Source organism: Oncorhynchus masou, chromosome 9 (genome assembly GCF_036934945.1).
Source record: "Oncorhynchus masou masou isolate Uvic2021 chromosome 9, UVic_Omas_1.1, whole genome shotgun sequence".
Taxonomy (NCBI): domain Eukaryota; kingdom Metazoa; phylum Chordata; class Actinopteri; order Salmoniformes; family Salmonidae; genus Oncorhynchus; species Oncorhynchus masou.
The window spans coordinates 614068-677752 of NC_088220.1; the positions used below are offsets into that span (position 1 = coordinate 614068).

At 44.4% G+C, this 63685-nt stretch overlaps 5 protein-coding genes across 7 annotated transcripts; 3 read left to right on the top strand and 2 right to left on the bottom strand.

Annotated features, from left to right (window-relative positions):
* Positions 1-1548: 1548 nt before the first annotated feature.
* On the top strand, positions 1549-4195 carry LOC135545417 (gap junction beta-1 protein-like). 2 transcript variants are annotated; one of them, XM_064973024.1, is made up of 2 exons: positions 1549-1622; positions 3157-4195. In XM_064973024.1, exon 2 carries the CDS (start codon positions 3171-3173, stop codon positions 3996-3998), a length of 828 nt encoding a protein of 275 aa, XP_064829096.1. In that variant the 5' UTR covers positions 1549-1622; positions 3157-3170; the 3' UTR covers positions 3999-4195. The 2 variants fall into 2 exon arrangements, with proteins under 2 accessions (XP_064829096.1, XP_064829097.1); XM_064973025.1 differs by lacking the exon at positions 1549-1622 and adding an exon at positions 2227-2305.
* A 13945-nt stretch (positions 4196-18140) lies between these two features.
* LOC135545137 (tumor necrosis factor ligand superfamily member 13B-like) lies at positions 18141-20265 on the top strand. The gene is made up of 2 exons (XM_064972771.1): positions 18141-18796; positions 19847-20265. The coding sequence occupies exons 1-2, from the start codon at positions 18583-18585 to the stop codon at positions 19960-19962; spliced, it is 330 nt and encodes a 109-aa protein (XP_064828843.1). The 5' UTR covers positions 18141-18582; the 3' UTR covers positions 19963-20265.
* Positions 20266-20927: 662 nt separating this feature from the next.
* LOC135545419 (transforming growth factor beta activator LRRC32-like) lies at positions 20928-27083 on the top strand. The gene is made up of 2 exons (XM_064973026.1): positions 20928-21095; positions 21605-27083. Exons 1-2 carry the CDS (start codon positions 20982-20984, stop codon positions 23516-23518), a joined length of 2028 nt encoding a protein of 675 aa, XP_064829098.1. The 5' UTR covers positions 20928-20981; the 3' UTR covers positions 23519-27083.
* A 5882-nt stretch (positions 27084-32965) lies between these two features.
* LOC135545138 (transforming growth factor beta activator LRRC32-like) lies at positions 32966-35693 on the bottom strand. Its single transcript, XM_064972772.1, has 2 exons — positions 35544-35693; positions 32966-34993 (listed from the first exon to the last, which is right to left on the bottom strand). Exons 1-2 carry the CDS (start codon positions 35655-35657, stop codon positions 33080-33082), a joined length of 2028 nt encoding a protein of 675 aa, XP_064828844.1. The 5' UTR covers positions 35658-35693; the 3' UTR covers positions 32966-33079.
* A 690-nt stretch (positions 35694-36383) lies between these two features.
* LOC135545139 (tumor necrosis factor ligand superfamily member 13B-like) lies at positions 36384-44311 on the bottom strand. Of its 2 annotated transcripts, none has more exons than XM_064972774.1 (6): positions 44055-44311; positions 43717-43843; positions 43555-43611; positions 43233-43345; positions 38421-38556; positions 36384-36815 (listed from the first exon to the last, which is right to left on the bottom strand). In XM_064972774.1, the coding sequence occupies exons 1-6, from the start codon at positions 44235-44237 to the stop codon at positions 36700-36702; spliced, it is 732 nt and encodes a 243-aa protein (XP_064828846.1). In that variant the 5' UTR covers positions 44238-44311; the 3' UTR covers positions 36384-36699. The 2 variants fall into 2 exon arrangements, with proteins under 2 accessions (XP_064828846.1, XP_064828845.1); XM_064972773.1 differs by having other exon boundaries at positions 43708-43843.
* Between the last annotated feature and the right edge of the window lie 19374 nt (positions 44312-63685).

A 63685-nucleotide genomic window follows, 5' to 3' on the forward strand; every position in this document is an offset into this window, starting at 1 on the left:
TGGATAGATCAGGGGAACAAGCCAATCGGAACCATCTAATGGATAGATCAGGGGAACAAGCCAATCGGAACCATCTAATGGATAGATCAGGGGAACAAGCCAATCGGAACCATCTAATGGATAGATCAGGGGAACAAGCCAATCGGAACCATCTAATGGATAGATCAGGGGAACAAGCCAATCGGAACCATCTAATGGATAGATCAGGGGAACAAGCCAATCGGAACCATCTAATGGATAGATCAGGGGAACAAGCCAATCGGAACCATCTAATGGATAGATCAGGGAACAAGCCAATCGGAACCATCTAATGGATAGATCAGGGAACAAGCCAATCGGAACCATCTAATGGATAGATCAGGGGAACAAGCCAATCGGAACCATCTAATGGATAGATCAGGGGAACAAGCCAATCGGAACCATCTAATGGATAGATCAGGGGAACAAGCCAATCGGAACCATCTAATGGATAGATCAGGGGAACAAGCCAATCGGAACCATCTAATGGATAGATCAGGGGAACAAGCCAATCAGAACCATCTAATGGATAGATCAGGGGAACTTTTTATTTTGATTTATCTGTTATTTTACCAGGTAAGTTGACTGAAAACACATTCTCATTTACAGCAACGACCTGGGGAATAGTTACAGGGGAGAGGAGGGCGATGAATGAGCATATTGTAAGCTGGGGATGATTAGGTGACCGTGATGGTATGAGGGACAGCTTGGGAATTTAGCCAGGACACCGGGGTTAACACCCCTACTCTTACGATAAGTGCCATGGAATCTTTAATGACCTCAGAGAGTCAAGACACCCGTTTAACGTCCCATCCGAAAGACGCCACCCTACACAGGGCAGTGGGATATTTTTTTAGACCAGAGGAAAAAGTGTTATCTACTGGCCCTCCAACACCACTTCCAGCAGCATCTGGTCTCCCATCCAGGTACTGACCAGGACCAACCCTGCTTAGCTTCTGAAGTAAGCCAGCAGTGGTATGCAGGGTGGTATGCTGCTGGCAAATTGGAACAAGCCAATCAGAACCATCTAATAGATAGCTCAGGGGAACAAGCCAATCAGAACCATCTAATCCCTAAATAAACACCCAGTATATAGCACAAAGCCATTGACTGTCCACTTCTGGAACTGTTTGATTCATAGTTTCTTGAATGATTTTGCAAACATCTAATTTTGCCCACTGCCCGCCTTTTTTCCCTGCTCTCTCGCTCAGTGGTTCGGGTCAGAAGCCCTCTGCCCCTCCCCTCCCAGCACAATAATTCATTTGGCATGGAGCTCAGGCCATTTGTGTCCACACAGATTCTTTCTACTGTATGTTCTGCTGGGGGTAGGCAGAAACCAAGGCGTTTCATCAGAACAACACAGAGTCTTGTTGTGGCTCTGATAAAGGGCAGCATTGTATGGTAATAGTTTATATAAGACCATGTGACCGCTGTGCTGCGCTGGGCTCTGCTACGGTGCAGGGTAGTGGCTCGTGTCGCGGGAATGATTAGCATTTTACCACCGCATCCTTTAACAAGCCAAGAGCCTTCTGATTCCATGATCAAATAAACACATTTCATTTAACCCTTCTTTGTACACATTTTGTGTACCACCACAGCTGAAGGTAAAATCCATCATATCTCTGATTCTCTTCATTAACCATTCGGATGATGATGTGTTGAGATTCCTGAGGAAAAGGAAAGAGATTCTGACTCTCTGAGGTGTTCTGGAGTTCTCTGAGAATTCTAGAATTCCAGACTAGATTCTAGAATGGTTCTGCAGAAAGACAGTAGTTACTGATATGAAACATCTGTTCACTCAAATACAATAACTTCTCTTGGTTTGATCTGGGTGTATTTTATGATTGGTATAGTTTAAAGACTGTTTTGAGATTTGGCTATATTTCTTCAGTTACAGCAGAGGTCTTAGACAGTGTCTGTCTGAAGTTAGATGTAAGATTCTTCTAGTGAGATGGATGTTTGAGTCGTTGCTTGGAGAATGTACCTTGGCCTGCCTGTCTGGTGTAGCCGTGTCCGTTTGTCCGTCTGTCTGAAGGTCAGGTTACGGTCAGTCAGTATTAATACTTGTTGAATGGATCACATGTCTCCGTTATCATTTCGCTATTGGCTATCGGAGCGTTACGTGGCGTGACGTTACGCCCGTGTTAGGCCATCGCCCCGAGGTTCTTAAAGCGCAGGCCAGGGATAGGCTGAGTCTTGTTTGCCGTTGCTGTGACCCGACCGCTCCAGCTCCATGGCTACACCTGACGGTGGTGGTTGAAGGACCTGGTGCTGCCAGCGGAGACTGGTAGGACCAACAGCTCAGGGAGTACTGGGGCTGCTTTCGAAATCACACCCTATTCAATGGGTCCTGGTTGAAAGTAGTGCACTTTTCTAGGTGCAGACAAGGGTGTGTTTTGTTGGGGGTTGTTGACTATATAGGAGGAAGGTTCTGTTTTAGTCCACATTAGTACGGTTTGAGAATGTTTCTCTGTCTGGTGTTTTAGTGATTTGAGCTCATTTCGGATGATTGTTGGTTGGATACATACAGTACACCTGTGGGGTTATTTAAGAACTCTCTCTTCCTCACTACATGTTTGATTGATTGCCTTTATTATGACTCAGAGATTGTACAGTTTCAATGACTAAATCAATATGTTACCAACATGTGATGTACCTTGATGTCCCCTAATTCCTTCATTACATGTTTCCTTGACATGGTCGTTCTTATAGAGAATGACCACCTTTCCCAGTGTGATCGATCGTCAGCTTGTATTTATTTTACCTTTATTTAACATAAAATGCTCTCCTTCCCTATTTATTTTATTTGACCTTTATTTAACTATGCAATTCAGTTAAGAACAAATTCTTATTTTCTGCCTGTTCAGGGGCAGAACGACAAATTTGAAACTTGTCAGCTCGGGGATTTGAACTTGCAACCTTTCGGTTACTAGTCCAACGCTCTAACCACTAGGCTACCCTGCCGCCCCAGTGAGATGCATTGTCAACAGAAAGTTGTTTCCTAAGTCCTATATTCTTCTAGTGTGATCATCAGCTTGACATTTCTCCTTTCCAGACTGGGCTTGAGAAAAGCTTTTAGAGCTGAAACGTTAACATTAAACAGTCTGAACTATATCCCTTCTCGTTTCTCCTCTCCAGACCTGGAATCGAAAATGAACTGGGGGTCCTTTTACGCCGTGATCAGCGGCGTAAACAGGCATTCCACCGGGATCGGCCGGATCTGGCTGTCTGTCATCTTCATCTTCAGAATCCTGGTCCTCGTGGTGGCGGCCGAGTCGGTCTGGGGCGACGAGAAGTCTGGCTTCACCTGCAACACCCAGCAGCCCGGCTGCAACTCTGTCTGCTATGACCAGTTCTTTCCCATCTCACACATCCGCCTGTGGGCCTTGCAGCTCATCCTGGTGTCCACGCCTGCTCTCCTAGTGGCCATGCATGTAGCCCATCGCAGACACATCAACAAGAAGATCCTGAAGAAGTCCGGGCGCGGTTCCCCTAAGGAGCTGGAACAACTCAAGAACCAGAAGTTTGCGATCACAGGCGCCCTCTGGTGGACCTACATGATCAGTGTGCTGTTTAGGATTGTTCTGGAAGTCTGCTTCCTTTATATATTCTACTTGATCTACCCTGACTTCAAGATGTTCCGTCTGGTCAAGTGTGACTCGTACCCCTGCCCCAACACTGTGGACTGCTTCGTGTCACGACCCACGGAGAAAACCATCTTCACCGTGTTCATGCTCTCCGTGTCGGGGGTGTGTGTTCTCCTCAACCTGGCCGAGGTGGCCTACCTGATTGGCAGAGCCTGTCTGAGGTGTATCCATGGTAACCAGGAAGAGACTAAAGTAGCATGGATCGGTCAAAAACTGTCCTCCTACAAACAGAATGAAATCAACCAGATGATCGCTGACCAGTCGAAGTTCAAGTTCAACATGGGAGCTAGGAAGACCTCTATGGAGAAGGGAGAGAGGTGCTCTGCTTTCTGATAGGCTGCCCTGGAAGGGAGAGAGGTGCTCTGCTTTCTAATAGGCTGCCCTGGAAGGGAGAGAGGTGCTCTGCTTTCTGATAGGCTGCCCTGGAAGGGAGAGACGTGCTCTGCTTTCTAATAGGCTGCCCTGGAAGGGAGAGAGGTGCTCTGCTTTCTAATAGGCTCCCCTGGAAGGGAGAGAGGTGTTCTGCTTTCTAATAGGCTGCCCTGGAAGGGAGAGAGGTGCTCTGCTTTCTGATAGGCTGCCCTGGAAGGGAGAGACGTGCTCTGCTTTCTAATAGGCTGCCCTGGAAGGGAGAGAGGTGCTCTGCTTTCTAATAGGCTGCCCTGGAAGGGAGAGAGGTGCTCTGCTTTCTAATAGGCTGCCCTGGAAGGGAGAGGCGCTCTGCTTTCTAATAGGCTGCCCTGGAAGGGAGAGAGGCGCTCTGCTTTCTAATAGGCTGCCCTGGAAGGGAGAGAGGTGCTCTGCTTTCTAATAGGCTGCCCTGGAAGGGAGAGAGGTGCTCTGCTTTCTAATAGGCTGCCCTGGAAGGGGGAGAGGTGCTCTGCTTTCTGATAGGCTGCCCTGGAAGGGAGAGAGGTGCTCTGCTTTCTAATAGGCTGCCCTGGAAGGGAGAGAGGTGCTCTGCTTTCTAATAGGCTGCCCTGGAAGGGAGAGAGGCGCTCTGCTTTCTAATAGGCTGCCCTGGAAGGGAGAGAGGCGCTCTGCTTTCTAATAGGCTGCCCTGGAAGGGAGAGAGGTGCTCTGCTTTCTAATAGGCTGCCCTGGAAGGGAGAGAGGTGCTCTGCTTTCTAATAGGCTGCCCTGGAAGGGAGAGAGGTGCTCTGCTTTCTGATAGGCTGCCCTGGAAGGGAGAGACGTGCTCTGCTTTCTAATAGGCTGCCCTGGAAGGGAGAGAGGTGCTCTGCTTTCTAATAGGCTGCCCTGGAAGGGAGAGAGGCGCTCTGCTTTCTAATAGGCTGCCCTGGAAGGGAGAGAGGTGCTCTGCTTTCTAATAGGCTGCCCTGGAAGGGAGAGAGGTGTTCTGCTTTCTAATAGGCTGCCCTGGAAGGGAGAGAGGCGCTCTGCTTTCTAATAGGCTGCCCTGGAAGGGAGAGAGGTGCTCTGCTTTCTAATAGGCTGCCCTGGAAGGGAGAGAGGTGTTCTGCTTTCTAATAGGCTGCCCTGGAAGGGAGAGACGTGCTCTGCTTTCTAATAGGCTGCCCTGGAAGGGAGAGAGGTGTTCTGCTTTCTAATAGGCTGCCCTGGAAGGGAGAGACGTGCTCTGCTTTCTAATAGGCTGCCCTGGAAGGGAGAGACGTGCTCTGCTTTCTAATAGGCTGCCCTGGAAGGGAGAGAGGTGCTCTGCTTTCTAATAGGCTGCCCTGGAAGGGAGAGAGGTGCTCTGCTTTCTAATAGGCTTTCAAGTCCTAGTTCCCACTCCTTTTCACTGCTTCAAACTAAAGAACTAACCAGCTTGGAACCATACTGTAGAGAAATCCTCATACAATAGCTTCATAACGCCAATCATCATTTATTTCTTGCTCCATTTATTCTGGTGACTGGTGCTAGGTTCTGGTAGGATATGAAGAACAAACAGACCCAGACAAGGGGGTATTGGTTGGGCCCCCAAAAAATAAAACTAACCCGGACCAACTCGATGCTGGATTGGAGGGAGAATTTTGTTTCATCGTGATCGACACAGTCACTGTTTTCTCACAACCTTGGGGCAGAAACGGGTGGATAAAGGAACATTTGTTTCAGCACATGACTTGACAAACCCATTGTATTGGAACTCACTGAGACTCCTACAGCAGGGAGACTGCTCCTACAGCGGGGAGACTGCTCCTACAGCACGGGGAGGCTGCTCCTACAACACGGGGAGGCTGCTCCTACAACACGGGGAGGCTGCTCCTACAGCGGGGAGGCTGCTCCTACAGCGGGGAGGCTGCTCCTACAGCGGGGAGGCTGCTCCTACAACACGGGGAGGCTGCTCCTACAACACGGGGAGACTGCTCCTACAACACGGGGAGGCTGCTCCTACAACACGGGGAGGCTGCTCCTACAGCGGGGAGGCTGCTCCTACAGCGGGGAGGCTGCTCCTACAGCGGGGAGGCTGCTCCTACAACACGGGGAGGCTGCTCCTACAACACGGGGAGGCTGCTCCTACAGCGGGGAGGCTGCTCCTACAACACGGGGAGGCTGCTCCTACAGCGGGGAGGCTGCTCCTACAACACGGGGAGGCTGCTCCTACAACACGGGAGGCTGCTCCTACAACACGGGGAGGCTGCTCCTACAACACGGGGAGGCTGCCCTACAACACGGGGAGGCTGCTCCTACAGCGGGGAGGCTGCTCCTACAACACGGGGAGGCTGCTCCTACAGCGGGGAGGCTGCTCCTACAACACGGGGAGGCTGCTCCTACAACACGGGAGGCTGCTCCTACAACACGGGGAGGCTGCTCCTACAGCGGGGAGGCTGCTCCTACAACACGGGGAGGCTGCTCCTACAACACGGGGAGGCTGCTCCTACAGCGGGGAGGCTGCTCCTACAGCGAGGAGAGGCTGCTCCTACAACACGGGGAGGCTGCTCCTACAACACGGGGAGGCTGCTCCTACAGCGGGGAGACTGCTCCTACAACGCGGGAGGCTGCTCCTACAGCGGGGAGGCTGCTCCTACAACACGGGAGGCTGCTCCTACAGCGGGGAGACTGCTCCTACAACACGGGAGGCTGCTCCTACAACACGGGGAGGCTGCTCCTACAACGGGAGGCTGCTCCTACAGCGGGGAGGCTGCTCCTACAGCGGGGCTCCTAGGCTGCTCCTACAACACGGGGAGGCTGCTCCTACAGCACGGGAGGCTGCTCCTACAGCGGGGAGGCTGCTCCTACAGCGGGGAGGCTGCTCCTACAGCTCCTACAGCGGGGAGGCTGCTCCTACAGCGGGGAGGCTGCTCCTACAGCGGGGAGGCTGCTCCTACAACACGGGAGGCTGCTCCTACAACACGGGAGGCTGCTCCTACAACACGGGGAGGCTGCTCCTACAACACGGGAGGCTGCTCCTACAGGCTGCTCCTACAACACGGGAGGCTGCTCCTACAACACGGGGAGGCTGCTCCTACAGCGGGAGGCTGCTCCTACAGCGGGGAGGCTGCTCCTACAACACGGGGAGGCTGCTCCTACAACACGGGGAGGCTGCTCCTACAGCGGGGTGGCTGCTCCTACAGCGGGGAGGCTGCTCCTACAACACGGGGAGGCTGCTCCTACAACACGGGGAGGCTGCTCCTACAACGAGGGGAGGCTGCTCCTACAACACGGGGAGGCTGCTCCTACAACACGGGGAGGCTGCTCCTACAACACGGGGAGGCTGCTCCTACAACACGGGGAGGCTGCTCCTACAGCGGGGAGACTGCTCCTACAGCGGGGAGACTGCTCCTACAACGCGGGGAGGCTGCTCCTACAACACGGGGAGGCTGCTCCTACAGCGGGGAGACTGCTCCTACAGCGGGGAGACTGCTCCTACAGCGGGGAGACTGCTCCTACAACACGGGGAGGCTGCTCCTACAACACGGGGAGGCTGCTCCTACAGCGGGGAGACTGCTCCTACAGCGGGGAGGCTGCTCCTACAGCGGGGAGACTGCTCCTACAGCGGGGAGACTGCTCCTACAGCAGGAACAAATCATTCATTAAGACATTGAAGGTCTTTTTAATGGTGCACAGCGAACGATGGCACTTTGCTACGTTGTTTTAGTACTATCAGCACCAAGAGGGTCAGCAGCAGCATGGACAACTGGATGTCCTAAAATGGATTACTGACAACTTCCATTAACCAGTACAAAAGGATATGTTCATATCTCATATCCCACATTATACTGTTATATGTTCATATCTCATATCCCACATTATACTGTTATATCTTCATATCTCATATCCCACATTATACTGTTATATGTTCATATCTCATATCCCACATTATAATATTACAGTATATACTGCAGTACTGACGATTGAGGTTCTTTTCACAACAACATCCTTAGCTGCAAAGTAAACCGTATTTATTGAGGTTATTGCTCACAACCAAAGGATTGATTGATGGATACACATCTTTGTTATTAATAGGCGTTGGTGTTTCTAGGCTCTCAGATGGTACTATATAGTCTCATGGTGTTTCTAGGCTCTCAGATGGTACTATATAGTCTGTCATTGTGTTTCTAGGCTCTCAGATGTTACTATATAGTCTGTCATGGTGTTTCTAGGCTCTCAGATGGTACTATATAGTCTCATGGTGTTTCTAGGCTCTCAGATGGTACTATATAGTATCATGGTGTTTCTAGGCTCTCAGATGGTACTATATAGTATCATGGTGTTTCTAGGCTCTCAGATGGTACTATATAGTCTCATGGTGTTGCTAGGCTCTCAGATGGTACTATATAGTCTGTCATGGTGTTTCTAGGCTCTCAGATGGTACTATATAGTCTCATGGTGTTTCTAGGTTCTCTGGCGGTACTATATAGTCTCATGGTGTTTCTAGGCTCTCAGATGGTACTATATAGTATCATGGTGTTTCTAGGCTCTCAGATGGTACTATATAGTCTCGGTGTTTCTAGGCTCTCAGATGGTACTATATAGTCTCATGGTGTTGCTAGGCTCTCAGATGGTACTATATAGTCTGTCATGGTGTTTCTAGGCTCTCAGATGGTACTATATAGTATCATGGTGTTTCTAGGCTCTCTGACGGTACTATATAGTATCATGGTGTTTCTAGGCTCTCAGATGGTACTATATAGTCTCATGGTGTTTCTAGGCTCTCATATGGTACTATATAGTCTCATGGTGTTTGTAGGCTCTCAGATGGTACTATATAGTCTCATGGTGTTTCTAGGCTCTCAGATGGTACTATATAGTTTCATGGTGTTTCTAGGCTCTCAGATGGTACTATATAGCCTCATAGTGTTTCTAGGCTCTGCTGGTACTATATAGTCTCATGGTGTTTCTAGGCTCTCAGATGGTACTATATAGTCTCATGGTGTTTCTAGGCTCTCAGATGGTACTATATAGTCCAATGGTGTTTCTAGGCTCTCAGATGGTACTATATAGTCTGTCATGGTGTTTCTAGGCTCTCAGATGGTACTATATAGTCTGTCATGGTGTTTCTAGGCTCTCAGATGGTACTATATAGTCTCATGGTGTTTCTAGGCTCTCAGATGGTACTATATAGTCATGGTGTTTCTAGGCTCTCTGATGGTACTATATAGTATCATGGTGTTTCTAGGCTCTCAGATGGTACTATATAGTCTCGGTGTTTCTAGGCTCTCAGATGGTACTATATAGTCTCATGGTGTTGCTAGGCTCTCAGATGGTACTATGTAGTCTGTCATGGTGTTTCTAGGCTCTCAGATGGTACTATATAGTCTCATGGTGTTTCTAGGCTCTCATATGGTACTATATAGTCTCATGGTGTTTGTAGGCTCTCAGATGGTACAATATAGTCTCATGGTGTTTCTAGGCTCTCAGATGGTACTATATAGTTTCATGGTGTTTCTAGGCTCTCAGATGGTACTATATAGTCTCATGGTGTTTGTAGGCGCTCAGATGGTACTATATAGTCTCATGGTGTTTCTAGGCTCTCAGATGGTACTATATAGTTTCATGGTGTTTCTAGGCTCTCAGATGGTACTATATAGCCTCATAGTGTTTCTAGGCTCTGCTGGTACTATATAGTCTCATGGTGTTTCTAGGCTCTCAGATGGTACTATATAGTCTCATGGTGTTTCTAGGCTCTCAGATGGTACTATATAGTCCAATGGTGTTTCTAGGCTCTCAGATGGTACTATATAGTCTGTCATGGTGTTTCTAGGCTCTCAGATGGTACTATACAGTCTGTCATGGTGTTTCTAGGCTCTCAGATGGTACTATATAGTCTCATGGTGTTTCTAGGCTCTCAGATGGTACTATATAGTCTCATGGTGTTTCTAGGCTCTCAGATGGTACTATATAGTATCATGGTGTTTCTAGGCTCTCAGATGGTACAATATTGTCTCGGTGTTTCTAGGCTCTCAGATGGTACTATATAGTATCATGGTGTTGCTAGGCTCTCAGATGGTACTATATAGTCTGTCATGGTGTTTCTAGGCTCTCAGATGGTACTATATAGTCTCATGGTGTTTAGGCTCTCTGGCGGTACTATATAGTATCATGGTGTTTCTAGGCTCTCTGACGGTACTATATAGTATCATGGTGTTTCTAGGCTCTCTGACGGTACTATATAGTATCATGGTGTTTCTAGGCTCTCTGACGGTACTATATAGTATCATGGTGTTTCTAGGCTCTCAGATGGTACTATATAGTCTCATGGTGTTTCTAGGCTCTCATATGGTACTATATAGTCTCATGGTGTTTGTAGGCTCTCAGTTGGTACGATATAGCCTCATGGTGTTTCTAGGCTCTCTGCTGGTACTATATAGTATCATGGTGTTTCTAGGCTCTCAGATGGTACTATATAGTTTCATGGTGTTTCTAGGCTCTCAGATGGTACTATATAGCCTCATAGTGTTTCTAGGCTCTGCTGGTACTATATAGTCTCATGGTGTTTCTAGGCTCTCAGATGGTACTATATAGTCTCATGGTGTTTCTAGGCTCTCAGATGGTACTATATAGTCTCATGGTGTTTCTAGGCTCTCAGATGGTACTATATAGCCTCATAGTGTTTCTAGGCTCTGCTGGTACTATATAGTCTCATGGTGTTTCTAGGCTCTCAGATGGTACTATATAGTCTCATGGTGTTTCTAGGCTCTCAGATGGTACTATATAGTCTCATGGTGTTTCTAGGCTCTCAGATGGTACTATATAGTATCATGGTGTTTCTAGGCTCTCAGATGGTACTATATAGTATCATGGTGTTTCTAGGCTCTCAGATGGTACTATATAGCCTCATAGTGTTTCTAGGCTCTCTGCTGGTACTATATAGTCTCATGGTGTTTCTAGGCTCTGCTGGTACTATATAGTCTCATGGTGTTTCTAGGCTCTCAGATGGTACTATATAGTATCATGGTGTTTCTAGGCTCTCTGACGGTACTATATAGTCTCATGGTGTTTCTAGGCTCTCTGATGGTACTACATAGTCTCATGGTGTTTCTAGGCTCTTAGATGGTACTATATAGTCTCATGGTGTTGCTAGGGTCTCAGATGGTACTATATAGTCTCATCGTGTTTCTAGGCTCTCAGATGGTACTATATAGTCTCATCGTGTTTCTAGGCTCTCAGATGGTACTATAGAGTCTCATGGTGTTGCTAGGCTCTCAGATGGTACTATATAGTCTCATCGTGTTTCTAGGCTCTCTGATGGTACTATATAGTCTCATGGTGTTTCTAGGCTCTCAGATGGTACTATATAGTATCATGGTGTTGCTAGGGTCTCAGATGGTACTATATAGTCTCATCGTGTTTCTAGGCTCTCAGATGGTACTATATAGTCTCATGGTGTTTCTCAGCTCTCTGATGGTACTATATAGTCTCATGGTGTTTAAAAAGCTCTGACATGTTAATCACAGGCTTGTCAACACATTCTTGTGGATCTGTCCAGAAACTGTGGCATTGTTGACAAGTCACATGATGTGCAGTGGAACCTATGAAGAGGCAAGAATGAATTATTTCAGGCTTGGGCGTTGCCAGGCAAAGTAGATTAACCAATAACCTCCTGGTTTTTGATTGGTTGAAAACAGGCTGTTGCCATTTTATATTTACCTACAGTCATTTTACTTGCATAATATAATTTATTTTCATATTTAATGTAGGAAAGTTATTGTACTGTAATATAATACTACTCCATCTCTCTCTCTCTTCCAGTTCGTCAGTTTACAATTTACACATTGTTGTACAGTAAAATGATAAAGATAATGAATTGAACCTGTGCTTGTCATTCAGCTGTACAACAGTTCTTTATTTCTGCTTTAGTTGCAGTATTAATGTCCGTCTCCCGTAGGTAAACCATCCAAGTCTTTGGGTTACTTTCCTAAAGTTTCCAGAACTCCTCGTTGGATGATTATGGATTTCCTGCTTTTGAGGGGGGGTAGTAGAGTTTTGCAACTCTAATCCAGTCCATGGTGTATATAAAGACAGGTTGTAACAGTGTATATGTATATATTATTGGAATAAAATACATCATGATTTAAACAACTCAAATGTGTTGACATGTTTTATAATGTTGACTGACGTTGCAAAGTGTCAGTAGCGGTATGTTATGGTTCCAAACCTCTGGTTTCACGTCTTAGTGTGCAGTATATCCATGTTGATACCGTGTGTGTTTACCAGCCTTCCTTCTATTCCACTCCCGTCATTGGTGACTTCGGGACCTAAACGGCTGCGCTTCTCCGAACCTTTGTCCCAAATGGCACCCTGTTCCAAATGTAGTGCACTACTTTTGACCAGGAGGCTCATACGGCTCTTGTCAAACGTTGTGCACTCTGTAGGGACTAGGGTGACATTTGGGACACAATCTTAGTCATTCCCCCCTCCACCACAGTGATAGAGACACCATCTCCCTCTATTTAGCAATGAGTTGGTCTTGGCAAGCAGCAGCGGTGTTCAGCTGGTTGGGAGGGAGAGAGGGTCAGAGAGGAACTCTAGGAGGAACGACGGGGAGAGAGGGTCGGAGAGGAACTCTGAGGGACGACGGGGAGAGGGTTGGAGAGGAACTATAGGACGGGAGACTGGGAGAGAGGGTCGGAGAGGAACTCTAGGAGGAACGACGGGGAGAGGGTCGGAGATGAACTCGAGGAGGGGAGACTGGGAGAGAGGGTCGGAGATGAACTCGAGGAGGGGAGACGGTGAGGGTCGGAGAGGAACTCTCGGAGGAACGCCGGGGAGAGGGTTGGAGAGGTCCTCTAGGAGGGAAGACGGGGAGAGAGGGTCGGAGAGGAACTCTCAGAGGAACGCCGGGGAGAGGGTTGGAGAGGAACTCGAGAAGGGGAGACTGGGAGAAGCCTTGACTGACTGAAGAGTGAAAACAGGAGTGTGTTGGTGTGTCCCGTAGTGTGGAATGGTCTTGTGGCCAGCGGTGGGCTGGTCTGGTGTTTCCTGTTAATTCAAGGGCATTGCTGGGGCCTGGAGAGGAATGCCACAGAGGCATCACTGGGTTGGATAGGGACTGAGGAGGGAGAGACGCAGGAGGAGGGGCCACATGGTCTCAGTACCACAGGGAGCTACTCTTCTGGGGACAGTTGACTGACAAGGTAGGCACTTCCATATTCTACTTTTTGTTTCAGTCTAACACTCATTTCATGACCCCAATGACGTTGCTGTGGCAGTTTGGAACTCAGTGAGGACAGACAATTTTTATGCGCTACACACTTCAGCGGTCCCGTTCTGCGAGCTTGTTTGGCCTACCACTTCACGGCTGAGCCGTTGTTGCTCCGAGACGTTTCCACTTACAGTTGACTGGTGCAGCTCGAGCAGAGCAGAAATTTGACGAACTGACTTGTTGGAAAGGTAGCATCTTATGACGTTGAAAGTCACTGAGCTCTTCAGTAAGGCCATTCTACTGCCAATGATTGTCTATGGAGATTGCATGGTGTGCTTGATTTTATACACCTGTCAGCAACGGGTGTGGTTTAAATAGCCGAATCCCCTAATTTGAAGCGGTCTCCACATACTGCTGTGGGTATATTGTGAATCATTCTGGGGAACAAATACCTGCATGCCTATGGATGTGTAGCTAGCTATCGAGCCGATCGGTGTATTGACCCAAACCTTTGGTATACATATTAGTTCAGAACCGAGCTATGAACCTCAGCTATCATAGCCAGTTGTATCAACTTCAAAACAGCCTGGATGACATTAATGAAGCCTATGGATTGAGTAGAATATAATATCACTTTGTGGCAAGGATGGAAGTATATACATGTAGCTATTAGCATGCATGAGATCCCCACATTGTAGCCTGTACATGTAATATATTCACTGATCAATGACTCTACCTTGGCAAATAAAGGTGCAGTTCAGGTATGAATGTCTTTGAGATTATTCTTCAGTCATATCGGGGCGGCCACTGGTAGCCTAGTGGTTAGAGCGTTGGACTAGTAACTGGAAGGTTGCAAGTTCAAATCCCTGAGCTGACAAGGTACAAATCTGTCGTTCTGCCCCTGAACAGGCAGTTAACCCACTGTTCCTAGGCCGTCATTGAAAATAAGAATTTGTTCTTAACTGACTTGCCTAGTTAAATAAAGGTAAAATAAATAAATATCCAATACCAGGAGTATCAAATTACAGCCTTTGACTGGCGCTGTGTCTGCATGTATGTATTACATCCACTTCAACAGGGTTTACCTCTCCTGGTCCTGGGACATCAATGATTTCACATTGGAACTAATGGACTAGAAACAGGATTTAACTCGTTAAAAGGCTGATTTGTAATAGTTTTATACAGATATAATTGAAACAGTACACTACACTTCCTATGCATGTAAATACCCTAAAACCAGTTCATCTAAGTTCATCCAGGCACTTGTCATCTCCCGTCTGGATTACTGCAACTCGCTGTTGGCTGGGCTCCCTGCCTGTGCCATTAAACCCCTACAACTCATCCAGAACGCCGCAGCCCGTCTGGTGTTCAACCTTCCCAAGTTCTCTCACGTCACCCCGCTCCTCCGCTCTCTCCACTGGCTTCCAGTTGAAGCTCGCATCCGCTACAAGACCATGGTGCTTGCCTACGGAGCTGTGAGGGGAACGGCACCGCAGTACCTCCAGGCTCTGATCAGGCCCTACACCCAAACAAGGGCACTGCGTTCATCCACCTCTGGCCTGCTCGCCTCCCTACCACTGAGGAAGTACAGTTCCCGCTCAGCCCAGTCAAAACTGTTCGCTGCTCTGGCCCCCCAATGGTGGAACAAACTCCCTCACGACGCCAGGACAGCGGAGTCAATCACCACCTTCCGGAGACACCTGAAACCCCACCTCTTTAAGGAATACCTAGGATAGGATAAAGTAATCCTTCTCACCCCCCCCCTTAAATGATTTAGATGCACTATTGTAAAGTGGCTGTTCCACTGGATGTCAGAAGGTGAATTCACCAATTTGTAAGTAGCTCTGGATAAGAGCGTCTGCTAAATGACTTAAATGTAAATGTAATACAGCCTTTCACTGTTGACTGTCTTATCATAATGTAATATACAACCTGACTGTCTTATCGTACTGCAATATACAACCTGACTGTCTTATCGTACTGTAATATACAACCTGACTGTCTTATCATACTGTAATATACAACCTGACTGTCTTATCGTACTGTAATATACAACCTGACTGTCTTATCATACTGTAATATACAACCTGACTGTCTTATCGTACTGTAATATACAACCTGACTGTCCTATCATACTGTAATATACAACCTGACTGTCTTATCGTACTGTAATATACAACCTGACTGTCTTATCATACTGTAATATACAACCTGACTGTCTTATCGTACTGTAATATACAACCTGACTGTCCTATCATACTGTAATATACAACCTGACTGTCTTATCGTACTGTAATATACAACCTGACTGTCTTATCGTACTGCAATATACAACCTGACTGTCTTATCATACTGTAATATACAACCTGACTGTCTTATCGTACTGTAATATACAACCTGACTGTCTTATCGTACTGCAATATACAACCTGACTGTCTTATCATACTGTAATATACAACCTGACTGTCTTATCGTACTGCAATATACAACCTGACTGTCTTATCATACTGTAATATACAACCTGACTGTCTTATCATACTGTAATATACAACCTGACTGTCTTATCGTACTGTAATATACAACCTGACTGTCTTATCGTACTGTAATATACAACCTGACTGTCTTATCATACTGTAATATACAACCTGACTGTCTTATCGTACTGTAATATACAACCTGACTGTCTTATCGTACTGTAATATACAACCTGACTGTCTTATCGTACTGCAATATACAACCTGACTGTCTTATCGTACTGCAATATACAACCTGACTGTCTTATCGTACTGCAATATACAACCTGACTGTCTTATCATAATGTAATATACAACCTTGTACTGCTGACTGTCTTATCATACTGTAATATACAACCTGACTGTCTTATCGTACTGTAATATACAACCTGACTGTCTTATCGTACTGCAATATACAACCTGACTGTCTTATCGTACTGCAATATACAACCTGACTGTCTTATCGTACTGCAATATACAACCTGACTGTCTTATCGTACTGCAATATACAACCTGACTGTCTTATCATACTGTAATATACGGCCTTTCACCTGATTCAGATCATCATAGTGCCGAAGACCAGTTGATTACTTTCACTTTTCCCCAAATAATGCTTTCCTTATGAAGACAGGAGGCTCCTCCTCTGGCAGGATGATGTCCTCCTCTGACTGGATGATGTCCTCCTCTGACTGGATGATGTCCTCCTCTGACTGGATGATGTCCTCCTCTGACTGGATGATGTCCTCCTCTGACTGGATGATGTCCTCCTCTGACAGGATGATGTCCTTCCCTGACAGGATGATGTCCTCCTCTGACTGGATGATGTCCTCCTCTGACTGGATGATGTCCTCCTCTGACTGGATGATGTCCTCCCCTGACTGGATGATGTCCTCCTCTGACTGGATGATGTCTTCCTCTGGCAGGATGATGTCCTCCTCTGACAGGATGATGTCCTTCCCTGACAGGATGATGTCCTCCTCTGACTGGATGATGTCCTCCTCTGACAGGATGATGTCCTTCCCTGACTGGATGATGTCCTCCTCTGACTGGATGATGTCCTCCTCTGACTGGATGATGTCCTCCTCTGACTGGATGATGTCCTCCTCTGACTGGATGATGTCCTCCCCTGACTGGATGATGTCCTCCCCTGACTGGATGATGTCCTCCCCTGACTGGATGATGTCCTCCTCTGACTGGATGATGTCCTCCTCTGACTGGATGATGTCCTCCTCTGACAGGATGATGTCCTCCTCTGACTGGATGATGTCTCTAGTGGATGTCCTTCCCTGACAGGATGATGTCCTCCTCTGACTGGATGATGTCCTCCTCTGACTGGATGATGTCCTCCTCTGGCAGGATGATGTCCTCCTCATAACTGGATGATGTCCTCCTCTGACAGGATGATGTCCTCCTCTGACTGGATGATGTCCTCCTCTGACTGGATGATGTCCTCCTCTGACTGGATGATGTCCTCCTCTGACAGGATGATGTCCTTCCCTGACAGGATGATGTCCTCCTCTGACTGGATGATGTCCTCCTCTGACTGGATGATGTCCTCCCCTGACTGGATGATGTCCTCCTCTGACTGGATGATGTCCTCCTCTGACTGGATGATGTCTTCCTCTGGCAGGATGATGTCCTCCTCTGGCAGGATGATGTCCTCCTCTGGCAGGATGATGTCCCCCTCTGACAGGATGATGTCCTTCCCTGACAGGATGATGTCCTCCTCTGACTGGATGATGTCCTCCTCTGACTGGATGATGTCCTCCCCTGACTGGATGATGTCCTCCTCTGACAGGATGATGTCCTCCTCTGACTGGATGATGTCCTCCTCTGACAGGTTGATGTCCTTCTCTGACTGGATGATGTCCTCCTCTGACTGGATGATGTCCTCCTCTGACTGGATGATGTCCTCCTCTGACAGGATGATGTCCTCCTCTGACTGGATGATGTCCTCCTCTGACAGGATGATGTCTCTAGTGGATGTCCTTCCCTGACAGGATGATGTCTCTAGTGGATGTCCTTCCCTGACAGGATGATGTCTCTAGTGGATGTCCTCCTCTGACTGGATGATGTCCTCCTCTGACAGGATGATGTCTCTAGTAGATGTCCTTCCCTGACAGGATGATGTCCTCCTCTGACTGGATGATGTCCTCTGACAGGATGATGTCTCTAGTGGATGTCCTGCTCTGACAGGAGGATGTCCTCCTCTGACTGGATGATGTCCTCTGACAGGATGATGTCTCTAGTGGATGTCCTTCCCTGACAGGATGATGTCCTCCTCTGACAGGATGATGTCCTCCTCTGACAGGATGATGTCCTCCTCTGACTGGATGATGTCCTCCTCTGACTGGATGATGTCCTCCTCTGACTGGATGATGTCTTATTGTTGTACTTCACAGCTTTTACACACAGCAGAGTTTCATCCATGGAGAGTTTCATCCATGGAGAGTTTCATCCATGGAGAGTTTCATCCATGGAGAGCTTCATCCATGGAGACAGTGTCAAATGTAAGGGAGATGGTTCGGTCACCATGCTAACCTTGCTTGAGGCCTTAGGCTTGGGAGATCGTTTGATTCCATAAAGTGGGCCACAACTGAGTAAGTAAAGTTTTTACACCTAATGGTGCTACGATGCTCTGAGATACGTACTTTTAATTCACGCTTTGTTTTACCCACATCATTTTTACCACAAGGACATGTTATAAGATAAATAACTGCCTTAGTGGAGCACGTGATAACTCCTTTAATTGGGATCTGTTTCCCTGTTTGGGGGTGTTTGAAGGATCTTAATTTATAAGTGCCATTGCATTGAGCACAGCCTTGTAGTTCCCATCCAGTAGAGGCGCAAATAGATGTTGTGCAGGGATATCTTAGGGGTGGTAAATCTGCCCCATTACGATGACTACATGGTTTGTCCTGTTGTTTCCCAGGGGTTGTTCCAAAGTCCAGGCACCATCATGGGTCACGTAGTGCGTAGTCGAGGAACCGATCAGAGATCCACAGAGCTGCTCCGCTGTCTACAGGAGATGCCCCAGACCAACTGTGCCAATACCTGCCACACTGGAGGTGAAACCAACACCTGTCGTGTTTCCACTAGTGGGATACCCTTTGGTGGTACTTCCATCTGTGTTGTGAAAATGGGAGTTGAGTTGTAGTGGACAAAAATATTTATCATGTATGATACTGTAAATACCTCAAGAGACCCGTAATGAGACTCAGCAATTTGCATATTAAAATGTTGATCTGACTACATAAAGAAAATAAGCAATATGCAAGAGACTGTAGTTGAGTTTACAGTAATAGACCACTATAGTTACAGTAACATAACACTATAGTTACAGTAATATAACACTAGTTACAGTAATAGACCACTATAGTTACAGTAATAGAACACTATAGTTACAGTAATAGACCACCATAGTTACAGTAACAGAAGACTATATTTACAGTAACATAACACTATAGTTACAGTAATACAACACTATAGTTACCGTAATAGACCACTATAGTTACAGTAATATAACACTAGTTACAGTAATAGACCACTATAGTTACAGCAATACAACACTATAGTTACAGTAATACAACACTATAGTTACAGTAATACAACACTATAGTTACAGTAATACAACACTATAGTTACAGTAATAGACCACTATAGTAGAGATACAGTAATAGAACACTATAGTTACAGTAATAGACCAATATAGTTACAGTAACAGAAGAATATAGTTACAGTAATAGACCACTATAGTTACAGTAATATAACACTAGTTACAGTAATAGACCACTATAGTTACAGCAATACAACACTATAGTTACAGTAATAGACCAATATAGTTACAGTAATAGACCACTATAATTACAGCAATACAACACTATAGTTACAGTAATAGACCACTATAGTGGAGATACAGTAATAGAACACTATAGTAACAGTAATAGACCACTATAGTTACAGTAACAGAAGAATATAGTTACAGTAATAGCAAATTCTTGAATGCAGCTGGTAGAAAGAGTCTGGGGCTGTGCTGTCCTGCAGAGTTACTTCCATGCCTCTTTGTGCACAGTGTTTCTATGAGGGCTTCTTGTGTATGACTGTCTGTCCTGTCTCAGGCATGGTGAAGCTGGAGAGAGAAGACGAGCTGGAGCTGGTGATCCCAGATCGACCCCAAGCCCAGGTCTCCATGGAAGCAGACTCAACCTTCTTTGGCATCATGCGGCTGAACTGACGACCAGGAGACACAAGTCACCAGCAGGAGGTGTGGGACTTGATGTCATGGACAGGATGATGTCCTCCTCTGACTGGATGATGTCTTATTGTTGTAACAACTTTCATCCATGGAGAGTTTCATCCATGGAGTGTGGAAGATGGCTGGGAGCAGAAATGTTATTTTTCTAAACTATTTTAATATGAATAATCTGACAATATGAAATCAACTTTGAATGCTGTTGTGCTGAGTACGAGTGGTGTCCAGCGTACATTAAATGTTTGGTTTCCATGTGTGTCGATAGTTGAAGTGTAATAAAGTATTCTGGTTGTTCTGATCCACCTGGTTGGTTGTGTGCCACGCATCATCAACGTAGGGTTCTTCCTCTGTGTGTGTGTGTGTGTGTGTGTGTGTGTGTGTGTGTGTGTGTGTGTGTGTGTGTGTGTGTGTGTGTGTGTGTGTGTCCTGTCATCACAGAGTATTTCTGTGTGTTTGTTGATACCTTTCAGGTTTTCCTTCCTCCCACTCTCCTTTCGTTTATTTATTCTTCCTTTCTATTTCAGAAAGGCTTCTGTCCCCAGGACTATAGCAGGAACAAACAGAGGATAAATATACCTGGCTCGGAGGGCAGATTTTCCAGACCAGTTGACATATCATCTAATGACACAATAATTGTGATTATCAAACATGTGACGTGTCTAAATCATGTTTAATGGCTATTTTGAATGCCACAGCCCATTTGTATTATATTTAAGAATATATATTCTATAAAAGAGCTTATTTTTCTACACTAATAACGTGTGAATAATAAGATGTGTAATGTCCGTCTCCAGACTTGTAGATATGTATCTCTGTGGTTTAACAACGTGTCATGAGTAATGAGTTCGTTGAGTTAACAGAAGGTCCACAAAGCGTATCTGGTGTCCACAGCCTTTTTCGTCTCCTCTGTTTTTTTTATGCCCGTCAGCTATAAATGGCTGAGAGGGGTGTTTGAGGACTGATGTAGCTCAGTGTTGTGTCGTTAGGACAGAGACAGGAGAATGATAAGACCTACAGCTACAACATTCAGCTTAGTGCTACTGCTGTACTGCTCTCTGTCTCACAGTCTCACACAGGTCAACACTGTGACTGGAAGGATACCTGATGACCAACAGGTAGGCTGGAGAAAATCCTTTCAATATAAAAGTCAGAGAAGTAATGGTGATTTAATGGAGCTGATTCAATTAACCATTCTCACCTGATGAGTAACCTTGCCTGAGACCTGAACACTTGTGTTCGCTCTCTGAGTGAATGTGAAGGGTTTAACTCAGAGGAATAACATGTTCTTGTGGCAGGCGGGAGACCAGTGTTTAAACCCAGTTGGTCTCACCTCTGACACGTGAACACAGAGCTCAGTAACACTGTACTGTCATGGCGTCTTAGGCTGATATTACATCTGTGGAATTCAACTGTTGAGTGACAGGTTTTGGTCACTGGAAGGCTTTTGGTTTGCTGAAATAGCGTGTCAAACAGACATTGTTATTTTGACGATGGATAGTACATTTCTGCTTCCTTTTTAAACATCAAAACACTTTATATTTCTGCTTCATTTTATTTCATACATCAAAACACTATCGGCGGTGTTGAAAGCTTTTGTAGTTTCTCTCATCTTTCTCGTTTCAAGGAGACGACTTCCTGGAGGTTCAGGAACCGATCATCTGTTCCTGAGGGGCTGGACGTGAGGCTGAGGGAGCTGGATCTGTCCAACAACGTTATAAGACATATAAACGGCCAGAATCTGGCTCTTCCATCCCTACTGAGACTGGACCTCAGCTACAACCAGCTAGAGATCATATCTGAAGGGGCTTTCAGAGATGTGGCCCAGCTTCAAGAGCTGAACTTGGCAAGGAATGCATTGAGCCACAGTGTGGACAGTACCAGCCGAGCTCTTGGGTCTCTCCGCAGACTGAGAAGGTTGGATATCTCTCTGAACGGTCTGGATGATGACACGGCGGAACTTTACCTTCGTGACAAATCAATTCTAGAACGCCTAGATCTCACGGGCAACGGTTTGACGCGACTCACGCCCAAGCTGTTTGCAGAGAGCCTGAGCGTGAGAAGCATTCGCATCGAGAACAATCTGATCACGGCAATAGAGGAGGGAACGTTTGAACCGTTGAAGAAACTCAAGATCTTAAATTTAGCCAGAAATAATCTCGTCTACATCTGTGATTTTAAACTCCGTCAGGTGAAACTCTTGAATCTTAGCAGGAATTCCATAGAGTTCTTTGTCACCCGTGAGGACGGTCACCCATACGAGCTGGAGATCTTAGATCTGAGCTTCAACAACCTCCTCTATTTCCCCATGGTCCCCAAGACCAACCGGTTGAGATACCTCCACCTACAGAGCAACATGGTGGGGACCTTAGAGACAGACACCTTAATATCGGAGGCAGACTCTCTGTACAGAGAACTAACAAGTGAAGATGAGGTAAATGATGCTGTAGACAACAACAACATATACTCTAACTGGAAACTGATGCCGTTAGTTTACATGGACCTCAGTAGTAACCACTTCAGGTCTCTACCTGTGGAGACTCTGAGCCATCTGACGTCTTTGGTGACGCTGAACCTCAGCAAGAACTGTCTACAGGACATCAGCTATAACACAACGAAGGGCGGCAACGGCCATGTTGGAGGCTACCACCAACCTTCCTTGACCTTTCCGTCTCTACGCTACTTCGACCTGCAGAACAACGGTCTTCGACAACTCTCCACCTTCTTCTTGGAAGCCCTACCAAACATAGAGACATTAAACCTGAAGGAGAACTCTGTGAGGCCTTGTAATCCAAAGGACCAACTGGGACCATCTGAGACAACGAGAGTTAGTCTTAGTAGTATGTCCCCTTGTGTTTCCTTCAGGAATATCAAAACTCTGAGAAGTCTAGATCTCCAAGACAACGGGATCAAAACACTCCATCGGAACACATTTGAAGGAACCCCTTTGGTTTCTCTCAACCTGGCCAGTAATGTAGATATAATCTTTGATATTGGCGCTCTAGAGGGGTTGCAGAGTAGTCTCCAGTCTCTGAGTATCAGTGGGAACGGCATGACGACCTCTGCCTTGTCTCTGCCTTGTCTGAAAGCATTGAGACGACTCAACATGTCCAACAACGACGTAGACGTCCTCCCGGGCATCATCAGCTGTTCTCCTTTGACGGAGCTTGACGTGAGAAATAACGGGCTAACGTCTATGAATGAATCTGTGGTTGATCGTTTGTCTCTATATCTTGATGTGTTGTATGTCAGTGGCAACTCTTTCAACTGCTGTGACACCAAATGGCTAAAAGCCCTAAACAAAGAGAAAGTGAATATTCCGGACCTTGACCATGCTGTGTGCCTCAGTGTCAATGGTACTCTGTTGACTGGCCTTCTGCGTAACCATTCACTGCACTGTTCATTGGAACTTAGCCCAAAGATAACAGAACCAAACCTTGGGCAAATAATAATAATGATTTTGTTTGTGTCGACAGTATTGATAACATTAGTTGTATTTGTGAAGAAGGTTTGTTGCAACACGGGGTCATTAATTGTGTAATGATTGTGCATGTAAAACCAAGAGCTGTGTTTGAATACCCATACTAACATACTGTATACTACATACTTAATGTGTATATATTATATACTATTAGTTCATGTTAGTATACTGTAAATTACATACTTAATGTGTATATATTACATACTATTTGTTAATTTTAGTATACTGTAAACTACATACTTAATGTGTATATTATATACTATTTGTTCATTTTAGCATACTCTTGCTCCCGTGACATATTGCTAGTTCGAGCTACTGAAGAGGGAGGGACTACAGGTGAGGGAGTGACAACCGGAGAGTGCGCTCTCCGTCAATTCAGAGGGGACACTGTCCGCTCTTGCCGAGGAGTAGGCTTGCTGGTTAACGTTGGCTAGCTACTTCCAGAAACAAATGAGAGCACCTTACTGACCGTTTTACTCACCCGAGCAGAGCTGTTTTCATGTTATCCAGAGCGTTGGTGACCGTAACTGTGCTACTGGCAACAATTTAATTATGCTTTTTTTTCTCGTCGACGTTTATCAATTTTTCTGCGCTCTGGCACACTTGGTGTGTTCGTAAATGCACTCTGGTGTACCAGAGTGTTGTCAGATTGTTACATTTAGAACAGACAAATTGACAGCCAAAATAACATGTTACGCAACTTCTTTGAAAAGTCATTACTTTATTAAATTGCTCAACATTTCCGCTCTCCTATGACATCGGCTGCATACTTTCCACTCCCATTTTCTGAAGAATTACATTATGGGACCTAAAAGCACGGACATAGTGTCCACTGCTTGTATATTATGACCAATAAGCATACGACATACTCAAATGACGTCACAAATAGCATGGTTCGTGCGTTTGTGTGAGTATTCGAACACAGCTGTTTTGTTGTTGTTGGAAGTTATCTGCAGCTATTTAGCTATTAGGTTTACTCCAGGTTATAACATCACTGTATTAGACTATTAGGTTCCAGGTTATAACATCACTGTATTAGACTATTAGGTTCCAGGTTATAACATCACTGTATTAGACTATTAGGTTCCAGGTTATAACATCACTGTATTAGACTATTAGGTTTACTCCAGGTTATAACATCACTGTATTAGACTGTTAGATTCCAGGTTATAACATCACTGTATTAGACTATTAGATTTACTCCAGGTTATAACATCACTGTATTAGACTATTAGGTTCCAGGTTATAACATCACTGTATTAGACTATTAGGCTCCAGGTTATAACATCAATGCATTAGACTAATGCCCACATCTCAGAGGTTGTTGTGACTAAATATGCCACGCTAACATGTGTCCACTGATAGCCTAGGGAACATTCTGATCCATAGACACCATACTTCCTTAATGTCAGTCTTTCAACCACACGTCAAGTCCTGTCACTCTGATAGTAATGAGCTCGTCTCCAGGCTGAGAGAGAGAGAGAGTTTATCATCTACTTCGCTTGCATTGGCCATGTTAACATATGTTTCCCATGTTGAAGATGAGAAGCTGAAGTGTCACATGCTGGTACCTTTTCACTGTGCATTTCTCCTCTCCTGTCTGTTGGTTTTTTAGTAATGAAGTCCGAGTATGTCACAAAAACGTCCATTGATATGCTCAGGGACTGGTGGGTTCTGAAAAGTGTGGATGTTTTCAAGCAGGAGCTGCTGGTAGTAAATGCTGCACATGCATGGACAACCATCATAACACGCAACATAGAAGCTGAGGAAGGAGCAAAACACCATAAACACACAGAGGAATGTATATACGTTTTCAAAAAGCATTCTCTGAATTTGGGGCACGGCCCCATTAACCAACCACCTCTGGTTCGGTTTTCATAACATCTTTGGTTGAGTTGAGTGGCGACCCATCCTGCAGGGCAGGTGAGACAGAGCTGTTTAGCTAACAAAAATATACACTGCTCAACAAAATAAAGGGAACACTTAAACAACACAATGTAACTCCAAGTCAATCACACTTCTGTGAAATCAAACTGTCCACTTAGGAAGCAACACTGATTGACAATAAATTTCACATGCTGTTGTGCAAATGGAATAGACAACAGGTGGAAATTATAGGCAATTCGCAAGACACCCCCAATAAAGGAGTGGTTCTGCAGGTGGTGACCACAGACCACTTCTCTGTTCCTATGCTTCCTGGCTGATGTTTTGGTCCCTTTTGAGTGCTGGCTGTGCTTTCACTCTAAAGGTAGCATGAGACGGAGTCTACAACCTACACAAGTGGCTCAGGTTGTGCAGCTCATCCAGGATGGGACATCAATGCGAGCTGTGGCAAGAAGGTTTGCTGGGTCTGTCAGCGTAGTGTCCAGAGCATGGAGGCGCTACCAGGAGACAGGCCAGTACATCAGGAGACATGGAGGAGGCCGTAGGAGGGCAACAACCCAGCAGCAGGACCGCTACCTCCGCCTTTGTGCAAGGAGGAGCAGGAGGAGCACTGCCAGAGCCCTGCAAAATGACCTCCAGCAGGCCACAAATGTGCATGTGTCTGCTCAAACGGTCAGAAACAGACTCCATGAGGGTGGTATGAGGGCCCGACGTCCACAGGTGGGGGTTGTGCTTACAGCCCAACACCGTGCAGGACGTTTGGCATTTGCCAGAGAACACCAAGATTGGCAAATTCGCCACTGGCGCCCTGTGTTCTTCACAGATGAAAGCAGGTTCACACTGAGCACATGTGACAGACGTGACAGAGTTTGGAGACACCGTGGAGAACGGTCTGCTGCCTGCAACATCCTCCAGCATGACCGGTTTGGCGGTGGGTCAGTCATGGTGTGGGGTGGCATTTCTTTGTCCATGTGTCCATGTGCTCGCCAGAGGTAGCCTGACTGCCATTAGGTACCGAGATAAGATCCTCAGACCCCTTGTGAGACCATATGCTGGTGCGGTTGGCCCTGGGTTCCTCCTAATGCAAGACAATGCTAGACCTCATGTGGCTGGAGTGTGTCAGCAGTTCCTGCAAGAGGAAGGCATTGATGCTATGGACTGGCCCGCCCGTTCCCCAGACCTGAATCCAATTGAGCACATCTGGCATCATGTCTCGCTCCATCCACCAACGCCACGTTGCACCACAGACTGTCCAGGAGTTGGCGGATGCTTTAGTCCAGGTCTGGGAGGAGATCCCTCAGGAGACCATCCGCCACCTCATCAGGAGCATGCTGAGCCTCATTTGGACTTGTTTTAAGGACATTACATCAAAGTTGGATCAGCCTGTAGTGTGATTTTCCACTTTAATTTTGAGTGTGACTCCAAATCCAGACCTCCATGGGTTGATACATTTGATTTCCATTGATCATTTTTGTGTGATTTTGTTGTCAGCACATTCAACTATGTAAAGAAAAAAGTATTTAATAAGAATATTTCATTCATTCAGATCTAGGATATGTTATTTTAGTGTTCCCTTTATTTTTTTGAGCAGTGTATATATATTTTTCTTTCTTTTTGTTTGTTTGTTTTGTTGTTGCCCGTTTTGCATGATATTTTGGCATTAATACGTGTCACATATCAGTTTGCAAACAATGTAGGAAAAAGGGGAGGAAAGACTTAATAAAGCCACATATGAACATGGTCTCTTCTTGTTTTCTAGAGTAAGGCAGCTCCAAAACGCAGGTGTTCCAGCTCAGTGATCTCTATAGAGGTGGGGCAGCCAGAGGAAAATACGGAGCGTAGGGGTTGGTAATGTTCTCTAGTTGCGTCGTGATTGGCTCAGTGTTCTGTCACTCATGGGGACACGACGTCACCGCAAAATCTACGGGTAGAGTTTGAAAATTCAAGCCCCTTGGGTGCTGCCATAGATTTACATTAGAATGGCCCATCCAAGAAGACTCAATGTCATTGGCCACAGATAAAATGATGTCAAATCACATTATATCTACCTTTGATTGGACTGATCATGTCAACATCATACTTTCAAAATCTTAGCTTGCAGTCCTCATCATCAATCATGTCGACAATCGTCTGGGAAATCCTCTTCAATCCTCTTCAATCCTTGTCATATGAAGATAAATTATAGATAAAACGCATCGGTGCTCATTAGACATTGGACATTACACAACAAGTTGGAAATCGTAAATCCAACAATGAGTTGTTTGGAAGGAATAAGTGTCAAACTTCAAGCTTTGCAAAGCAATCACTAGCCTGCTATTCAGTGGAGAGGTCCAGGTCTCCTAGCAGTACTATTTCTAGGGTCAAGTTTAGATCAATGTTCTGCATTTTCAGCCATTCCTGAACCTGAGACCAGAACCAGGCTACCTGAGGTCAATACCAAAATAAATACATGGTCTATTGATTCTGTCTCCTCACAACAAAATCTGCAGAGCTTCGATGATTTTATGCCTTCCAAATATTCAACATTTTGTTGGTGGGAAGAATTCTATAAAATATTTTTAGCTGAAAAGCACGAAGTCTTGAATCTTGCGTCGATTTATATATCAAGTCATACCATGGAATCGGTACATCAAAAATCTCTTCCCAACTATTTTGCAATCTGAATGGCACAGTTGTCAACATCCTGGTCCTCAAATGAAACTGCTATACTTTTCTATTTATGCTATATTTAGTTTTGATCCTTTATATTGGGCAGACAGACCAGTTCCCTACCTCCTCCAGTATTGATCCTTTATATTAGGCAGACAGACCAGTTCCCTACCTCCTCCAGTATTGATCCTTTATATTGGGTAGACAGACCAGTTCCCTACCTCCTCCAGTATTGATCCTTTATATTGAGCAGACAGACCAGTTCCCTGCCTCCTCCAGTACTGATCCTTTATATTGGGCAGACAGACCAGTTCCCTGCCTCCTCCAGTACTGATCCTTTATATTGAGCAGACAGACCAGTTCCCTGCCTCCTCCAGATTTGATCCTTTATATTGGGCAGACAGACCAGTTCCCCACCTGCTCCCACCTACCTCCTCCAGTATTGATCCTTTATATTGAGCAGACAGACCAGTTCCCTGCCTCCTCCCACCTACCTCCTCCAGTATTGATCCTTTATATTGGGCAGACAGACCAGTTCCCCACCTCCTCCCACCTACCTCCTCCAGTATTGATCCTTTATATTGGGCAGACAGACCAGTTCCCTACCTCCTCCAGTATTGATCCTTTATATTGGGCAGACAGACCAGTTCCCCACCTCCTCCCACCTACCTCCTCCAGTTTTGATCCTTTATATTGGGCAGACAGACCAGTTCCCTACCTCCTCCCACCTACCTCCTCCAGTATTGATCCTTTATATTGAGCAGACAGACCAGTTCCCTGCCTCCTCCAGTATTGATCCTTTATATTGGGCTGACAGACCAGTTCCCTACCTCCTCCAGTATTGATCCTTTATATTAGGCAGACAGACCAGTTCCCTACCTCCTCCAGTATTGATCCTTTATATTGGGCTGACAGACCAGTTCCCTACCTCCTCCAGTATTGATCCTTTATATTGGGCAGACAGACCAGTTCCCCACCTCCTCCAGTATTGATCCTTTATATTGGGCTGACAGACCAGTTCCCTACCTCCTCCAGTATTGATCCTTTATATTGGGCAGACAGACCAGTTCCCTACCTCCTCCAGTATTGATCCTTTATATTGGGCAGACAGACCAGTTCCCCACCTCCTCCCACCTACCTCCTCCAGTATTGATCCTTTATGTTGGGCAGACAGACCAGTTCCCCACCTCCTCCAGTATTGATCCTTTATATTGGGTAGACAGACCAGTTCCCTACCTCCTCCAGTATTGATCCTTTATATTAGGCAGACAGACCAGTTCCCTACCTCCTCCAGTATTGATCCTTTATATTGGGCAGACAGACCAGTTCCCTGCCTCCTCCAGTATTGATCCTTTATATTGGGCAGACAGACCAGTTCCCTGCCTCCTCCATTATTGATCCTTTATATTGGGCAGACAGACCAGTTCCCTACCTCCTCCAGTATTGATCCTTTATATTGGGCAGACAGACCAGTTCCCTGCCTCCTCCAGTATTGATCCTTTATATTGGGCAGACAGACCAGTTCCCTGCCTCCTCCAGTATTGATCCTTTATATTAGGCAGACAGACCAGTTCCCCACCTCCTCCAGTATTGATCCTTTATATTGGGCAGACAGACCAGTTCCCTACCTCCTCCAGTATTGATCCTTTATATTGGGCAGACAGACCAGTTCCCTGCCTCCTCCAGTATTGATCCTTTATATTGGGCAGACAGACCAGTTCCCTACCTCCTCCAGTATTGATCCTTTATATTGGGCAGACAGACCAGTTCCCTACCTCCTCCAGTATTGATCCTTTATATTGGGCAGACAGACCAGTTCCCTACCTCCTCCCGCTGCCACCTGCCTCCTCCATTTTGGGGCAATGCTCTAATCAATTGGTTGTACTCTTGGATTGAGCAGACCTTCCCATACAATTCAGATAACTCCATGAAGGACATAACTCTACCATTACAATTTACAATATCATTTAAGAACAAAATACCATTTTCAAACATATATGTTCTATCTTTTCAGGGGGATGAAATTGAAATTGTAGCCAGCTCTGCAATGCTTGTTTGAAAAAGAGAGCTACTTTGAAAAAAGCATAATTTTCAATTAATTCGAAAATGCCTTTAGCCAGTTTTAGATAAATGTAATCATCAAATATTGTAAGAGCATTTATTGTCTGCTTATATGCACCGTTTATTTATCATACAGTTCTGACTTGGTGTACAGGGAGAAGACTGTAATAATGGGCCATGTTCTTAATTCTGTCGCCGTACATTTCAGAAGTGCTGAACAAATAGTTATATTGACTACGTCCATCCTAGCTCACTCATTAATGTCTTAATTGAAATTATGGATTGCCTCATCTGCTCGTCATCTCCTTATGGCATAGTTCATACATCTCAATTGTCAGTAGAAACCACATTTGTTTAAGCAAGTCAGCCATATCAGCTGTTTTTTAAAGGCAGTAAATGAGGCTGAATGAACTGTTTTGCTGCCAGACAAGGCTCTGCTGAGGCTCATGGGGTAGTGGTGGTAAGGAGTCACTCCATGTTGCCGACAACAAGGCTCTGCTGTTGTGACAGCTTTATGTAGATCCGAACAGTTTGTGGGCACCGTTTGTTAAAGTTATAGTGTAATTAATGTATTGTTTAGTGTTGTGTTGTGCAGTGGCTTTGTTGGCACTCATCCCCAAAAAATGTTGGGGATTGTGCCTCACCAAGATTGATAAGCTAAAATCGCCACTGAGTGAGAGTCAGATCAGTCACCTGCCGCTGAGTCCTGTGTGGCTTCCCACTGATCTCTGTAGCTTGGTTTCCATGCCGACACATTTTCATGGGAATATTATAAAATCCGCATAAAGAAAAGATGCACTTTTTCCCAACAGTGGTGTGTTTCCAAAACCAGCGCGTGATGACAGTATGGGGATGAGGTAGTTGGATGGGCTAATTACAGATGGGCTGTGTACAGGTGCAGTGATCTGTGATCTGTTAGCTGCTCTGACAGCTGGTGCTTAAAGCTAGTCAGGGAGATATGAGTCTCCAGCTTCAGTGATTTTTGCAGTTCATTCCAGTCGTTGGCAGCAGAAAACTGGAAGGAAAGGCGGCCGAATTGGCTTTGGGGATGACCAGTGAAATATACCTGCTGGAGCACGTGCTACGGAAGGTTGCTGCTATGGTGACCAGTGAGCTGAGATAAGGCAGGGCTATACCGAGCAAAGACTTATAGATGACCTGGAGCCAGTGGGTTTGGCAACAAATATGAAACGAGGGCCAGTCAACGAGAGCGTACAGACTGCAGTGGTGGGTAGTATATGGGGCTTTGGTGACAAAACGGATGGCACTGTGATAGACTGCATCCAATTTGCTAAGTAGAGTGTTGGAGGCTATTTTGTAAATGACATTGCCGAAGTCAAGGATCAGTAGGATGGTCAGTTTTACGAGGGTTTGGCAGCAGCACGAGTGAAGGATGCTTTGTTGTGAAATAAGAGGGCGATTCTAGGTTTAATATTGGATTGGAGATGCTTAATGTGAGTCTGGAAGAAGAATTTACAGTCTAACCAGACACATAGAATATGTGGACAACTTCAAATACCTAGATCAAAACCGTCCAGAGTAGTGAGGCAAGATGGACGGGCAGCGATCGGTTGAAGAGCATGCATTAAGTTTTACTTGCGTTTAAGAGCAGTTGGAGGCCACGGAAGGAGAGTTGTATGGCATTGAAGCTCGTCTGGAGGTTAGTTAACACAGTATCCAAAGAAGGGCTAGAAGTATACAGAATGGTGTCATCTGCGTAGAGGTGGATCAGAGAATCACCAGCAGCAAGAGCGACATCATTGATACATACAGAGAAAAGAGTTGGTAGGCCTAATAATAGAGATGATATGATTATAATAATTTATCTGAACTTTCGACAATGTTGTTCTCTACTGAACACAACCCGGGTCGGACACACTATACAATGACAGAGAGAGAGGTGAGTGACTACACCTAGATAGAACAAGATAACCAAACCAGGTTATCCCAGTCCTGTGGTGTGTGAATAATGGAGGAGGTGCATGTAAAACAGAACCACTTCTAGCACTCTCACCTGTTTAAAAAGGATCCAACCTTTTTTAGGGTGAGTAAAATGGTCAGAGTGAGGTGCTCTCATTTGTTTCTGGAAGTAGCTAGCCAACGTTAACCAGCAAGCCTACTCCTCAGCCAGAGCGTCCAGTGTCCCCTCTGAATTTACACCAAGAGCACACTCTCAGGTAGTCCCCTCCCTCTCCCGGTAGTCCCCTCCCTCTCCGGTAATCCCCTCCCTCTCCCGGTAGTCCCCTCCCTCTCCAGTAGTCCCCTCCCTCTCCAGGTAGTTCCTCCCTCTCCAGTAGTCCCCTCCCTCTCCCGGTAGTTCCTCCCTCTCCAGGTAGTTCCTCCCTCTCCCGGTAGTCCCCTCCCTCTCCCGGTAGTCCCTCCCTCTCCAGTAGTCCCCTCCCTCTCCCGGTAGTTTCTCCCTCTCCATGTAGTTCGTCCCTCTCCAGTAGTCCCCTCCCTCTCCCGGTAGTTCCTCCCTCTCCCGGTAGTCCCTCCCTCTTCAGGAGGTCGAACTAATATGTCACGGGAGCAAGAGTATACTAACATGAACTAATAATATATAATATACACATTAAGTATGAAAATTACAGTATACTAACATGAACTAATAATATATAATATACACATTAAGTATGAAAATTACAGTATACTAACATGAACTAATAGTATATAATATACACATTAAGTATGAAAATTACAGTATACTAACATGAACTAATAGTATATAATATACACATTAAGTATGAAAATTACAGTATACTAACATGAACTAATAGTATATAATATACACATTAAGTATGAAAATTACAGTATACTAACATGAACTAATAGTATATAATATACACATTAAGTATGAAAATTACAGTATACTAACATGAACTAATAATATATAATATACACATTAAGTATGAAAATTACAGTATACTAACATTAACTAATAGTATATAATATGCACATTAAGTATGTAGTATACAGTATGTTAGTATGGGTATTCAAACACAGCTCTTGGTTTTACATGCACAATCATTACACAATTAATGACCCCGTGTTGCAACAAACCTTCTTCACAAATACAACTAATGTTATCAATACTGTCGACACAAACAAAATCATTATTATTATTTGCCCAAGGTTTGGTTCTGTTATCTTTGGGCTCAGTTCCAATGAACAGTGCAGTGAATGGTTACGCAGAAGGCTAGTCAACAGAGTACCATTGACACTGAGGCACACAGCATGGTCAAGGTCCGGAATATTCACTTTCTCTTTGCTTAGGGCTTTTAGCCATTTGGTGTCACAGCAGTTGAAAGAGTTGCCACTGACATACAACACATCAAGATATAGAGACAAACGATCAACCACAGATTCATTCATAGACGTTAGCCCGTTATTTCTCACGTCAAGCTCCGTCAAAGGAGAACAGCTGATGATGCCCGGGAGGACGTCTACGTCGTTGTTGGACATGTTGAGTCGTCTCAATGCTTTCAGACAAGGCAGAGACAAGGCAGAGGTCGTCATGCCGTTCCCACTGATACTCAGAGACTGGAGACTACTCTGCAACCCCTCTAGAGCGCCAATATCAAAGATTATATCTACATTACTGGCCAGGTTGAGAGAAACCAAAGGGGTTCCTTCAAATGTGTTCCGATGGAGTGTTTTGATCCCGTTGTCTTGGAGATCTAGACTTCTCAGAGTTTTGATATTCCTGAAGGAAACACAAGGGGACATACTACTAAGACTAACTCTCGTTGTCTCAGATGGTCCCAGTTGGTCCTTTGGATTACAAGGCCTCACAGAGTTCTCCTTCAGGTTTAATGTCTCTATGTTTGGTAGGGCTTCCAGGAAGAAGGTGGAGAGTTGTCGAAGACCGTTGTTCTGCAGGTCGAAGTAGCGTAGAGACGGAAAGGTCAAGGAAGGTTGGTGGTAGCCTCCAACATGGCCGTTGCCGCCCTTCGTTGTGTTATAGCTGATGTCCTGTAGACAGTTCTTGCTGAGGTTCAGCGTCACCAAAGACGTCAGATGGCTCAGAGTCTCCACAGGTAGAGACCTGAAGTGGTTACTACTGAGGTCCATGTAAACTAACGGCATCAGTTTCCAGTTAGAGTATATGTTGTTGTTGTCTACAGCATCATTTACCTCATCTTCACTTGTTAGTTCTCTGTACAGAGAGTCTGCCTCCGATATTAAGGTGTCTGTCTCTAAGGTCCCCACCATGTTGCTCTGTAGGTGGAGGTATCTCAACCGGTTGGTCTTGGGGACCATGGGGAAATAGAGGAGGTTGTTGAAGCTCAGATCTAAGATCTCCAGCTCGTATGGGTGACCGTCCTCACGGGTGACAAAGAACTCTATGGAATTCCTGCTAAGATTCAAGAGTTTCACCTGACGGAGTTTAAAATCACAGATGTAGACGAGATTATTTCTGGCTAAATTTAAGATCTTGAGTTTCTTCAACGGTTCAAACGTTCCCTCCTCTATTGCCGTAATCAGATTGTTCTCGATGCGAATGCTTCTCACGCTCAGGCTCTCTGCAAACAGCTTGGGCGTGAGTCGCGTCAAACCGTTGCCCGTGAGATCTAGGCGTTCTAGAATTGATTTGTCACGAAGGTAAAGTTCCGCCGTGTCATCATCCAGACCGTTCAGAGAGATATCCAACCTTCTCAGTCTGCGGAGAGACCCAAGAGCTCGGCTGGTACTGTCCACACTGTGGCTCAATGCATTCCTTGCCAAGTTCAGCTCTTGAAGCTGGGCCACATCTCTGAAAGCCCCTTCAGATATGATCTCTAGCTGGTTGTAGCTGAGGTCCAGTCTCAGTAGGGATGGAAGAGCCAGATTCTGGCCGTTTATATGTCTTATAACGTTGTTGGACAGATCCAGCTCCCTCAGCCTCACGTCCAGCCCCTCAGGAACAGATGATCGGTTCCTGAACCTCCAGGAAGTCGTCTCCTTGAAACGAGAAAGATGAGAGAAACTACAAAAGCTTTCAACACCGCCGATAGTGTTTTGATGTATGAAATAAAATGAAGCAGAAATATAAAGTGTTTTGATGTTTGAAATAAAATGAAGCAGAAATATAAAGTGTTTTGATGTTTAAAAAGGAAGCAGAAATGTACTATCCATCGTCAAAATAACAATGCCTGTTTGACACGCTATTTCAGCAAACCAAAAGCCTTCCAGTGACCAAAACCTGTCACTCAACAGTTGAATTCCACAGATGTAATATCAGCCTAAGACGCCATGACAGTACAGTGTTACTGAGCTCTGTGTTCACGTGTCAGAGGTGAGACCAACTGGGTTTAAACACTGGTCTCCCGCCTGCCACAAGAACATGTTATTCCTCTGAGTTAAACCCTTCACATTCACTCAGAGGAGCGAACACAAGTGTTCAGGTCTCAGGCAAGGTTACTCATCAGGTGAGAATGGTTAATTGAATCAGCTCCATTAAATCACCATTACTTCTCTGACTTTTATATGGAAAGGATTTTCTCCAGCCTACCTGTTGGTCATCAGGTATCCTTCCAGTCACAGTGTTGAACTGTGTGAGACTGTGAGACAGAGAGCAGTACAGCAGTAGCACTAAGCTGAATGTTGTAGCTGTAGGTATGATCATTCTCCTGTCTCTGTCCTAACGACACAACACTGAGCTACATCAGTCCTCAAACACCCCTCTCAGCCATTTATAGCTGACGGGCATAAAAAAAAACAGAGGAGACGAAAAAGGCTGTGGACACCAGATACGCTTTGTGGACCTTCTGTTAACTCAACGAACTCATTACTCATGACACGTTGTTAAACCACAGAGATACATATCTACAAGTCTGGAGACGGACATTACACATCTTATTATTCACACGTTATTAGTGTAGAAAAATAAGCTCTTTTATAGAATATATATTCTTAAATATAATACAAATGGGCTGTGGCATTCAAAATAACCATTAAACATGATTTAGACACGTCACATGTTTGATAATCACAATTATTGTGTCATTAGATGATATGTCAACCGGTCTGGAAAATCTGCCCTCCGAGCCAGGTATATTTATCCTCTGTTTGTTCCTGCTATAGTCCTGGGGACAGAAGCCTTTCTGAAATAGAAAGGAAGAATAAATAAACGAAAGGAGAGTGGGAGGAAGGAAAACCTGAAAGGTATCAACAAACACACAGAAATACTCTGTGATGACAGGACACACACACACACACACACACACACACACACACACACACACACACACACACACACACACACACACAGACACAGACACACACACACACACACACACACAGAGGAAGAACCCCACGTTGATGATGCGTGGCACACAACCAACCAGGTGGATCAGAACAACCATAATACTTTATTACACTTCAACTATCGACACACATGGAAACCAAACATTTAATGTACGCTGGACACCACTCGTACTCAGCACAACAGCATTCAAAGTTGATTTCATATTGTCAGATTATTCGTATTAAAATAGTTTAGAAAAATAACATTTCTGCTCCCAGCCATCTTCCACACTCCATGGATGAAACTCTCCATGGATGAAAGTTGTTACAACAATAAGACATCATCCAGTCAGAGGAGGACATCATCCTGTCCATGACATCAAGTCCCACACCTCCTGCTGGTGACTTGTGTCTCCTGGTCGTCAGTTCAGCCGCATGATCCCAAAGAAGGTTGAGTCTGCTTCCATGGAGACCTGGGCTTGGGGTCGATCTGGGATCACCAGCTCCAGCTCGTCTTCTCTCTCCAGCTTCACCATGCCTGAGACAGGACAGACAGTCATACACAAGAAGCCCTCATAGAGACACTGTGCACAAAGAGGCATGGAAGTAACTCTGCAGGACAGCACAGCCCCAGACTCTTTGTACCAGCTGCATTCAAGAATTTGCTATTACTGTAACTATAGTGTTCAATTACTGTAACTATAGTGTTGTATTACTGTAACTATAGTGTTGTATTACTGTAACTATAGTGTTATATTACTGTAACTATAGTGTTATATTACTGTAACTATAGTGGTCTATTACTGTAACTATAGTGTTGTATTACTGTAAATATAGTGTTGTATTACTGTAAATATAGTATTACTGTAACTCAACTATAGTGTTGTATTACTGTATCTATAGTGTATCTATAGTGTTGTATTACTGTAACTATAGTGGTCTATTACTGTAACTAGTGTTATATTACTGTAACTATAGTGTTATGTTACTGTAACTATAGACTTCTGTTATTGTAACTATAGTGGTCTATTACTGTAACTATAGTCTTCTGTTACTGTAACTACAGTGGTCTATTACTGTAACTATAGTGTTATATTACTGTATCTCTACTTTAGTGGTCTATTACTGTAACTATAGTGTTGTATTACTGTAATTATAGTGTTGTATTACTGTAACTATAGTGTTGTATTGCTGTAACTATAGTGTTATATTACTGTAACTCGTGTTATATTACTGTAACTATAGTGTTATGTTACTGTAACTATAGTGTTCTATTACTGTAACTACAGTGTTCTATTACTGTAACTATAGTGTTATATTACTGTAACTATAGTCTTCTGTTACTGTAACAATGGTGTTGTATTACTGTAACTATAGTGTTGTATTACTGTAACTATAGTGTTGTATTACTGTAACTATAGTGTTGTATTACTGTAAATATAGTGTTGTATTACTGTAAATATAGTATTACTGTAACTCAACTATAGTGTTGTATTACTGTATCTATAGTGTATCTATAGTGTTGTATTACTGTAACTATAGTGTTCTTTTACTGTAACTATAGTAGTCTATTACTGTAACTAGTGTTATATTACTGTAACTATAGTGTTATGTTACTGTAACTATAGACTTCTGTTATTGTAACTATAGTGGTCTATTACTGTAACTATAGTCTTCTGTTACTGTAACTACAGTGGTCTATTACTGTAACTATAGTGTTCTATTACTGTATCTCTACTTTAGTGGTCTATTACTGTAACTATAGTGTTGTATTACTGTAATTATAGTGTTGTATTACTGTAACTATAGTGTTGTATTGCTGTAACTATAGTGTTATATTACTGTAACTGGTGTTATATTACTGTAACTATAGTGTTATGTTACTGTAACTATAGTGTTCTATTACTGTAACTAGAGTGTTCTATTACTGTAAACTCAACTACAGTCTCTTGCATATTGCTTATTTTCTTTATGTAGTCAGATCAACATTTTAATATGCAAATTGCTGAGTCTCATTACGAGTCTCTTGAGGTTTTTACAGTATCATACATGATAAATATGTTTGTCCACTACAACTCAACTCCCATTTTCACACCACCAAAGGGTTTCCCACTAGTGGAAACACCACAGGTGTTTGGTTCACCTCCAGTGTGGCAGGTATTGGCACAGTTGGTCTGGGGCATCTCCTGTAGACAGCGGAGCAGCTCTGTGGATCTCTGATCGGTTCCTCGACTACGCACTACGTGACCCATGATGGTGCCTGGACTTTGGAACAACACCTGGGAAACAACAGGACGAACCATGTAGTCATCGTAATGGGGCAGATTTACCACCCCTAAGATATCCCTGCACAACATCTATTTGCACCTCTACTGGATGGGAACTACAAGGCTGTGCTCAATGCAATGGCACTTATAAATGTAGATCCTTCAACACCCCCAAACAGGGAAACAGATCCCAATTAAAGGTGATATCACATGCTCCACTAAGGCAGTTATTTATCTTATAACTTGTCCTTGTGGTAAAAATGATGTGGGTAAAACAAAGCGTGAATTAAAAGTACGAATCTCAGAGCATCGTAGCACCATTAGGTGTAAAAAATTTACTTTTATTTAACCAGGCAAGTCAGTTAAGAACAAATTCTTATTTTCAATGATGGCCTGGGAACAGTGGGTTAACTGCCAGGGGGTTAACTGTTCAGTTACAGAACGACAGATTTGGACCTTGTCAGCTCAGGGGTTTGAACTTGCAACCTTCTGGCTACTAGTCCAACGCTCTAACCGCTAGGCTACCCTGCCGCCCCATACTTACCCAGTTGTAGCCCACTTTATGGAATCAAACTATCTCCCAAGCCTAAGGCCTCAAGCAAGGTTAGCATGGTGACTGAACCATCTCCCAAGCCTAAGGCCTCAAGCAAGGTTAGCATGGTGACCGAACCATCTCCGAAGCCTAAGGCCTCAAGCAAGGTTAGCATGGTGACCGAACCATCTCCCAAGCCTAAGGCCTCAAGCAAGGTTAGCATGGTGACCGAACCATCTCCCAAGCCCAGGGCCTCAAGCAAGGTTAGCATGGTGACCGAACCATCTCCCAAGCCCAGGGCCTCAAGCAAGGTTAGCATGGTGACCGAACCATCTCCCAAGCCCAGGGCCTCAAGCAAGGTTAGCATGGTGACCGAACCATCTCCCAAGCCCAGGGCCTCAAGCAAGGTTAGCATGGTGACCGAACCATCTCCCAAGCCCAGGGCCTCAAGCAAGGTTAGCATGGTGACCGAACCATCTCCCAATCCTAAGGCCTCAAGCAAGGTTAGCATGGTGACCGAACCATCTCCCAAGCCTAAGGCCTCAAGCAAGGTTAGCATGGTGACCGAACCATCTCCCAAGCCTAAGGCCTCAAGCAAGGTTAGCATGGTGACCGAACCATCTCCCAAGCCTAAGGCCTCAAGCAAGGTTAGCATGGTGACCGAACCAAATAAAATCAAATCAAATTTTATTTGTCACATACACATGGTTAGCAGATGTTAATGCGAGTGTAGCGAAGTGCTTGTGCTTCTAGTTCCGACAATGCAGTAATAACCAACAAGTAATCTAACTAACAATTCCTAAACTACTGTCTTATACACAGTGTAAGGGGATAAAGAATATGTACATAAGGATATATGAATGAGTGATGGTACAGAGCAGCATAGGCAAGATACAGTAGATGGTATCGAGTACAGTATATACATATGAGATGAGTATGTAAACAAAGTGGCATAGTTAAAGTGGCTAGTGATACATGTATTACATAAGGATGCAGTCGATGATATAGAGTACAGTATATACGTATGCATATGAGATGAATAATGTAGGGTAAGTAACATTATATAAGGTAGCGTTGTTTAAAGTGGCTAGTGATATATTTACATCATTTCCCATCAATCCCCATTATTAAAGTGGCTGGAGTTGAGTCAGTGTCAGTGTGTTGGCAGCAGCCACTCAATGTTAGTGGTGGCTGTTTAACAGTCTGATGGCCTTGAGATAGAAGCTGTTTTTCAGTCTCTCGGTCCCAGCTTTGATGCACCTGTACTGACCTCGCCTTCTGGATGATAGCGGGGTGAACAGGCAGTGGCTCGGGTGGTTGATGTCCTTGATGATCTTTATGGCCTTCCTGTAACATCGGGTGGTGTAGGTGTCCTGGAGGGCAGGTAGTTTGCCCCCGGTGATGCGTTGTGCAGACCTCACTACCCTCTGGAGAGCCTTACGGTTGAGGGCGGAGCAGTTGCCGTACCAGGCGGTGATACAGACCGCCAGGATGCTCTCGATTGTACATCTGTAGAAGTTTGTGAGTGCTTTTGGTGACAAGCCAAATTTTTTCAGCCTCCTGAGGTTGAAGAGTCGCTGCTGCGCCTTCTTCACGATGCTGTCTGTGTGAGTGGACCAATTCAGTTTGTCTGTGATGTGTATACCGAGGAACTTAAAACTTGCTACTCTCTCCACTACTGTTCCATCGATGTGGATAGGGGGGTGTTCCCTCTGCTGTTTCCTGAAGTCCACAATCATCTCCTTAGTTTTGTTGACGTTGAGTGTGAGGTTATTTTCCTGACACCACACTCCGAGGGCCCTCACCTCCTCCCTGTAGGCCGTCTCGTCGTTGTTGGTAATCAAGCCTACCACTGTTGTGTCGTCCGCAAACTTGATGATTGAGTTGGAGGCGTGCGTGGCCACGCAGTCGTGGGTGAACAGGGAGTACAGGAGAGGGCTGAGAACGCACCCTTGTGGGGCCCCAGTGTTGAGGATCAGCGGGGAGGAGATGTTGTTACCTACCCTCACCACCTGGGGGCGGCCCGTCAGGAAGTCCAGTACCCAGTTGCACAGGGCAGGGTCGAGACCCAGGGTCTCGAGCTTGATGACGTTCTTGGAGGGTACTATGGTGTTGAATGCCGAGCTGTAGTCGATGAACAGCATTCTCACATAGGTATTCTTCTTGTCCAGATGGGTTAGGGCAGTGTGCAGTGTGGTTGTAATTGCATCGTCTGTGGACCTATTTGGGCGGTAAGCAAATTGGAGTGGGTCTAGGGTGTCAGGTAGGGTGGAGGTGATATGGTCCTTGACTAGTCTCTCAAAGCACTTCATGATGACGGAAGTGAGTGCTACGGGCGGTAGTCGTTTAGCTCAGTTACCTTAGGTTTCTTGGGAACAGGAACAATGGTGGCCCTCTTGAAGCATGTGGGAACAGCAGACTGGTATAGGGATTGATTGAATATGTCCGTAAACACACCAGCCAGCTGGTCTGCGCATGCTCTGAGGGCGCGGCTGGGGATGCCGTCTGGGCCTGCAGCCTTGCGAGGGTTAACACATTTAAATGTTTTACTCACCTCGGCTGCAGTGAAGGAGAGACCGCATTTTTCCGTTGCAGGCAGTGTCAGTGGCACTGTATTGTCCTCAAAGCGGGCAAAAAAGTTATTTAGTCTGTCTGGGAGCAAGACATCCTGGTCCGTGACTGGGCTGGATTTCTTCCTGTAGTCCGTGATTGACTGTAGACCCTGCCACATGCCTCTTGTGTCTGAGCCGTTGAATTGGGATTCTACTTTGTCTCTGTACTGACGCTTAGCTTGTTTGATAGCCTTACGGACAGAATAGCTGCATTGTTTGTATTCAGTCATGTTACCAGACACCTTGCCCTGATTGAAAGCAGTGGTTCGCGCTTTCAGTTTCACGCGAATGCTGCCATCAATCCAAGGTTTCTGGTTAGGGAATGTTTTAATCGTTGCTATGGGAACGACATCTTCAACGCACGTTCTACTGAACCCGCACACCGAATCAACGTATTCGTCAATGTTGTTATCTGACGCAATACGAAACATGTCCCAGTCCACGTGATGGAACCAGTCTTGGAGTGTGGAGTCAGCTTGGTCGGACCAGCGTTGGACAGACCTCAGCGTGGGAGCTTCTTTTTTTAGCTTTTGTCTGTAGGCAGGTATCAGCAAAATGGAGTCGTGGTCAGCTTTTCCTGAAAGGGGGGCGGGGCAGGGCCTTATATGCGTCGCGGAAGTTAGAGTAACAGTGATCCAAGGTTTTTCCGCCCCTGGTTGCGCAATCGATATGCTGATAAAATTTAGGGAGTCTTGTTTTCAGATTAGCCTTGTTAAAATCCCCAACAACAATGAATGCAGCCTCCGGATAAATGGTTTACAGTTTGCAAAGAGTTAAATAAAGTTTGTTCAGAGCCATCGATGTGTCTGCTTGGGGGGGGATATATACGGCTGTGATTATAATCGAAGAGAATTCTCTTGGTAGATAATGCAGTCTACATTTGATTGTGAGGAATTCTAAATCAGGTGAACAGAAGGATTTGAGTTCCTGTATGTTTCTTTCATCGCACCATGCCTCGTTAGCCATAAGGCATACACCCCCACCCCTCTTCTTACCAGAAAGGTGTTTGTTTCTGTCGGCGCGATGCGTGGAGAAACCCGTTGGCCTAAGGCCTCAAGCAAGGTTAGCATGGTGACCGAACCATCTCCCAAGCCCAGGGCCTCAAGCAAGGTTAGCATGGTGACCGAACCATCTCCCAAGCCTAAGGCCTCAAGCAAGGTTAGCATGGTGACCGAACCATCTCCCAAGCCTAAGGCCTCAAGCAAGGTTAGCATGGTGACCAAACCATCTCCCAAGCCTAAGGCCTCAAGCAAGGTTAGCATGGTGACCGAACCATCTCCCAAGCCCAGGGCCTCAAGCAAGGTTAGCATGGTGACCGAACCATCTTCCAAGCCTAAGGCCTCAAGCAAGTTTAGCATGGTGACTGAACCATCTCCCAAGCCTAAGGCCTCAAGCAAGGTTAGCATGGTGACCGAACCATCTCCCAAGCCCAGGGCCTCAAGCAAGGTTAGCATGGTGACCGAACCATCTCCCTTACATTTGCCGCATAAACCATTAATTACATTGATATGCAAGACAAAGGGGTGGTATCTCTGACAATATACCTGGCCAAACACTATGAAGAAGCCTTCTTGTTGGATGATGATTCTGTCTCCAGTGGAAGAGATGGCCTCCCCTTGACGCAAGGCAACTATCCAAGGAATCACCGTCACATTTCCTGGGGAAGAAAAATAACATAAATCGCAAATTTGGGGGGGGGGGGCATCTGGGACATGAACCAGCGACTAACAACCCAACACAATTATCTGTTACACCAAGAGATCCTAACTCCTTGCTGAGGTTGTTCGTTGTTTTGTTAAGGTTGTTAGAACACGTCTAGCTTGTGATGGAGATTGAAACAAATATGAAAATGAGTAAAGTATTTACCTCTAACAAATGGCTGTTCCTTCGTGTTGGCTGACAGCTGCAGAAACGACTGCTGAACTACCGACAGAAAAGTTAGTGAGTCACTTAATTAAGGTGGCATAAAAACATGAACCGTCCTCAACGGCCTAAATGCTCAATGACACTAACTCATACCTACTGTACCTCCACGACAGCCGGCCTGCTCCCGTTTCATTCTCAGAGAGGATGCTGTCGAGGAACACAGAGTCTGAGAGTCTTTCTCTGTCTGTCTCTGTTGCTGGGAGTTTAGGGAAGGCACTTCCTTCGATCTCTGACAAGAAAACAGAAGGCAAAGTATCTCATTTTTACATGTCATCCTCAGAACACAAGACAATGCAATAAACATTATGTTCCTTAGAGCTTATAAACAACAGTGGAGTAACTGATCCCTATGTTATACACACTTTATAGTGTGCAAGCTATCCTTAGAATGTAAGACTGTGGAGTAACTGATTCCTAATATAGAATTTAAAATCACATACCTCCCATGTTCTGGACATACCAGTTATCATCCCGTCTGGGGATTCTTTAGAATGTGGCTTTAGGTTTGAAATATCTCCTCTGAGTTTGTTGATGTCGTCTTCTAGAACTGCTACTTTGTATACAAGGAAGAAGCTAAACGACACAGTTAATGTAGAGACTAATAGTAAAGCATGGTACAGCATTTTGAGGCATAGAGATGTGCCCTCACAACACACTGACAGGGTGTAGTCACACTTACACTTCCCAATGGAACTCTATTCCCTATTTAGCGCACTACTTTTGCTCAGGGCCTATAGGCATTTGGGATGCACCCTAACATTTTCTTGACCCCGGAAGCTTAGAATGTGTTTCCGTTTCAGAATCAAAACATAAATGAGGAAGTATCTTTAAGACAGCCACTGTTATTGTTTCTGTAGAATTGGCTCTGGTCAAAAGTAGTGAACTATAAAGTGGGAAGGGTGCATTAGGGAGGCACCCTCTATATCCTGTTCAGAGGGAGTTCATCTTAGGGCAGACAGCAGAGAGTTCAGATTAGGGCAGACAGCAGAGGGAGTTCATTTTAGGGCAGACAGCAGAGAGAGTTCAGATTAGGGCAGACAGCAGAGTGAGTTCAGATTAGGGCAGACAGCAGAGAGTTCAGATTAGGGCAGACAGCAGAGAGTTCAGATTAGGGCAGACAGCAGAGTGAGTTCAGATTAGGGCAGACAGCAGAGAGTTCAGATTAGGGCAGACAGCAGAGTGAGTTCAGATTAGGGCAGACAGCAGAGAGTTCAGATTAGGGCAGACAGCAGAGAGTTCAGATTAGGGCAGACAGCAGAGTGAGTTCAGATTAGGGCAGACAGCAGAGAGTTCAGATTAGGGCAGACAGCAGAGTGAGTTTAGATTAGGGCAGACAGCAGAGTGAGTTCAGATTAGGGCAGACAGCAGGGTGAGTTCAGATTAGGGCAGACAGCAGAGAGAGTTCAGATTAGGGCAGACAGCAGAGTGAGTTCAGATTAGGGCAGACAGCAGAGAGTTCAGATTAGGGCAGACAGCAGAGAGTTCAGATTAGGGCAGACAGCAGAGAGAGTTCAGATTAGGGCAGACAGCAGAGAGTTCAGATTAGGGCAGACAGCAGAGAGAGTTCAGATTAGGCCAGACAGCAGAGAGTTCAGATTAGGGCAGACAGCAGAGAGTTCAGATTAGGGCAGACAGCAGAGAGAGTTCAGATTAGGCCAGACAGCAGAGAGTTCAGATTAGGGCAGACAGCAGAGAGAGTTCAGATTAGGCCAGACAGCAGAGAGTTCAGATTAGGGCAGACAGCAGAGAGTTCAGATTAGGGCAGACAGCAGAGAGTTCAGATTAGGCCAGACAGCAGAGAGTTCAGATTAGGGCAGACAGCAGAGAGAGTTCAGATTAGGGCAGACAGCAGAGTGAGTTTGCAGTTGATTGGGAGTTTCCCAGACTCACATTCAGAAAGTTTTCAGACCATTCCGTTTTTTTCTAAATTGCACAGCCTTATTCTAAAATCGATTAAATAAAAAATAATCCTCATCAATCTACACACAACACCCCATAATGACAAAGAGAAAACAGTTTTTTTTTTTAGAAATATAGGTATTCCTTATTTACATAAGTATTCAGACCCTTTGCTAACCTCTACCAATCAATACCACAGGCTGGGAGAATTCAGGCACCATACAGATGTTGTTTTCCAAAAGAATATCCCATTTGATATACATATGTACAGAGACATAAAGCTATGAAGTGAATTACTTCAATGTGTACCCACTCATACAGTAACTCAGAACAACATCAGCATTATAACGCAACGACATGCCTGTTACTCTGGTGCATGTGAGACACGGTGAAGCTGTGTTCAAACGCAGTGTGAATAAATACATTGCTAATACACACAGTATGTGTCAGCACAGTATCCTTCCTGTTTATAAATGAGTGTTCATCTTTCCGATTAGAGAACCAAGGCTACAGTGAATAAAAACATTTGACTGACGAGAACAAGAACTGGCCAATGGGTCCATCTGGGCTTGAAGTGAGACACATTACAACAGTCTAAAATGGCCTCCTGTCTTTATCAGGGGGCTCAGGAAAGCATTATTAAACTAAAATGGCCTCCTGTCTTTATCAGGGGGCTCAGAAAAGTATTATTTGGGGAAAAGTGAAAGTAATCAACTGGTCTTCGGCACTATGATGATCTGAATCAGGTGTTTCACGGCAGAGCGTGTCACGCCCTGGCCTTAGTATTCTGTGTTTTCTTTATTATTTTGGTTAGGCCAGGGGGTGACATGGGTGATTTATGTGTCTTGTTTTGTCTAGGGGTTTTGTAGTCTATGGGGTTGTGTTCAGTTGAGTGTTCTAGGTAAGTCTATGGTTGCCTTGAGTGGTTCTCAATCAGAGGCAGGTGTTTATCGTTGTCTCTGATTGGGAACCATATTTAGGCAGCCATATTATTTAGGTATCTTGTGGGTGATTGTTCCGGTCTCTGTGTTTTGCACCAGTTAGGACTGTTTCGGTTTTTCCACGTTTTCTTATTTTGTATATTGTTCACGGTTTCATCTTTCATTAAAGATGTTTATAAATAACCACGCTGCATTTTGGTCCGCCTCTCCTTCCCAGGAAGAAAACCGTTACAGAGTGGGGACAACGACCTGCTGTGGTACTGTAGTAGTACGATCTGAATCAGGTGTTTCACGGCAGAGCGGGGACAACGACCTGCTGTGGTACTGTAGTAGTACGATCTGAATCAGGTGTTTCATGGCAGAGTGGGGACAACGACCTGCTGTGGTACTGTAGAAGTACGATCTGAATCAGGTGTTTCATGGCAGAGTGGGGACAACGACCTGCTGTGGTACTGTAGAAGTACGATCTGAATCAGGTGTTTCACGGCAGAGTGGGGACAACGACCTGCTGTGGTACTGTAGAAGTACGATCTGAATCAGGTGTTTCAAGGCAGAGTGGGGACAACGACCTGCTGTGGTACTGTAGTAGTACGATCTGAATCAGGTGTTTCATGGCAGAGTGGGGACAACGACCTGCTGTGGTACTGTAGTAGTACGATCTGAATCAGGTGTTTCACGGCAGAGTGGGGACAACGACCTGCTGTGGTACTGTAGTAGTACGATCTGAATCAGGTGTTTCACGGCAGAGTGGGGACAACGACCTGCTGTGGTACTGTAGAAGTACGATCTGAATCAGGTGTTTCACGGCAGAGTGGGGACAACGACCTGCTGTGGTACTGTAGAAGCACGATCTGAATCAGGTGTTTCATGGCAGAGTGGGGACAACGACCTGCTGTGGTACTGTAGTAGTATGGTCTGAATCAGGTGTTTCACGGCAGAGTGGGGACAACGACCTGCTGTGGTACTGTAGAAGTACGATCTGAATCAGGTGTTTCACGGCAGAGCGGGGACAACGACCTGCTGTGGTACTGTAGTAGTACGATCTGAATCAGGTGTTTCACGGCAGAGCGGGGACAACGATCTGCTGTGGTACTGTAGTAGTATGGTCTGAATGCCAACATACTGTAATGACCCTGGGTTTATAAGCGCGATATCGTTTTGAGGGCACAGTCGATAGCGCGCTGAACTTCAGGCCAGAAGCCCCCTGCCTGTTTCATTACAATACTAACAACCAGGGACGTCTCGAGAGATTCATGGATAGGGGGGCTAACCCTCTTTTAGGGTGGTTTGGCATACTCCATCCTGTCCGTTCACTGTTCGCTAGCAGTCTCAAGCCACAGAAGTAGCTACATTTAAACAAACTGTTAGCTACAAGTAGTTAGCTACAAGTAGGCCTAAGGGAACATGTACACTAGATAGCGGTAAAGTGCCGCGTAGGCCGCCCATTGTGACTCGCTTGTGGACGTGCTGGCAGCATATGACAGCATGTTCGATTTTGCGTCAACAATTCAGCAGAGGAAGTTTGTATGAAGGTCTGGTTATTAAATGGGTACATAGTTCAATAGTAATATCCTCAAACACTCTGGTGACAAACAAACTTTGCTGCCCTGTTTTCAATTGTCCCCATGACTGGGAGAACCTATTCAAGTAAATATATTTCAGAAATGTTTTAAAAAAATGATGCATTATTAGCTAACTAGCTACAGTGCAGGCTAACTCAAGTGAGCTAACGTAAACTCGCTCACTTTTGTACATCGCCTTGGTCCGTACAATTGACCTTATTTTAGCGCCCCAAAAACGTAATACTTCCAGATCAACTGTAATGTCAATACCATTGTAAAGCACAATTTCTCCCCTTTCCAACAGAATCAATGACATGACCTCCACGCTACCCGTTTCTGCATGATTCAAGAAGGCAATGAGCTCCGTCGGGTCTTTTTAAAAATGGCGGGTGGGGAAGCAACACCTAATGCTTGATAGTGAGAAGAACATCTCAAGATGTTGTGTGGGAAAATTGCTTTTTTTTCACTCGAAGACAGAATTAGTTGCTGTATGTTACGCCATGACCCGTCACGATACAGCGTCGGAGGGGTCCGTTTCTTCAACTTTTCTCCAATACTATAGAGCCATTACCATGTCGATCAACGCTTGAATAGAAACCTCGTTCACACCCCAGATTTTGACGTCAACACAGTCGCTACAGTCCCATTAGTTTTCTTTGCAGCCTCGTATGAATGACGCGGTTGCGCACATTTGTACGGAATGGGGTGAGTGTACGTTAGCTAGTTGGCTAGCTAGCTATCTAGCCAACTTCACATACTGTGTAGATAATGTTAGCTAGCTAAGTGAATTAAATATCACCAGTTAGCGATCTTGATGTATTTATCACTGTAAAAAACAAACTGCAAATGCATTTGTGGATAACTAGTTAACAACCATGAAGGGTGAAAGGATAACAGCCCCAACTGTCAGTGAGGGAGGAGGCTATTCTGGAAAGGGCAGGTACTTGTGTGTAGTTCCTGTCCCTAGAAGTGAGGACAGAGATAATAGTAACAATATTCAGTGTGGTGTAATTTGAAGTCTGTTTCTTGTGAGATTTTCTGTCCTCAGATAAAGAGAGTTGTGATATATCAAAGAGGGGCACATTGTTGTTTTGCCTCAGCACTGCACAGCTGATTCAAATGATCAACTCATCATCAAGCTTCAAGTAGTATATATGTATTAATTTGTGATGCTGTCCTTGATATGTCCTTGATATGATCCTGTTATTGTCACATGCTACACATGTACATACTGTGGGGCAAAAAAAAGTATTTAGTCAGCCACCAATTGTGCAAGTTCTCCCACTTAAATAGATGAGAGAGGCCTGTAATTTTCATCATAGGTACACTTCAACTATGACAGACAAAATGAGAAGAACAAAATCCAGAAAATCACATTGTAGGATTTTTAATGAATTTATTTGCAAATTATGGTGGAAAATAAGTATTTGGTCACCTATAAACAAGCAAGATTTCTGGCTCTCACATACCTGTAACTTCTTCTTTAAGAGGCTCCTCTGTCCTCCACTCGTTACCTGTATTAATGGCACCTGTTTGAACTTGTTATCAGTATAAAAGACACCTGTCCGCAACCTCAAACAGTCACACTCCAAACTCCACTATGGCCAAGACCAAAGAGCTGTCAAAGGACACCAGAAACAAAATTGTAGACCTGCACCAGGCTGGGAAGACTGAATCTGCAATAGGTAAGCAGCTTGGTTTGAAGAAATCAACTGTGGGAGCAATTATTAGGAAATGGAAGACATACAAGACCACTGATAATCTCCCTCGATCTGGAGCTCCATGCAAGATCTCACCCCGTGGGGTCAAAATGATCACAAGAACGGTGAGCAAAAATCCCAGAACCACACGGGGGGACCTAGTGAATGACCTACAGAGAGCTGGGACCAAAGTAACAAAGCCTACCATCAGTAACACACTACGTCGCCAGGGACTCAAATCCTGCAGTGCCAGACGCGTCCCCCTGCTTAAGCCAGTACATGTCTAGGCCCGTCGGAAGTTTGCTAGAGAGCATTTGAATGATCCAGAAGAAGATTGGGAGAATGTCATATGGTCAGATGAAACCAAGATATAACTTTTTGGTAAAAACTCAACTCGTCGTGTTTGGAGGACAAAGAATGCTGAGTTGCATCCAAAGAACACCATACCTACTGTGAAGCATGGTGGTGGAAACATCATGCTTTGGGGCTGTTTTTCTGCAAAGGGACCAGGGCGACTGATCTGTGTGAAGGAAAGCATGAATGGGGTTCTTGAGATTTTGAGTGAAAACCTCCGTCCATCAGCAAGGGCATTGAAGATGAAACGTGGCTGGGTCTTTCAGCATGACAATGATCCCAAACACACCGCCCGGGCAACGAAGGAGTGGCTTCGTAAGAAGCATTTCAAGGTCCTGGAGTGGCCTCGCCTGTCTCCAGACCTCAACCCCATAGAAAATCTTTGGAGGGAGTTGAAAGTCCCTGTTGCCCAGCAACAGCCCCAAAACATCACTGCTCTAAAGGAGATCTGCATGGAGGAATGGGCCAAAATATTAGCAACAGTGTGTGAAAACCTTGTGAAGGCTTACAGAAAACGTTTGACCTCTGTCATTGCCAACAAAGGGTATATAACAAAGTATTGAGATAAACTTTTGTTATTGACCAAATACTTATTTTCCACCATAATTTGCAAATAATTTCATTAAAAATCCTACAATGTATGCTACTTCTTCAAAGAGCTGTTCCCTGGTAACACCATAGACTATGCTATGCACAACCAAAGGCTCTTTGGATAACTGCAGTTATTCAATTCAGTTTATCTCCCCTTGATATCTACTTCTCAGGTGAGGGTGCTGTTTAGGTAAGGGTGATGTCTGTGCGAAAACAAAACAGGCTATTTTAAATCACCCATATTGAAAAAGTTTAGAACAATTAGACACCCTATAACCCACACCTACACACTGATGTGTCAATCTGACTGATGGATGGTGTTGTGCAGTAAGTAGGCTCAGGTGTATAACTGTGGCTCCTTCCACCTTCAAAGAATAGGCAAGAGGATCAACCATGGAGAATGGTAAGACGCTCCATTATTTCTATAATTAAGCTATATTGTTGGTCCTCGTGTGTCCATTCAGGTTTTTTAGCATAAAGTACTCTGCAGAGATGCTTAACATTGAAATAGAGATGTAATAGTCCCAGAGTTAATGATCCGGGGTCAGTTTATATTATACAGGAAGTATTATTAAAGAGATGCAGTAGTCCCAGAGTTAATGATCCGGGGTCAGTTTATATTATACAGGAAGTATTATTAAAGAGATGTAGTAGTCCCAGAGTTAATGATCCCAGGTCAGTTTATATTATACAGGAAGTATTATTAAAGAGATGTAGTAGTCCCAGAGTTAATGATCCAGGGTCAGTTTATATTATACAGGAAGTATTATTAAAGAGATGTAGTAGTCCCAGAGTTAATGATCCGGGGTCAGTTTATATTATACAGGAAGTATTATTAAAGAGATGCTTTACATTGAAATAGAGATCCAGGGTCAGTTTTGCATTTCACCTCCTGATGATTATAATGACTGACCGTGTTAGAATAAAACAAACAAGGCTTAATCATGCTCTCTCTCTCCCATCTGTCTCTCATCTGCAGGTATGTGTTGATGTGAGAGAGGAAGCCAACCCCCAATTCCGTCATTGCCACCTCATCCACTCTTAAGATAACCTTCGGGCCGACTAGACACTATTATGTAATTGTGATGAACTGAGAGAATATTTGGGTAGCACTGTGATTCATGAATCATATGCTGTCTGCCTCTGTTCTTACCTATTTCTCTGTATTTTACACCTCTCCTACCACCTCTCTTCCTGTTTTTATACTGCACAACAGATGTGCATTGAAGTACAGATTGAACTTATTTATAATATTTCAATTATAATATGTATAATTCATGTATTTTGTATTTATAACTGAGAATATTCAGGTAGCACTGTGATTCATTCATCATATGCTGTCTTCCCTGCTCCTGTTTTACCTCTTTCCTTTGGTCTTTCTTCCTCTGTTTGACAATGAAGTACAGATCAAACTTGTATTTATAACACTTGGATAATGAGATTATTTCAATAAAGCGTTTTACATTCTCTACTGGTTGAAATACTCCAGCTGTCCTGTGTTTATCAGATCAATGCAGATGAAGGGCATTAGATGAACTGGTTTTAGGGTATTTACATGCATAGGAAGTGTAGTGTACTGTTTCAATTATATCTGTATAAAACAATTACAAATCAGCCTTTTAACGAGTTAAATCCTGTTTCTAGTCTATTAGTTAGTCTTTTGGCCACGTTTCGGTCGATATTATAGAGTTAGAAAAATTCAGACTGTTTTGAATTCGGACGTTGTAGGTGACTGAATTTTCGGTTCGTTTCGGTAGCCAAATGTGATGTACAAAACGGAGCGATTTCTCCTACACACAGACGCTTTCAGGAAAAACTGTGCATTTGGTATGTAACTGAGAGTCTCCTCATTGAAAACATCCGAAGCTCTTCAAAGTAAATGATTTTATTTATTTGGTTATCTGGTTTTTGTGAAAATGTTGCGTGCTAAATGCTACTCAAAATGCTAAGTTAGCTTAGCATACTCTTACACAAATTAGTCAATTGCTATGGTTCAAAAGCATATTTTGAAAATCTTAGATGACAGTGTTGTTAAGAAAAGGCTAAGCTTGAGAGTAGGCGCATTATTTTCATTTTATTTGCGATTTTCAGAAATCGTTAACGTTGCGTTATGCTAATGAGCCTGAGGCTTTAGTCACGATCCCGGATCCGGGATGGGGAGTTTCAAGAGGATAACCTTTTGTAATGACCACCTAGAAACGGTGTTGCTTCTTTTGTAATGACCACCGAGAAATGGTGTTGCTTCTTTTGTAATGACCACCGAGAAACAGTGTTGCTTCTTTTGTAATGACCACCGAGAAACGGTGTTGCTTCTTTTGTAATGACCACCTAGAAACGGTGTTGCTTCTTTTGTAATGACCACCTAGAAATGGTGTTGCTTCTTTTGTAATGACCACCTAGAAACGGTGTTGCTTCTTTTGTAATGACCACCTAGAAACGGTGTTGCTTCTTTTTTGGCATTGTGTTCATATAAGAAAACTGTGGCAAGACATCAGTAGATTTATAATTGAACACTTTTATGAAGATCTTACACTATTTTGGAGAGATGTACTGCTTGGATTCTTTACCTACAATAGAAATAAGCTGAACATTTTAATGTAATTAATTTCATTATTCTTTTGGCCAAATGTCATGTTCACAAATATAAATTTACTAACAAAACAACACATTTTCTTACCTTACAAAAAGAAATTGAACTGTATCTTAAAATAATTAAATACTCTACTAACAAAAAAGCTGTTAGAATTATAAGTGTATGTATGTCCCTTAAGGTCCTTATGTAATGTGATATTGTACCCCCTAGCCCAATTGTCCTTTGTATATTATTTATATCTACTTGTGTTCCCACATGTACTTCCTGTATTGATTTGTTGTTAATAAAGTTTAAAAAATATTCTTTTTGTCAGCCATCTTCACTGAAGAAAGTCTAACAGTCAGTAGCATGTGCATCAGCCTCCGCAGCAGCAGCCTCCCCCAGGTCCTAGTGCCGGTCAGGTAAGAAGTTTAAGATGCGATGGAACGGTTGACGGAAAAAAAAAAATATTGACTGATATATTGATTTATAAGTAGGGGGAGGGGGCAAATAGGCCTAGCGACGTCCCTGCTAACAACGATACTACAATCTCAGGTCAGTGCAAACTTCACGCATCTCGTAGTCACACAAAATGTCTGAGTTCTGACGACCACGCCTCCGGAGTATATGATTGGTTCCCGCTTACTTTACAGTTGTGACTCCGCCCACATGGTGCGTGAAGGAAGCTGCCACGAGCCCGAGACAGACGCTCATCTGTGATCCGTTTGGCATTTTTCCCACCAAGGGTTAATGTTTGGGGTTGTTGAGAGTGAACTGATCCTAGAAAGGCAAACACTAAAGTTAAAGGAACATGTATGGCTCTGGTATCTACAGGACATTAGCGACATCTTCTGGACAATGGGCTTTCCTGCAACTAATGTCAATGGGCTTTCCTGCAACTAATGTGATTGTGCACTATTTTCATACAGGAAGCAGGATGATCGATCTGAATCTGAATACTTCACTTCTCTCTTATGCTATCAATAATATAACTCTGTATAGCCTTGACCGTACACAACATGGGTGACCAAATATTCATTTTTAGTAGTCCAGTGAGGATCAACCTGGTCATAGGCATTTAGCCAAGCGGTTAGACTAGAGTGTTGGGTACGTAACAGAAAAGTCACTCGTTTGAATCCCCGAGCCGACAAGGTAAAAAAATCAGCCGATGTGCCCCGCGAGTAAGGCACTTAACCTAAACTGCTCCAAGATCGCCGTTGATAATGATCTCAAAATCAAATCACATACACAGATTCGCAGACGAAATGCTTGTGTTTCTAAACCTAACAGTGCAGTAATAATACCTTGCAATACAAAACAATACACACACGATCAAAAAAAGTACAAATAAAATTGTCCGGAATATGAATATATATATAGTCGGAAGTTTACATACACCTTATCCAAATACATTTAAACTCAGTTTTTCACAATTACTGACATTTAATCCTAGTAAAAATTCCCTGTCTTAGATCAGTTAGGATCACCACTTTATTTTAAGAATGTGAAATGTCAGAATAATAGAAGAGAGAATGATTTATTTCAGATTTTATTTCTTTCATAACATTCCCAGTGGGTCAGAAGTTTACAGACACTCAATTAGTATTTGGCAGCATTGCCTTTAAATTGTTTAACTTGGGTCAAACGTGTCGGGTAGCCTTCCACAAGCTTCCCACAATTAGTTGGGTGAATTTTGGCCCATTCCTCCTGACAGAGCAAGTGTAACTGAGTCAGGCTGTAGGCCTCCTTGCTCGCACATGCTTTATCAGTTCTGGCCACAAATTTTCTATAGGCTTGGGGTTAGGGCTTTACGATGGCCACTCCAATACCTAGGACTTTGTTGTCCTTAAGCCATTTTGCCACAACTTTGGAAGTACGCTTGGGGCATTGTCCATTTGGAAGACCCATTTGTGACCAAGCTTTAACTTCCTGACTGATGTCTTGAGATGTTGCTTCAATATATCCACATAATTTTCCAGCCTCATGATGCCATCTATTTTGTGAAGTGCACTTCCCTCCTGCAGCAAAGCACCCCCACAACATGATGCTGCCACCCCCGTGCTTCACGGTTGGGATGGTGTTCTTCGGCTTGCAAGCCTCATTATGGCCAAACAGTTACATTTTTTTTCATCAGACCAGAGGACATTTCTCCAAAAAAGTACGATCTTTGTCCCCATGTGCAGTTGCAAACCGTAGTCTGGCTTTTTTTATGGCGGTTTTGGAGCAGTGGCTTCTTCCTTGCTGAGCGGCCTTTCAGGTTATGTCGATATAGGACTCGTTTTACTGTGGATATAGATTATTTTGTACCTGTTTCCTCCAGCATCTTCACAAGGTCCTTTGCTGTTGTTCTGGCATTGATTCGCACCTTTCGCACCAAAGTACGTTCATCTCTAGGAGACAGAACGCGTTTCCATCCTGAGCGGTATGACGGCTGCGTGGTCCCATGGTGTTTATACTTGCGTACTATTGTTTGTACAGACGAACGTGGTACCTTCAGCCATTTGGAAATTGCTTCCAAGGATGAACCAGACTTGTGGAGGTCTACAATGTTTTTTTCTGAGGTCTTGGCTGAATTCTTTGAATTTTCCCAAGATGTCAAGCAAATAGGCACTGAGTTTGAAGGTAGGCCTTGAAATACATCCACAGGTACACCTCCAATTGCCACAAATGATGTCAATTAGCCTATCAGAAGCTTCTAAAGCCATGACATTCAACTTAGTGTATGTAATCTTCTGACCCACTGGAATTGTGATACAGTGAATTATAAGTGAAATAATCTGTCTGTAAACAATTGTTGGAAAAAATGTGTCATGCACAAAGTAGATGTCCTAACCGACTTGCCAAAACTATAGTTTGTTAACAAGAAATTTGTGGAGTGGTTGAAAAACAGGTTTTAATGACTCCAAACTAAGTGTATGTAAACTTCTGACTCCAACTGTATATATACATATATATATTGCTGAAAAGTTCAGACCCCTTGAGTTTTCCCACATTTTATTACATTACAGACTTTTCTAAAAAGTATAAGAATTACATAACAATAACAAGGTTATATACAGGGGGCCGGTACAGAGTAAATGTGCCAGGGTCCTTAGCTTAGTGATGAGCTTTGAGGGCACTATAGTGTTGAACACTGAGCTGTAGTCAATGAATAACATTCTCACGTAGGTGTTCCTTTTGTCCAGGTGGGAAAGGGCAGTGTGGAGTGCGATTGAGATTGAGTCATCTGTGGATCTGTTGGAGCGGTATGCAGATTGGAGTGGGTCTAGTGTTTCTGGGATAATGGTGTTAATGTGTGCCATTACAAGCCTTTCAAAGCACTTCATGGTTACCAATTGTAATCATTTAGGCAGGTTGCCTTAGTGTTCTTGGGCACAGGGACTATGGTGGTCTGCTTGAAACATGTTGCTATTACAGACTCAGACAAGGAGAGGTTGAAAATGTCAGTGAAGACATCTACCAGTTGGTCAGCACATGCCTGGTGGATGTGACTATGACTAACAGGGACTATGTTCAGGGCAGGGTACTGGGCCCCGTGGCTCGAGTGGCTGAGGTCCTTAATGATCTTCTTGCCCCGTGGCTCGAGTGGCAGAGGTCCTTAATGATCTTCTTGCCCCGTGGCTCGAGTGGCTGAGGTCCTTAATGATCTTCTTGCCCCGTGGCTCGAGTGGCTGAGGTCCTTAATGATCTTCTTGCCCCCGATGATGCATTGGGTTGACCGGACCACCCTCTGGAGAGCCAGGAGGTTGCTCTCAATGGTGCATCTACTAGACGTTCTTCAGGGTCTTAGGGGCCTCCAAGGGTGTCGGGGGGTAATGCATTTCCAATTCACACATGCTTATAATACAGATGGGAACATGTGTGATATAGGATGGATATAGGCATCCATCTAATTCTTATTGGGGGAAAACTAAAGGCTGATCGGGGAGGATCATATAGAACTCTAGTAGAGATATAGGTGCCAGTGGATAGAACACTAGTAGAGATATAGGTGCCAGTGGATAGAACACTAGTAGAGATATAGGTGCCAGTGGATAGAACACTAGTAGAGATATAGGTGCCAGTGGATAGAACACTAGTAGAGATATAGGTGCCAGTGGATTGAACACTAGTAGAGATATAGGTGCCAGTGGATTGAACACTAGTAGAGATATAGGTGCCAGTGGATAGAACACTAGTAGAGATATAGGTGCCAGTGGATAGAACACTAGTAGAGATATAGGTGCCAGTGGATAGAACACTAGTAGAGATATAGGTGCCAGTGGATAGAACACTAGTAGAGATATAGGTGCCAGTGGATAGAACACTAGTAGAGATATAGGTGCCAGTGGATAGAACACTAGTAGAGATATAGGTGCCAGTGGATAGAACACTAGTAGAGATATAGGTGCCAGTGGATAGAACACTAGTAGAGATATAGGTGCCAGTGGATAGAACACTAGTAGAGATATAGGTGCCAGTGGATAGAACACTAGTAGAGATATAGGTGCCAGTGGATAGAACACTAGTGGAGATATAGGTGCCAGTGGATTGAACACTAGTGGAGATATAGGTGCCAGTGGATAGAACACTAGTGGAGATATAGGTGCCAGTGGATAGAACACTAGTGGAGATATAGGTGCCAGTGGATAGAACACTAGTGGAGATATAGGTGCCAGTGGATAGAACACTAGTGGAGATATAGGTGCCAGTGGATAGAACACTAGTGGAGATATAGGTGCCAGTGGATAGAACACTAGTGGAGATATAGGTGCCAGTGGATAGAACACTAGTGGAGATATAGGTGCCAGTGGATAGAACACTAGTAGAGATATAGGTGCCAGTGGATAGAACACTAGTAGAGATATAGGTGCCAGTGGATTGAACACTAGTAGAGATATAGGTGCCAGTGGATAGAACACTAGTAGAGATATAGGTGCCAGTGGATAGAACACTAGTAGAGATATAGGTGCCAGTGAATAGAACACTAGTAGAGATATAGGTGCCAGTGGATAGAACACTAGTAGAGATATAGGTGCCAGTGGATAGAACACTAGTAGAGATATAGGTGCCAGTGGATAGAACACTAGTAGAGATATAGGTGCCAGTGGATTGAACACTAGTAGAGATATAGGTGCCAGTGGATTGAACACTAGTAGAGATATAGGTGCCAGTGGATAGAACACTAGTAGAGATATAGGTGCCAGTGGATAGAACACTAGTAGAGATATAGGTGCCAGTGGATAGAACACTAGTAGAGATATAGGTGCCAGTGGATAGAACACTAGTAGAGATATAGGTGCCAGTGGATAGAACACTAGTAGAGATATAGGTGCCAGTGGATAGAACACTAGTAGAGATATAGGTGCCAGTGGATAGAACACTAGTAGAGATATAGGTGCCAGTGGATAGAACACTAGTAGAGATATAGGTGCCAGTGGATAGAACACTAGTAGAGATATAGGTGCCAGTGGATAGAACACTAGTGGAGATATAGGTGCCAGTGGATTGAACACTAGTGGAGATATAGGTGCCAGTGGATAGAACACTAGTGGAGATATAGGTGCCAGTGGATAGAACACTAGTGGAGATATAGGTGCCAGTGGATAGAACACTAGTGGAGATATAGGTGCCAGTGGATAGAACACTAGTGGAGATATAGGTGCCAGTGGATAGAACACTAGTGGAGATATAGGTGCCAGTGGATAGAACACTAGTGGAGATATAGGTGCCAGTGGATAGAACACTAGTAGAGATATAGGTGCCAGTGGATAGAACACTAGTAGAGATATAGGTGCCAGTGGATTGAACACTAGTAGAGATATAGGTGCCAGTGGATAGAACACTAGTAGAGATATAGGTGCCAGTGGATAGAACACTAGTAGAGATATAGGTGCCAGTGAATAGAACACTAGTAGAGATATAGGTGCCAGTGGATAGAACACTAGTAGAGATATAGGTGCCAGTGGATAGAACACTAGTAGAGATATAGGTGCCAGTGGATAGAACACTAGTAGAGATATAGGTGCCAGTGGATAGAACACTAGTAGAGATATAGGTGTCAGAGGATAGAACACTAGTAGAGATATAGGTGCCAGTGGATAGAACACTAGTAGAGATATAGGTGCCAGTGGATAGAACACTAGTAGAGATATAGGTGCCAGTGGATAGAATAGACTTTTGTAGGCCTACCTAGTGGAGATATAGGCTCTAGTAGAGATATAGGTGCCAGTGGATAGAACACTAGTAGAGATATAGGTGCCAGTGGATAGAACACTAGTAGAGATATAGGTGCCAGTGGATAGAACACTAGTAGAGATATAGGTGCCAGTGGATAGAACACTAGTAGAGATATAGGTGCCAGTGGATAGAACACTAGTAGAGATATAGGTGCCAGTGGATAGAACACTAGTAGAGATATAGGTGCCAGTGGATAGAACACTAGTAGAGATATAGGTGCCAGTGGATAGAACACTAGTAGAGATATAGGTGCCAGTGGATAGAACACTAGTAGAGATATAGGTGCCAGTGGATAGAACACTAGTAGAGATATAGGTGCCAGTGGATAGAACACTAGTAGAGATATAGGTGCCAGTGGATAGAACACTAGTAGAGATATAGGTGCCAGTGGATAGAACACTAGTAGAGATATAGGTGCCAGTGGATAGAACACTAGTAGAGATATAGGTGCCAGTGGATAGAACACTAGTAGAGATATAGGTGCCAGTGGATAGAACACTAGTAGAGATATAGGTGCCAGTGGATAGAACACTAGTAGAGATATAGGTGCCAGTGGATAGAACACTAGTAGAGATATAGGTGCCAGTGGATAGAACACTAGTAGAGATATAGGTGCCAGTGGATAGAACACTAGTAGAGATATAGGTGCCAGTGGATAGAACACTAGTAGAGATATAGGTGCCAGTGGATAGAACACTAGTAGAGATATAGGTGCCAGTGGATAGAACACTAGTAGAGATATAGGTGCCAGTGGATAGAACACTAGTAGAGATATAGGTGCCAGTGGATAGAACACTAGTAGAGATATAGGTGCCAGTGGATAGAACACTAGTAGAGATATAGGTGCCAGTGGATAGAACACTAGTAGAGATATAGGTGCCAGTGGATAGAACACTAGTAGAGATATAGGTGCCAGTGGACAGAACACTAGTAGAGATATAGGTGCCAGTGGACAGAACACTAGTAGAGATATAGGTGCCAGTGGACAGAACACTAGTAGAGATATAGGTGCCAGTGGACAGAACACTAGTAGAGATATAGGTGCCAGTGAATAGAACACTAGTAGAGATATAGGTGCCAGTGGACAGAACACTAGTAGAGATATAGGTGCCAGTGGACAGAACACTAGTAGAGATATAGGTGCCAGTGGACAGAACACTAGTAGAGATATAGGTGCCAGAGGACAGAACACTAGTAGAGATATAGGTGCCAGTGGACAGAACACTAGTAGAGATATAGGTGCCAGTGGACAGAACACTAGTAGAGATATAGGTGCCAGTGGACAGAACACTAGTAGAGATATAGGTGCCAGTGGATAGAACACTAGTAGAGATATAGGTGCCAGTGGATAGAACACTAGTAGAGAGATATAGGTGCCAGTGGATAGAACACTAGTAGAGATATAGGTGCCAGTGGATAGAACACTAGTAGAGATATAGGTGCCAGTGGATAGAACACTAGTAGAGATATAGGTGCCAGTGGATAGAACACTAGTAGAGATATAGGTGCCAGTGGATAGAACACTAGTAGAGATATAGGTGCCAGTGGATAGAACACTAGTAGAGATATAGGTGCCAGTGGATAGAACACTAGTAGAGAGATATAGGTGCCAGTGGATAGAACACTAGTAGAGATATAGGTGCCAGTGGATAGAACACTAGTAGAGATATAGGTGCCAGTGGATAGAACACTAGTAGAGAGATATAGGTGCCAGTGGATAGAACACTAGTAGAGATATAGGTGCCAGTGGATAGAACACTAGTAGAGATATAGGTGCCAGTGGATAGAACACTAGTAGAGATATAGGTGCCAGTGGATAGAACACTAGTAGAGATATAGGTGCCAGTGGATAGAACACTAGTAGAGATATAGGTGCCAGTGGATAGAACACTAGTAGAGATATCGGTGCCAGTGGATAGAACACTAGTAGAGATATAGGTGCCAGTGGATAGAACACTAGTAGAGATATAGGTGCCAGTGGATAGAACACTAGTAGAGGGATATAGGTGCCAGTGGATAGAACACTAGTAGAGAGATATAGGTGCCAGTGGATAGAACACTAGTAGAGGGATATAGGTGCCAGTGGATAGAACACTAGTAGAGATATAGGTGCCAGTGGATAGAACACTAGTAGAGGGATATAGGTGCCAGTGGATAGAACACTAGTAGAGGGATATAGGTGCCAGTGGATAGAACACTAGTAGAGAGATATAGGTGCCAGTGGATAGAACACTAGTAGTGTAAGTCGCTCTGGATAAGAGCGTCTGCTAAATGACTTAAATGTAAATGTAAATGTAGAGGGATATAGGTGCCAGTGGATAGAACACTAGTAGAGAGATATAGGTGCCAGTGGATAGAACACTAGTAGAGGGATATAGGTGCCAGTGGATAGAACACTAGTAGAGATATCGGTGCCAGTGTGAATAGAACACTAGTAGAGATATAGGTGCCAGTGGATAGAACACTAGTAGAGGGATATAGGTGCCAGTGGATAGAACACTAGTAGAGATATAGGTGCCAGTGGACAGAACACTAGTAGAGATATAGGTGCCAGTGGATAGAACACTAGTAGAGATATAGGTGCCAGTGGATAGAACACTAGTAGAGATATAGGTGCCAGTGGATAGAACACTAGTAGAGAGATATAGGTGCCAGTGGATAGAACACTAGTAGAGATATAGGTGCCAGTGGATAGAACACTAGTAGAGATATAGGTGCCAGTGGATAGAACACTATTAGAGAGATATAGGTGCCAGTGGACAGAACACTAGTAGAGATATAGGTGCCAGTGGATAGAACACTAGTAGAGAGATATAGGTGGCAGTGGATAGAACACTAGTAGAGATATAGGTGCCAGTGGATAGAACACTAGTAGAGATATAGGTGCCAGTGGATAGAACACTAGTAGAGAGATATAGGCGCCAGTGGATAGAACACTAGTAGAGATATAGGTGCCAGTGGATAGAACACTAGTAGAGATATAGGTGCCAGTGGATAGAACACTAGTAGAGATATAGGTGCCAGTGGATAGAACACTAGTAGAGGGATATAGGTGCCGGCAAGAACAAGTCCAAGATATCTTCAGACAGGTTTATTAAAGATAAATGTTCACCACAGCACACTTCTCTGTAATGATGTCTCACAGTGAGAGAGAAGAAAATAATAACCATTGCAAGGGGGAGAGAATTAGGCACACAAACTATTCATTATGCCAGGTGTTCATGCAACAGGGTTGTAATAGCTGAGTACAGCGGCTCTGATTGGGCACTGGGAATACCGTGGATGATTTCCACTGAGCTGGTACAGTGTTCTCCCTCAGTGAGCGACAGCTCACAGAACACACCCACAGGATTTTTCAGAACATGGTTGTTGATGTTATCTGGGCCAATGACTTTGTTGACTGATATTCGTTTTAATACCCTGCCAACATTTGCTTCCTATATAACCAAATCAGCTTCACCTTGTGATAAAGATAACAGTTTACACAACTCCTTACTGATGTCCAGACTCATTTTTATATATTTGTTATTTCCCTCCATCTTGTTTATAGTTTTTATATATATATTAGCCTAGTGGTTAGAGCGTTGGACTAGTAACCGGAAGGTTGCGAGTTCAAACCCCCGAGCTGACAAGGTACAAATCTGTCGTTCTGCCCCTGAACTGGCAGTTAACCCACTGTTCCCAGGCCGTCATTGAAAATAAGAATTTGTTCTTAACTGGTTAAATAAAGGTAAAAAAAAAAAAAATATTTTTGGTACGTTTTGCCCCTTTTTCTCCCCAATTTTGTGATATCCAATTGGAAGTTACAGTCCCATCGCTGCAACTCCCGTACCAACTCGGGAGAGGTCGAAGGTCGAGAACTATGCGTCCTCCGAAAACACGACCCCGCCAAGCCGCACTGGTTCTTGACACACTTCTCACTTAACCTGGAAGCCAGAATAGCCAGACCCGGAAACAAAAATAGTTCAGACTCTCTGCAAACTCAATGCAATTTTATTGAGCTCAGTGTGGTAGGTTGCTAGTCCAGTGTAGGATTTTAGGCTTTCCAAGCATCCCTCTCAACAGTGTGTCCTGGTTTTATAACATACTTTTTGTAGGCCTACCTGAGGGGACAGGACAGGCTCTGAGTGGGGAATACATAGACCTACCCGAGGGGACAGGACAGGCTCTGAGTGGGGAATATGTTTGGCAGCGCAATTGACTAAAGTTTAGAGTCTAGCACAATAGAGTTTA

Bases quoted from the DNA above. Each gene is read 5' to 3' on its own strand.
- LOC135545137 (XM_064972771.1), top strand. From the start codon at position 18,583: ATGTTGTGCAGGGATATCTTAGGGGTGGTAAATCTGCCCCATTACGAT. The intron at 18,797-19,846 runs GTGAAACCAACA...GTCCTGTCTCAG, and splicing joins CAATACCTGCCACACTGGAG to GCATGGTGAAGCTGGAGAGA.
- LOC135545139 (XM_064972773.1), bottom strand. From the start codon at position 44,237: ATGCTGTACCATGCTTTACTATTAGTCTCTACATTAACTGTGTCGTTT. The intron at 38,557-43,232 runs GTATATTGTCAG...GTTGTTTCCCAG, and splicing joins TCTTCATAGTGTTTGGCCAG to GTGTTGTTCCAAAGTCCAGG. The intron at 36,816-38,420 runs GTGAACCAAACA...GTCCTGTCTCAG, and splicing joins CAATACCTGCCACACTGGAG to GCATGGTGAAGCTGGAGAGA.
- LOC135545138 (XM_064972772.1), bottom strand. From the start codon at position 35,657: ATGATCATACCTACAGCTACAACATTCAGCTTAGTGCTACTGCTGTAC. The intron at 34,994-35,543 runs GTAGGCTGGAGA...TCTCGTTTCAAG, and splicing joins GGATACCTGATGACCAACAG to GAGACGACTTCCTGGAGGTT.
- LOC135545419 (XM_064973026.1), top strand. From the start codon at position 20,982: ATGATAAGACCTACAGCTACAACATTCAGCTTAGTGCTACTGCTGTAC. The intron at 21,096-21,604 runs GTAGGCTGGAGA...TCTCGTTTCAAG, and splicing joins GGATACCTGATGACCAACAG to GAGACGACTTCCTGGAGGTT.
- LOC135545417 (XM_064973024.1), top strand. From the start codon at position 3,171: ATGAACTGGGGGTCCTTTTACGCCGTGATCAGCGGCGTAAACAGGCAT.